The sequence below is a fragment of the Schistocerca americana genome, chromosome 6, assembly GCF_021461395.2.
Source record: "Schistocerca americana isolate TAMUIC-IGC-003095 chromosome 6, iqSchAmer2.1, whole genome shotgun sequence".
NCBI lineage: Eukaryota > Metazoa > Arthropoda > Insecta > Orthoptera > Acrididae > Schistocerca > Schistocerca americana.
In genome coordinates this window covers 165986476-166057985 of record NC_060124.1, presented here as the reverse complement: position 1 = coordinate 166057985, position 71510 = coordinate 165986476, and the positions used below count along the sequence as shown (strand labels likewise).

The following is a 71510-nucleotide window of genomic DNA, read 5'->3' as shown; positions in this document are numbered from 1 at the left end:
AAAAGTTGCAATCACTAGTTGTGGATTCACCGTTGCCTTGAAGTCCACACAAAGTCTCAATTTTCCGGAAGGTTTTGGCAAAATTACTAAGGGTGATGCCCAGAGAGAAGCCTGCACACGTTCAATCACACCTTGTGATTCCAAATCGTTTAACGTTCCGGCGACCTCATCACGCAATGTGTGGGGAACATTGCGTGCTCTGAAAAATTTCGGTTGTGCGTTTACTTTCAGTTCCAAACGTGCTTCATAGTTCTTAGCGCAACCAAGGCCCGGTGCAAAAATGTCTGCAAACTCTTCACATAGACGAGAAACACTGGCTGAAGGCACAGTCTGGTTCACTGATAGGACCTGATTGACTATAGACAAGTTAAACAACTGAAATAAATCTAAACCAAACAAGTTCACTCCAGAAGAAGAACGAAGGACGTAAAATGACACAAGTTTTGTTTGTCCCTTGTATGTTGCAAGAAGGCTGCACTGTCCTAACACAGGGATATTCTGACCGGAATAACTATTTAACTTAAAATTTGCGGCACGCAACGGAGGTGTGCCCAGTTGTTTGTACGTGTCTTTATTGATCAATGAAACTGCATCTCCGGTATTGAGCTGGAATGGTATCACGTTGCCATTTATGACCAAATCTACAAAAAGTTTATTGTCCTGCTGACGACAAGAGCGACTGTCTCATGCAACGTGAACCAACACTGGTACAGAATCACTTGCGACTGGACGCGATTTCCGGCGATGTCGACGCACACTATGTGTGGGACGAACACAGTCGCTGTTAGAAAGAGCGGCACTGGGTGGAGTGAAATTAACTACATGAATGTCCATGGGCGAAGGTTCACGAGCCTGAGTATTCTTGGTTCGATTCCGATTCCGGCGTGAAGCAAAGGGCCTGGAATGGTTGGGAGTGTCCGATCTGAGCTTTTTCCGGCAAACACTTTGAACATGTCCTTTTTTATTACAGAAAAAGCAAATAGCTTGGCGTGACGGGCAATTCTCACGCGAATGTCTAGTTGCACACCGCGGGCATGATTTTAGTACTGCATTTGCTTGCTTGCGCGACACACGTAGTGGAGAGGTTGGCGGCAGCTGCACGGATGGGCGCGAGGGCTGTTTACCGTTCCGAGCAGCTCGCCTGGCGGGCCGATTGACGGGACACACAGCTGGCGAAGATTCAAATGATTCCTGAGCAAAGTCAAGTGTGTCTTGCCTATCCAATATGTCTATTTCTCGTTGAAGGGAGGGATTGACTAGTTTCAAAATCTGTTCCCTTATACGAACATCAGAAACGTGCTGTGCAATTGCATCACGCACCATAGTATCTGAATAAGGGAGTCCACATTCACACTCAAAAGCACAATCCCTAGTAAGGCCTTGCAAAGTTGCAACCCACTCCCTATTAGTCTGACCTGCCATACGTTTTGTACGAAAGAAAGTATACCTTTTTTCAACTACATTGACTGATTCTTTGAAATATGCATCTAATGCAGACAAAATTTCGTCGTAGGACAGAGTTGCTACGTCGCGTCGGGGAAACAATTTCACTATCACACGGTACGTGGACACGCCGACGCACGCTAATAAGAAAGGCTGCCGCTCGTTACCTTGAATTCTGTAGGCGGCGAGATGGAATCCAAATTGGCGTGACCACTCCGTCCAGCTTTCCAGTGCCGCATCAAAAGGACGAAAAGGTGGTGCAACTGCGTGTTGTGGCTGCGGTAGCGGTGGAGCGGCGGCGGCCGCATCGTTTTGCATCGCACGTTGACCCTGGACGAGCTGTCCAAGGGCATCCAATAAGGCCTGCGTCTGCTGATTCTGCAAGCGATAAAATTCGAACAGTACATCTGGAGATTGTGGCGAAGCCATGACACAATGAAATCAGTCTAACAACAAACACAAAATCCTCGGCGCCATGTACTGTGTTGGCAGAAGAGCCAACACCGTGTTGCTAGAGGAGGCCGAAATGCACGCGTTTAAGCTCACGTAGGCTGGCGTGAGGTCTGGAACATTACAAGGAAATGAGAACTTAGAAAAACGGATGCAGTTGCTGTAATACTTAACTTTAATCCATAATTGTAGAACATCGCTCTTGATGATACAGAATTATAATCTCAATATAAACTGGTAATGGCGCCTTGCTAGGTCGTAGCAAATGACGTAGCTGAAGGCTATGCTAACTATCGTCTCGGCAAATGAGAGCGTATTTGTCAGTGTAGCATCGTTAGCAAAGTCGGCTGTACAACTGGGGCGAGTGCTAGGACGTCTCTCCAGACCTGCCATGTGGTGGCGCTCGGTCTGCAATCACTGACAGTGGGGACACGCGGGTCCGACGTATACTAATGGACCGCGGCCGATTTAAAGGCTACCACCTAGCAAGTGTGGTGTCTGGCGGTGACACCACAGGTAACGTAGACGTATAGTTTTTTCAGTAACTGTTATGTTTTTACCATGAGTGAGAAGTGTGGGCTTTGTCGTAGGTTAGTGAGTAGTGGGTTATGGTGTGAGATTTGTTCAAAGTATTTTCATAGGTGGGAATGCAGTGGGGAAGCCAATGGGCACTCTAGCGAGATCCTCTCCTGGAAATGCAGAACTTCTGGCAGAAATAAGTTGATAGAGGAGCAGGAGCGTAAGAGCTGTGCCCTTCAAATGGAGTTACAAAACGCAAAGAAGGAACTAGATAGGTTGAGGAGGGTGAAAGGCGCTGAGGTATGGGAACTGGCAGTTGGTAAGATGGCAGCTAGGAGGAGGAGATATTCAGACAGTTGTACTTTGCATATAATCAATAGATCTGACCAACTGTCAGAGGTGAGTGGAGAGGAGCATCTTGTAGCTGTAGGTGTAGGAAACATGCAGCAGTCCTCAGCAGTTACGGAGCCTAAGTCAGTTGCAAATCGTAAAAGAAAGAAGAATGTTCTGCTGTTAGGTAGTTCGCGTGGCAGTGGTGTAGGCCAGCAGTGTTGGGGAGTGAGTACCCAGGTCACCATAATTGTAAAGCCTAGTGCAGGTTTGGCTCAGGTGACTGTTAACACAGGGGAGTAGTGGAGGAATTTCACGAACGAGGATCACGTAGTTTTGTGGGTGGAGCAGGGAATAATCCTCATAGGGGCGGGGAGTATGATGTAGGTGGTGACTTGGTAAAGATGGTCACTCAAACTGGAGACACTAATGTGCACTTCTTGCAACTGTTTCAGCGTCATGATCGACCTCATCTTAATGCTCCTCTTAAGCGTATTAACATGGAGTTGGAGAAGGCATTGATGGCGGAAGGCGTAGCTCACATTGCAGTGGTGCCAGATGAGTCTATCAATTGATTGGGGGTCACTAGGCATGGCCTGCGTCTCAATAGGTATGGGAAGCGGAGGCTGGCAAAGCTTGTAGATGACTGTGTAGTGGGTGGTGGTGGGGTCACTCACTGAAAAATTCCTGTAGTAGTTGGTGTTAGAGCTGCACCTTTCTTAGACTGAAGTCAGCTGATAGGTATCCCTGCTTAAGGGAAGTCCCTCTAACACACAGATCACCTTCAGAGGAGGTCAAGTATCCAAGTAGGAAAGGAATTGGCATATTTCATCAAAATATAAGAAGTATTAGAGATAAAGTTAGTGAACTGCTTATAGATGTTGATTCTGAAATTATTTGTATATCACAGCACCACTTAAATAATTTGACAATTCAGAGGCTTCGTTTTCCAGGATACAGATTAGCTGGCTGTGTTTCAACGAGTTCTTTGCGGATTGGGGGAGTGGCCAGATACGTAAAAAGCAGTATTCCATTTGAGTCCATGGATTTATCACGGCACTGCACTGAACAGGTGCTTAAATGTTGTGCAGAGGCTGTTGAATTTAGTGAACCTAAACTTCTAATTGTTGCTGTTTATAGGTCCCCAAACTCTGATTTCAGAGCATTTCTGATCAAGCTAAAGAGAGTTCTTGGTTCACTTGATAGGAAGTACTAGAAATTAGTTATAGTGATGGCTTCAATATTAACTTTCATGTGATTGTGCAAGGAGGTTGTAGGAAGATCTCCTAATTTCATATGATTTGATGCAGATTATGTTTTTTCCAAGCATACAGGGGAACAGCAGCACAGCCATAGACAGTATTTTTCTTCATTCTTCATTACTAGATGGGCACAAAATTAAACACTAAAAGGTTTTTGTACTCAAACAAATGTTATGTATAATTACAAACTATGTAGAAAAGCTAATCCAACGGTAATAGAGAGTTTTTTAAAACCTCATTAATGTGAGTTAACGAGCATTGCGCTCTCATTTAAATATATGGCCAAAAGAGTCAGCCTACAGGAATTGTGAAACGAACCCTGTCGTCCAGGACCATGTGCCACAAAGGGCGCAGATTTACCACGAGATGGGGAAACTCACAGCCGTCTATTGTCTATTGAGGCCTAAGCGCTGTAGCGTGCGAGTGAGACAGACGAGAACCTATGTCATAGGGAAACCCAGTAGAAGCCATTTGTGGCTAAGGAGACGTAGCAGTGTTAAATATGGCGGGCCTAAGATCGGCCATAAAGGGAAACATTTATGAAAACTGTTTAATTCAGTAGTAGTGCAGGGAATGAAGCCACAATAATTTTAATCTACCAACCTTCATAAAATTTCATGGTGACCCCAATAAAACTTGAATATTGATCATATCTATTACAGTTCATGATTAACTGTTAAAATGAAATTAACAAGTTTTGTAACAAACACCTGAATGCTAAATTCTGAACGCTTTGGCCGACCTTAACAATCGATATTTCATATAGAATCGCATCATTAAAATGACAAATGTTGTAATTATCAAATCTGTAACTTTATTTCTTCAAAAGATATAGTAAATTTAAGTTATCAGCATTTTCAGTTAAGCATCAGATCATCATCTTCTCCACACAAAACACATTGAACGATGACAGCATAACACCTTATTGGATCATTAGGTAATAGAATATTTGTTGTAAAGTTTAGTGCATAATAGTTACTTTTGTTTGTTATTTATTTATCAGAAAGCACAATGGTGCAAGGTTACTGGCCGTGGCATTCAAAGCTAAGAAGGAAATTGTATTGGTTTTATACAAATATAAGGGGGTTGTTTGTGTTGTTGCCCCAGATGATGATTACATAAATATTTTGTCAGGATTTGTAAGCGGTGGGTCCTTGACGTATGGCAATACGCGAACACTGAGAAATAAGTTTAAACAGTTTTATTAACAAAGGCGGATTATAAAACGCGCACGCTATGTGCACCCATCATCACTGTGTCTGACATCCTAATTATGGTCGTAGTGAAAGGCTCCATGTGAGCTAAGAAAAGAGACATATTCGCGCCCGAGGCCGCGCTAGTTAATACTGCGCGCTGCAGACGGCGGCCAGTGGCTTACTCCGCGTCGCAGTGCGGCCGGACGTGGGTGTACTGACCAAGCAAATTGTCAGCATTCCAGGCAGGTCGGCTGGCGAGCGCGTGTTACATACCGTACGGCTGTGCACAATCTGTAGACCCTTACATCACTCTCCCCAGAGAAAAAGAGCAACCATAGGTGGCTCAAGACGACCTCCTGGGCGCTATGAATCTGTTTCGCCATTTGTGGCATCGGAGGGCATTGCAACATGTATTTCATTTGCAGACACAGCAACATTTGGTACAGAGAAGCATGCCTTCAGGATGACAATTTCATTCATGACAAATGCTGTTGACAAAAGACAAATTAATAAAAGCAATAAAAACACAATACTGACAACCAAGTATGCATTAACATTACTGGATGAATCGAAGGACTTAATTCTATTTGCTGTTTCAATGAAGTTTAACTCATTATTGGAAGAAATTGCCTTTTCACGAATATCCGTCATTAAATTACTGTCTTCAGAAAAACTTTATAAGGAATGCTTTCCATATGTTAATATGTATGAATCATTGTAATAAACAGATAACCTTCTCGTTAATGACAAATGTCCAGTTGCTTGAAATGTAGTTAACAATACACCAGGCATATCAGATAGTTCACATGATAAATCACAATGTGTGGCTTTCAAGATTAATCCACTATTATTCAATATGAGTGTAAAGGGTAGCTCAGGTGTATCATAATTTTTATATGTAAATGTGACATCAGTGGTGGAGTTAAATGAGAAAATTATACCTCCAGAACATCGTTTAAGAAATTGATGATAAAGATGAATTAAAATTCTAGGTCAATCATCTCTTGGGGGGTGATTCATAAACAATTCTTTCTCACAGCTGTACACTCTACTGTCTAAGAAAACTGCCAATTCAGGGCAAATTAAGTTATTACTATGTTTACACATATGCAAATCACTTTCATTTAGGGACACAAAATATCTTCCATCCTTGCTGATCAGTAGATAATCATTTAGTATGTACTTTTCATGAATACCTGCCTTTCTTCATTTCACAGGGTAAGTATAAATCTAATACATTTCAAAATTATGCTTTGATCTAGCAATGGGAATAGAAACAATAACAGTTAATTCATCTTCAGTCATTAAAGAGTGTGTCGTGGTTAACTTATAGTAAGCATATAAATTGTAAGAGTTAACAGAGTAAATCATAGTATAGGTTGCATCTAGCTTTCGTTCAATTGATAGTAGGATCTGTAAAAATTGTTCTGGATGTAGTAGTGCACTGCTCAAACAATCATTTGAACTACTTTCTAAGGCTGTTCTTAAGTTAAGGGCATCCATTCTTGCATTTGATAAACTATCAGTAATTCCTAACAAAAGAGTGTTTAAATCAAAGTGTGCACTCACAGCATTTAATCCTTGGAATAGTTCTTGGATATTTGCGATCGTTTAGTTACGAATTACGTGGAAATGTGAGATAAATTGCTTTACAATCTGTTAAATGAAAATTGTGTGGTTAGTTATGGTTCTTTGCATTTTCTTTAATACGAGAATTTCATTAGAGAGGTTAGTTGAATCTGTAATGGATTGTTGTTCAAGAGCTAATGTTTTGCCTTTAACTTCCAGTAGATCTCGACTAGTTAAAGTACCAAACACAGTACAAAGGATACTCCCTCCAAAATCAAAGCAGGCATGTTTATGCCTAATTAAAGTTTTGTGTGGCAAAAGCTTTAAAAACAGTAAATCTCTTGCTCATAACTAGCAAATGTAGACTCTAGCTACATTTTGGCTGTGATCCTGTTTTTATACCAAGATGTACTCGTTTCCAAAATTGTATCGTTACCATAAACAGAACGAATTAGATCAATTTGCTTCTTTACAGAATTGAACTGTTGCTGGTTTTCACTCAGATTACACTTGAGGACAAGTTTTGCATTACTGGTTGAAACTACCATGTCTGATCGTGGTTCAAACAAAACACCTGTACTCTGTGGTACTATTACTACAGCATTAGTAGAATACGCTATCATAGCAAACATTAAAATAAAAATGAACATAGTTAAGTAGTTCTAAATACTAGAGTTAACAATGAACATTAAATAAATGAGTTTCTTGTCGTAACCTGTGGAATAAAAGGTTTAGTTTCACTATGCACTCGTGCAATGGCTTCAATACTAAATTTTCACAACACATTCACATAAGCACATGGCTGAAATAAAGACACGCATTGCACTCTCACACACTACTCACGCTTACGCAGATTGTAGGGGTGTCGGGAACGGGGTCGCTTGGAATGTGGCGATGCCTTGGCCTCGAAGTCTGGACTGCGAGCTAACGATTCTCGCTTCCTGGGTTTGAAAACAGCAGGTCTGCCTCTCAGTCGGTCCTCGTCGTCTTGTGATGCTACAGAAAATCTACCCAGAAATGGCTTTACACGATTGACATGAACGACAATCGAACGAAAGGGCAGTTGGAGGTTAAGAGTGACTGGCGACAATAACTCCAAGATTGGATATGGTCCTTTCCAATTTGACTTGACTCTTCTTTAACACCACATTGCTCAGATACACAAGATCTCCAACTCGATACCGTGGCACTGCCGCTTGGCGGTCTTGTTGTCTTTCTTGCTGAAGAAAGGATTGATGATTTCGCTGGTTCACCCCCCTCCATGCTTCCTTTAGCTTGCGTGTTAGATCCCTTATGTGTTCATTGCTGACTCCGGCAGTCGATCGTGCAAAGTCCAAGGGTGAATGCATTATTCTTCCGTAGACGATCTCATTTGGACTTAGGCCAGTTGGGCTCTGCATTTTGGCATTGTAACAACTTACCAAGTACGGTAAACAGATATCCCAATTGTCGTGTTTGCTGCTCACATAATGGCTAACCATTTTAATAACTGTTCTCTCGACTCGCTCGACTCTTCCATTTCCTTCAGGGTGTGCTGGTGTAGTCATTAACTAAATTATTTGCATGAGCTTACAAGCCTGTTTAAGTAATTCACTCATAAAATTCGTTCCTTGATCACTAATTGTACTTAATGGTGATCCAAACTTAAGAATCCATTCTTTTACAAATACTTTAGCTATAGTCTCAGCGCTCAGATCAAGTATTGGTATCATGAGAAGGTATATAGAGAAATGATTTAACATTGTCAATATGTATTTGTTTCCATCTTTAGTCATAGGCAACGATCCTACGACATCTAGTCCTACTCGTTCAAATGGTTCACTTGTCTCTGGCAGTTCTTGCAATGGTGCTCTACTTTTTCCTACATTGTTCCGTCTCTTACAGTAATCACATTGTGAAACAAACCTGAAAACGTCAACTTCGCGGCTTGGACACCAAAACATTTGAGCTATTTTAATGTTGGTTGCTTTTTTACCGCAATGTCCTGATAATAAAGACTCGTGTTGTTCTCTCATGATTTGCTCTTTCATACTTTCTGGAATAACTAGGCGGTTTCCTTTAGTAGTTATTTTGTACAACAATCCATATATTTCGACAAAACGTTAATCATTTTTCCATAGTTTGCATTGTGGATCTTCTTCTTGAGTTGCCTTTAACTCTTCTTCTCGACTTATTGTACCACAAACATTGACTTTTCGACTCATCGCATCAGCATTCACATGTTGTTTACCAGGTCGGTGCGGACGGCGGCCAGTCGTGTACTCCGGGTCACAGAGCAGCCGGGCGCGCGTGTACTGACCAAGCAAATTGTCAACATTCCAGACAGGTCGGCTGGCGAGCACGTGTTACGTACCATATGGCTGCGCGCAGTCCGTAGACCCTTACGCAAAAGACCTTAACGTTTATCATGTAATGGATATTATTGTTACTTTGTTTAGAATGTGAAAGTGATCGAGCTTTGCTTAATTAAATATGCTAAAATGTAAAATAATGTTGAATAAGCTGTAGTCAATCAGGTGGACGGCTCCAGTAAAGAGAACTGCTCTAGTCAGTTGAGCGACGATGTTCGTCAAGCGGGAAACACGGCCGTCGACGGGCAGAGGGACAGTGCTAGTGCAGACGCGAATGGGGACAGTTTGGTTGTAGACACCGCAGGGCACACACCGAGCGAGGTGGCGCAGTGGTTAGCACACTGGACTCGCATTCGGGAGGACGACGGTTCAATCCCGTCTCCGGCCATCCTGATTTAGGTTTTCCGTGATTTCCCTAAATCGCTTCAGGCAAATGCCGGGATGGTTCCTTTGAAAGGGCACGGCCGATTTCCTTCTCCATCCTTCCTTCACCCGAGCTTGCGCTCCGTCTCTAATGACCTCGTTGTCGACGGGACGTTAAAACACTAATATCCTCCTCCTACCAAAGGGCACAGTTCGGATGCAGACGCGAAAGCGGACAGTCGGTCTAGCAAGTGAAACGACTTAGAAAATTTCGCGTTGTGTGGTATCGCAGGACTTAGTCTCTGAGTGGTGAGCAGCCGGGTTCCTGGTGAACTCTTAACTTTTCTCGGAGATAACTTGTATTTCGCTATGAGATTGTGCATGATCAAACTGTGTGAAATGGATATGCGCTCGGGTGTAATAGTAATTCTAAATATGACCACTTTCGCTACTAGTTTGTTTTCTCAATAATCATTATTCTAACCAAATCACAGCTGTGTGGTCTACATCATTTATGGGTCATTAATTTAGTTCCCGATAGTAATATTACTGTTATTATATGTTATGTTAACTTTGTATTTCGCAAACTTGCCATCAGCCAGACAATTTAACCAAAGGATCACAAGTGTCTAATTTAGGGCATGTGCGGTTCAAACCCTAGACGAGTTTGAGGCAAGACATTTCGACGAAGAGGAACCGCATGTGAGCACGAACATCTATGGGATGTTAGCTCACAATTGGGGTTCGTCCGGGATAGGAACTTGGAAAGTTGAGGGATACGAATCTTGGAAATTGTTGGAACCGAAATGGATTTTGGAAAGTGTTTGTTGCGGAATATGAACTCTAGAAAGTTTGGAATTGGATACGAATTTTGCAAAGTGTTTCCAAAAGTATTATCTGAACTTTGATAGGCAGGACCTCTCGCAAAAGTCAAATGTGATGTCGGTTCAGGACTGAATATTAGATTCCTTTAATAGTTGTGAAATTACAATTGTAATTCTCACAGTTAACGACATTCTGTGACCTAAGTCCCAAGTATGTGGCAGTTTAGGCAGTTTGCTTGGGGGCTCTGAGCTATGAATTTTGCAACAGTTGTGTGCACCGAGTTTTAGCATTGGTTAGGAGTGATAAAAAAAGTAACGCGGAAGAAGAGGCGACATCGAAAGCACGTGGTTCCAGCCAGCAGTGGCATCTTCAACGGCGATTCATCGCGCAGTGGCGGTTGCAGTACCACAGCAGAGGCTACAAGATCTTCAGCGTCGGCTTCAACTGCAACATCGGCAGCGGTACCATGGCAGAAGGATCCAGCACAACAAAGCTAAGTACCAGCGCTGATAGCGAGATTATGTATGAGTCTGTAGTTCAATCGCCGATAATGTACGTTGCTAATATTAAGCAGTCGGCCAGTTTGTGTGGGTCCGAAAATACTAGCGATCCGCTTAGCCCGAAGTCGGAGCGGGAGAGCGTGATCGGTGCTGTATTTAGTGGGGCAAATAGCCCGAAATCAGGCTAGAGAGATGAATTTGGGGGAAACATGATGTCGCAATTAATGCAAATGATAAGAGGATTGAGATCCAAAATTGATTCTGTTAAAACCAATATGGGATCCAAAACTGATTCTGTTAAACCCGATATGGGTGACATAAATTTAAAAATTGATTCTGTTAAAACCGATATAGTTGACGTAAATTTAAAAATTGATTCGGTTCAATCCGAAATAGCTTCGGTTGTGAAAAACGAAGTAGGTAAAATGGCTAGTGGAATCGAGGAATTGATAGACGGAAAATTAAAAACCATTCCAGATGAAATGGGAAAAATTGCTGATGAAGTTGGGATACTTGAATCTAAGGTAGATCAAGCGGAGAAAAATGTCAGTGATAAGGTGGAGAAGTTGCAAGCGGATCTGGGAGGCAACATAAGAAATTGTATGAGCGGGTAAGATGCTGTAATGGCTGAGACGACAGAGGCTATTAGCAACTTACCCATTCGAATCGGTAAAGGGGAGAAAGAAGTAGATAAATTAAAGGAACAAGTAGAATCTGGCATTAAAATTGAAAATAGTGAAGGTAAAAAGTAATTAAATGAAATAAAAAGCGAACTGCATTCCTTAGCTGCACATCAAACCTGTACAGTGATCAGTGTTCCGTGGACGAACTCGGGGTCGGTCAAATGTTTTGCAGAAAACGGGAGATATCACCGAGTAAATTTTCTAGCAGCATGCAGGGATGATTTTATAAGGTGAATGTCGGACGAGGTGCAGATAAAATTCGTGAAAAGACATTTGGAAGGTGAGCCGCAATCGTGGGAAAATATACACAGTGAAACGTTCACTACCTAAAAAATATTTGAAAGCAGTTTCCGGAACAAGTTGCCGGCCGAAGTGGCCGTGCGGTTAAAGGCGCTGCAGTCTGGAACCGCAAGACCGCTACGGTCGCAGGTTCGAATCCTGCCTCGGGCATGGATGTTTGTGATGTCCTTAGGTTAGTTAGGTTTAACTAGTTCTAAGTTCTAGGGGACTAATGACCTCAGCAGTTGAGTCCCATAGTGCTCAGAGCCATTTGAACCATTTTGAACCGGAACAAGTTCTGGGGTGAAGCGAAGCAAACGCGACTCCAAAATGAGTTTCTGAACGGGCCAACATTTAAATACGGAAACAGGTCGATGCGAGAATTTTGTAAACGTGAGCTTGCGAGATTAGTGCATGTGAAACGTCCATTGTGAAAAGGCGGTTACAGGAAAATTTGCAGTGTGATCTAGTGCACAGTGCTCTGTTGAAGGCTCCTACTCAATGCAGTAACTTAACCTCTGCAGAAATGGCTGTGTTACGAAATCTGAGAGGGGACCCTGACGTAGTGGCATTGAAAGCTGACAAAGGTAATGCAACTATTTTGTTACCTCGTGGTGTGTTTAAAGATAAGATGTGTGGTCTGCTAAGTGACTCTACCTATAGGACGATTGATTACGATCCTACAGGGCGTGTCCAACGGCAAACTTCAGCACTATTAAATTCCTCCTCCTTACCGCAAGAGACCATCAAGACCACATGGTTGTGTACCTCCAAGACTGAATGGCCTTCTAAAGGTTCATACAGAGAGTCTTCCTCTGCATCCAATAGTGAGCCACATTGGAGCTCCTACATATGATTTAGCAAAACATCTCGCTTCCTTGCTGAGACCTTTCGTGGGCAAATGCTCACATCACATACGAAACTCAGCTGATTTTATCAATAGACTGGGGGCTCTTCGTCTTAGCAGTGTAGACTATCTAGTAAGTTTTGATGTGGTCTCACTTTTTACAAAAGTTCCTCTTGCTGTTTCTTTGACACTGACTGGTAACATGTTTCCTGTTGATATCACTGCTTTGTTTAGGCAGGCTCTTTCCTCAACTTATCTTATGTTTAATCAAGAATATTTTGAAAACAGACTGACGGTGTCGCCATGGGTAGCCCCCTGTCTCCCTTGGTGGCCAACATTTTTATGGAGGATTTTGAGGAGAGAGCGCTTGAATCAGCTGCCCTGAAACCAACAGTTTTTTGGAGGTATGTGAATGATACTTCCATAGTGTGGCCTCATGGAGAAGACAAATTAATGGAGTTTCTTCGTCACCTCAGCTCCATTCATAGCAACATCCGTTTAACCATGGAAAAAGAGAAAGATGGTTGTTTGCCTTTCTTGAATGTCCCGGTTCGAAGGAAGAATGATGGTTCTCTAAGGCATTCAGTTTATCGGAAGCCCACTTATACTGATTTGTACCTGCAAGCATCGAGTTGCCATCACCCATCGTAAATCATGAGTGTGCTTAAAACAGTTGTTCATAGCGCTCATACTGTCTCAGATCTAGATAGCTTACCTCAAGAACTCGCTCATCTAAAGACGGTATTCAGCGAAAATGGGTATTCTATCCGGCAGATTAACAGGGCACTTACAGTTAAAACTAAGAAGCAGGAAGTGGTTAAAGAGGAGAACACGCCGGAACGATCTTTAGCTTTTCATCCTTTCGTTGGCAACACTTCGTTTAAAGTAACATGAATCCTCCAAAAATTTCAGATAAAAGTGGTTTTCCGCCCACCATCCAAGATTGCGGACCTTGTTGAATAAGTAAAGGACAATCTGTTACTACGAAAGGCCGAAATTTACGAGTTACTGTGCCAATGTGGTATGGGTTACATAGGTCAAACCACACGCACCGTGAAAGAAAGCTGCACTGAACACCAACATTACACCCGCCTTTTGCAGCCAAGCAAGTCCACTATTGCTGAACATTGTATTTCCACTGGACATTCAATGGAGTATGAGAAAACAAAGATTTTGTCCACAGCAACATCTTTCTGGGACTCCATTATTAAAGAATCCGTAGAAATACGCCTGGCGGAAAATCTGTTGAACCGTGACAGCGGCTACCAGCCGGACAGTGCATGAAATCCCGTCATCTCCACGATTTGCTCAAATCGAAGACGACAGAGAACGCCGACGGCCGCGGTAAACAGCAACGCAGAGGGCGACTGAGTTCGGCTATTCCACCAGTGAGGGCGCTGCAGGCGGGCAGTGTGGTCCATCTATCAAGTTTTCGACGCATGCGCAGAATGGTTACAGCGCGCTATATATTGCGGAACGGAGGACGTTTTCGCTAGTCTGCGACAGCTCACCCGAAGATGACTGGCAGGTGCCTAGTTGAAATATCGTGCGAGGTATTGAACGACGACCAGCTGCAAGCCCGAAATTTGTTTGAACAGTCAATTCGCCGTAAAATTTTAAAATTCACAAAGATCAAATTATTATTACACAGAGCCTGTGAATTATTATTTCGAAAACGGGGAAGCTGGTCGAATGTTCACGTGCTACTGTCATCAGCATCTATGGAAAGAGGTAGAAAGACAGTTGGGCGCTAAATGGTTGGACATCCACGACTCTTCAGAGACCATGGGGTTCGGAGGCTTGTCTGCTCTGTGAAGTAGCAGAGATGGTGATCTGTGGCATCTCTGCCGAATGAGCACAATGCTGGTGCACGCACAAGTGTTTCAGAACACACTGTTCGTCGTGTATTGTTCAACATGGAGGCCCGCAGCAGAGAACCCCTTCGCGTTCACATGTTGACCCAACAACATCGTCAGTTACGATTGCAGTGGGCACGGGACCATCGGGATTCGATCGTCGATCAATGGAAACGTGTCGGATTTTCGGGTGAATCACATTTTTGCTACACTAGGTCCCTGGTCGTCTTCAGATCGCCGTCATCGAAGTGAACGGCGGCTCGAAACGTGCAGCGCGCAGCGGATACAGGGTGGTTGGATAAGTAGGCAGGGTGGAATTCTCCTGCGCTTGCCTGGGACCTGTGGTAGTAACCGAAGACACGCTGACAGCTGCACACCACTTGCATCCCTTCATGCCTAATGTCTTTCCCGACGGCGATGTCTCTTTCAGCAGTATAATTGTGCGTGTCCCGGAGCCAGAACCGTGCAACAGTGGTTTGAGGAGCATTATAGTGAACTCACGTTGATGTCTCGGAGACCAAATTTGCCTGATGTAAATCCTATGGAACCCACCTGGGTCGCTATCGGGTGCCGTCACCGTGAACGCAGATCAGCGGCCCCGTTATGTACGCGAATTACATGACCTACGCGTAGGCATCTAATGACACGTACCTCAACAAACCTACCAACAAACTGTCGGATCCCTGGTACGCAGAATCAGTTATGTATTTCTTTCCAGGGCGGACAAACAAATTATTAAGCAGGTGGTCATAATGTTTTGGCTCATCAATGTAAATTACAATTTCAGTTGTTTCTTGGGTTTGGAAGCTCAAGTGCTGCCAACATTCGTGAAATTCAACATAACTTAAGAGACTACAACGAAGTCATTTTTCAAGAAGATCTGTTTCAAGCTTATATTTATTCCATAAAATGTAATTCATAATTGTCTTGAATACAAAAATGGAGAATAATTCACTCAGGGAAAAAATAAACAGAGGAAGAAAATTTGGGCAAAAAACGGAAGAATCCGTTAATAATGGAGAGTCTGGTAACCCTAATTACTGTTACAAATAATGCAGAAACAGGATGACGAATAATGTCATGTGCACGAAAACAATAAGAGGCAATGTCCCAACTAAAGCAACCGGTAGAAGAGTGAACTATCGAACAAAGTGCACTGACGTCCGAAATGTAAAATTAAGTTGAATGTGTAAAAGACGCGTTGTAAGACCACGACAAATGATTTTATGGTGATGACACACATATTACTGAATTTCAAAGTACAGTTGAGCATTCCCTTATGGAATTAGTTCTCCAAAGTCATAGTATGATTCAAATGGACATCAGAAGTCAGGATCTGTTAGCATGATACAATAAACATGAAGTCAATAATGACAGCGAATGCTTAGACAAATTAAGCAAAACAAATGACAATATAATTGGGGAAAAGTGTCGAGAGTATCATTTGGCACGGGCTCCAACTGAAGGTGTAAGCAGTTACGGATACTGTGGAAGACCAGAAGAAACAGGAACACCTAAGTCAAGGTGCTGATGCGGATGCTATTAGCAGAAGCGTCGAAAATTGAAAATTCAGTAGAATGTGTAAAGGTACATCGCAAGACCACGACAAACGGTTTTAGAGTGATGACATACAGATTACTGAAATGCAAAGTATAGCTGAGCTTTCTCATATGGAATTTGACTCAAATATAAATCAGAAGTCCAGGATCTGCAAGATGCAACTAAAATGAGGTCAATAAGGTCAGCGAATGTTTAGAGAAATTAAGCGAAACATAATACAAAATTATATAAATGCATGGTGTCTGTGCCTTTGGACTTGTCCGAAAGAACAGACACCAAGCGAAAAGCGCCGCTGTGGTACATATTACGTAAAGCGAAGGTGGAGGAGGGAGAAAGGAGAGGAAAAGGATGGAAATGATGGTATCGGCTGCATCAGGACTTTATGTGGAATCAGAGGCGACGAATGAAAATGTGTGCTGGACAGTGACTAGAACCCGAGATCTCCTGCCTACCATGCTGATTCTGCATAAAGTCCCGATGCAGCTGATATAATTAGTTCCTTCCCTTTTCTTTCCTTTCTCCCCCCTCCACCTTCAATCTACATAATTTGTATCACAGCTGCGGATTTGACACCATGCATTCATATAACTGATTCTCCTATTTTGTCAGTGAATCCACTACTTGCAGTGTCGTTGCACATTTATGTTCTACCTTCAGCAGGAAATTTGAAATTAGCGAGCACTTAGGACTTGGATGGGAACTGTGGCACCAGCTGGGAGTGTACGTCGGCCAGGGTAGCGTGCCGAGATAGTCCGTGCATTTGCACTAAACACTGTTCAAAATGGTTCAAATGGCTCTGAGCACTATGGGACTTAACTTCTGAGGTCATCAGTCCCCTAGAACTTAGAACTACTTAAACCTAACTAACCTAAGGACATCACACACACCCATGCCCGTGGCAGTATTCGAACCTGCGACCGTAGCGGTCGCGCGGTTCCAGACTGTAGCGCCTAGAACCACTCGGCCACCCGGCCGGCTAAACACTGTGTTGCTGGGTTGATTGATTTGGGGGAGGGGATCAAACAGCGAGATTATCGGTCCCGTCGAATTAGGGAAGAATGAGGAAGGAAATCAGCCGTGCCCTTTCAAAGGAACCATTCCGGCATTTGCCTGAAGCGATTTAGGGAAATCACGGAAAACCTAAATCAGGAAAGCCGGACGTGGGTTGGAACCGTCGTTCTCCCGAATGTGAGACAGTCTCCACTCCTTCAGTTCTGATCATGAAAGCGTAGAAAAAACGTGGAATGATTTCAAAGAGATAGTATCGTCGGCAGGTGAGAGATATATACCACATAAATTAGTGAGTGATGGTACTGGTCCCCCATGGTACACAAAACGGATCAGATCGCTGTTGCAGATGCAACGAAGAAAGCATGCCAAATATAAAAGAACGCAAAATCCCCAAGATTGGCAAAGTTTTGCAGAACTTCGAAATATAGCACGTACTTCAATGTGAGATGCTTTTAATAATTTCACAACGAAACTCTGTCTCGGAATCTGGAAGAAAACCCAAAGAGATTCTGGGCATACATAAAGCACACCAGTGGCAAGATGCAATCAATACCTTCATTGCGCGATAACAACGGTGAAGTCACTGATGACAGTGCCACTAAAGCAGAATTATTAAACACGGTTTTCCGAAACTGCTTCACCAAAGAACACGAAGTAAATATTCCGGAATTCCAATCAAGAACACCTGCCACGATGAGAAACTTAGTAGTAGATATCCTCGGTGTAGCAAGGCAGCTTAAATCACTTAATAAAGGCAAGGCCTCTGGTCCAGACTGTATACCAGTCAGTTGAGAGTAAGCTGATGCAGTAATTCCATATTTAACAATTATATACAACCGCTGGCTCGCAGAAAGATCCGCACCTAAAGACTGGAAAATTGCTCAACTCACAACAGTACTCAAAAACGGAAACAAGAGTAATCCGCTAAATTACAGGCCCATATTACTAATGTCGAATTGCAGTAGGATCCTGGAACGTATGCTGATTTCGAACATTATGAATTACAACGAAGAAAACGATTTATTGACACATAGTCAGCACGTATTCAGAAAATATCGTTCTCGTGAAACACAACTAACTCTTTATACTCATGAAGTAATGAGTGCTCTCTACAGGGGATGTCCAATTGATTCCATATATTTAGATTTCCAGAAGGCTTTCGACACCGTTCCTCACAAGCGTCTTCTAACCAAACTGTGTGTCTATGGAATATCGCCTCAGTTGCCGACTGGATTCGTGATTTCCTCAGAAAGGTCACAGTTCGTAGTAATAGACGGAAAGTCATCGAGTAAAACAGAAGTAATATCCGGCGTTTACCAAGGAAGTGTTATTGGCCCTCTATTATTCCTGATCTTTATTAACGATATATGAGACAATCTGAGTAGCCGTCTTAGATTGTTTGCAAATGATGCTGTCATTTAGTGTCTTGTAAAGTCATCAGATGACCAAAACGAAAATGATTTAGATAAGATACCTGTATGTTGCGAAAAGTGTGAAGGTATTCACATGAGTACTAAAAGAAATCCGCTAAATTTCGATTACGCCATGAGTCACATAAATCTGGAGGCTGTAAATTCAACTAAATACTTAGGGATTACAACTACAAATAACCTAAGTTGGAACGATCACATAGACAATGTTGTGGGTAGAGCAAACCAAAGACTGCGATTCATTGGCAGGACACTTGAAGATGCGACATGTCTACTAAAGAGACTGCTTACACCGCTCTTGTCCGCCCTATTCTGAAGTATTGCTGTGCGGTGTGGGATCCGCATCAGGTGGGACTGACGGATGACATCGAAAAAGTTCAAAGAAGGGCAGCTTGTTTTGTATCATCGCGAAATAGGGGAGATAGTGCCACAGTCATGATACGTGAATTGGAGCGGCAATCATTAAAACAAAGGCGTTTTTCGTTGCGACGGGATCTGCTCATGAAATTTCAATCACCACTTTTCTCCTCCGATTGCGAAAACATTATGTTGGCACCCACCTGATCATCACCATAAAATAAGAGAAATCAGGGCTCGCACAGAAAAATTTAAGTGCTCGCTTTTCGCACGTGCAGTTCGAAAGAGGAAAGGTAGAGAGACAGCTTGAAGGTGGTTCATTGAACCCTCTGCCAGGCACTTTGTTGTGAATAGCAGAGTAATCACGTAGATGTAGATCGAGTCCAGTGTGCTAACCACTGCGCCACCTCACTCGGTAAACAATGTGTCCGAATGGCGCCGTGCTTAACGCAACTGTCTTGTAAGCAGGAGATCTCGGGTTTGAGTCCCGGTCTGGCACACATTTTCATTCGTCGACGCTGTTTACTTATAAAGTTCTGATGCAGCTGATATCAGTAGTCCCTACCCCTACCTTTCCTTTCTCACCTCCATCTTCAGTTTACTTAAAGACACAATAACTGGGGAAAAGTGTTGAGAGTACCATTTGGCACAGGCTCCAAGCTACAGCGGCTACGGATACTACGCATATCAGAAGAAACAATAACACATAAATCAAGGTCCTGACAAGGATACTATTAGCAAAGAAACTAATCGTATGAAGATTGCCTCTGAGCACAATTTACAAATTATGAATCGATATGGGTAAAAAGAAACTGAAGGGTACAAGTTTCGGGAACATCACAGATTTCTGGCTTACAGCATTGATGGAAGTGTTCACCCAGTAATATGGACAAGTCAATTTAACAGCGTACTCGCATAAAACTGGAAGGAAGATAAAAAAACGGATTTTATACGAAACTGTCTGTAAGGTTACATAAAGCTTCAGACACTGTCGAGGGCTCAGGACTGCCGTACTGCGGCAGACTTCAGAATGAAGCTTTCAGAAAGATTCTGGTCACAATGTCATCAGTGTAAGAAGAAGACTAAACTTTTGAAAGCATGTAATTATCAAGTGCTGGCAAATGCAAAACGAGAGCTCAAATGTTTATTTACTATCGCCAGAAGGACTTACTCCTGCCACAGTCTATGCAACTCGAAGATTTAATTCGTACATTGTTTCCAAAGTTGCCACAGTACGTAGGTGAGACTGTTGTTACGCGTAGAAGAGATAGCATGGAACAGTTCATCATGGTGCTGGAGATTTGGACAATCATTGTGTAATTGGCACTAATTACAGTAATAAAAGGGAACGCTTTCCGCCAGAAAGACATTTTAAACAGCAACAAAAGATTTTTCAGCCATCGAACCAAAATTATAGGAACCAAAGAAATCGCGGAACAGACTTCATAATAATTGGACTACCTTGTCACAACAACCGATTTTAGCAATGTACCAAAAGAGGGGCTAAGAACAATAATGTAGAAATCCTGTCGCATGCTCCACCTGCAGATAAATCGCAATGACCACGTTTCGGGAATCGACACAGGCATGCCCATAGACAATTTAAGAATAAAAAGAATTCGAACTGGTCTGACAATGAGATCAAGGAAATTAATTAATCTGGCCAGAGACACAAACACAAGGGAATAGAGGAGCGATTGTAGAACAGTGTGGCGAGGGGTTCAGAGGCACTGACACAGATATGTGGGTGTGCTGAAAAGAAATGCCTCCGAATTGTTTGTGAGAAAACTCTTAAAGCTTTTTAAATAAGACAAACGTTATTAAGATTTTATATCTTTATTTTTCACGTCTACATAGTCACCCTGGCGAAGCACATATTTCTTCCAAAAAGAGACCAATTTGTTGATACCTTCACGGTAGAATGTTTGACTTTGTTGACACCTCTGCTTGCACCGATTCATCACTGTCAAAGTGAAATCCTCTAAAGTGTTCTTTAAAGTTTGGAAGCGGATGAAAAACGGATGTATGGAGGGTTATCGATGACAGTGATCCCAAGGCACTGGATTGTTGTGCAGGTCGCAGCGCTCGTGTGTGGTCTGCCATAGTCATGCTGAAGCAAAAGATGCTCCATGTGTGGATGAACTCTTCGAATTTGAAATCCGATTGCAGCATGCCTTTTCTCACGCACTGACATACGTACATTATACACGGCTATGTTACACCCTACAATTCGGGGTCCTCTAGTGGCAGAGAGCTGTAAATATGTAGACGTGAAGAACAAAGATGTAGAATGTTAATAAAGTTTGCCTTATTTGGAAAGCTTTCAGAGTTTTCACGTAAAAGACTCAGATGCATTACTATTGGCATGTCTTCGCATCTTATGTCCAGAACAAATAAGTGATGAGAAGCCAGTTACTATAGACAATGGAATAAAGAAAAGAGCAGATTAAAGGAGTCTCAAACAATGCAATGGAAGGAGAAGAACATCTTTTTATAAATTCAATAGATAAGGTAGGGATTCGAGAAGGTCTTTTGGAGAAGGATCACCCTTTAAGAAATCTGTTCTCTATTTGGATATATATGTAAATTTTGGCAAAGTGAGAAAGGTGATGACTGTAAACAAAGCAAGTGAGGCTATGGTAATTTCATTGGATGCTTTGAAGAGCAGACCAATATAGTTACAGAAGGAATAGAGTTGAAGTTAAGGTTGTTAATACTGGAAGGTCTTTAAGTGAATGTCACATTGGCCATTGGTTATTTAAAGAAGAATAAGGGAAAATATATTTGAGCGATTTCAGCATGGAATTAGGGATGGACAATCTAAAAAGAGTATTGTGGTTTGAAGACAACTGGAAGGGGGAAATGGATTCAGCATGTTTGTGAGTTGTTGAAGTAGACTTTGATACTTTGGGGAGGATATGGATACATCCTTGGGCCACGACGAAATAGCTTTACAAGGACGACAAATAAGTTTGAAAACCACCCATAAAGCAGATGAAGGATTTTCAGTACAATGTAATTGGGTAGGTAGGGATGTAGAAGATTAGAAGGAGCGGGAACAGAGTAAGATGGGTACAATGATCCAGAAGAAGTATTGAAACTTCAAGATACCTCAGAATGAGTGTGGTTTGAAAATCGGTTTAAGACAGATGCTGGTTGAATATGAAGGGGAAGAATGAATTTGATGAAACTATATTAAGAAAGAGAACGGCTGGACTACGAATTTGCTGCCATGGAAAAGAAATTATAAGCAGCGAAGACGACGATAGAAGAATGGAAAAAGGGTAACATCCATAACCAAAACATGGTTGAACAAGAGAAGAACGTAACATCAGATAAGGATAGTCATATTATTGACTGTATGAAAGGACAGTCAGTATCAGAAATATTGAATGCTGAGCCAGAAGAATTTTACATTGCTATCCTTTGGGAGAATCTTGTAGAAAGTGATATTTCATTGTCGAATGAAACTGTAGGGAACATAGCCAGGTGTCCAGTTATAACTATGAATATAAAGAATATTTCATCGAAAGCAGTGATAGGCACAGACATTATGGTTAATTCACACAAGGCTTTCAATAAATGTGAAATGGTGAGTTGCTGTCCAATATTTCTTCTTACAAGACATCAAGGTAAAGGGGAAATTTCGAATAAAGGTAACATATTGAAGAAGCAAGCATTTATGACATTAGAATGCCAAGGTAACATTATAGAGCCAAGTCTTTTGGTAGTATCACACTTAAATGCAGACTTGATTATTGTGATGAACTACTGACATGAGACAGATGCAGTAATCAGTTGCAATAATGGCCCCATTGGTGCTTGTGGCTTATGAGACAGCTCGTGTAACTTTTAATATAGGAAAGTCAGAATTTGGTAATGAAACAATTCAAAAATTTTGTCCAATATGAATCAAAATGTCCCATGTCAATACTTAGTCAATCTGCCACTTACTGGTTTTTTCACCTCTGCTGGTGACTTTTTAATGTGAAAACAGCAACTTGTACTGGAGTTAATAGACCACATTAAACCGTAGGGCCACCCATAAATCACAGGGGCAAGTCATCTCACAGATCAGGCAGTCAATGAGCATACATATCAACTAACTATGATATGTAAAATATTATAATGACCAAATCGATCTTCAGGCTGAGAACATCTTTATCTTATACTAGCTATACTCAGCGAACTTCGTTCCGCCTCTGAAAATCTTTATATGTTATACCTGACCCAGCAAACGTTGTTTTGCCATATAAATTATCTCTAGTGTATAAGAATAATGTATACGTGTAACACAATGTATACATGGCAAACTTCGTTCCACCTCTGAAAATCTTTATATCTTGTAGCTGACCTGGCAAACGTTGTTTTTCCACATAAATTATCTCTAATCTATAAGAATAATGTATAAGTGTAACACAATAGCCGTTGTTGGCGGGAGCTCGTGACACAAACAATAATAATGGCCGAAAACTGTGTAGGGAGTGAGAAAAGGCTTCAGGGGAAGTCTGGCAGTATCAGCCACTATTAGTTCTAGCCTTTCTACGGTAGATCGCGCGGATTTAAGAATTCCAGCCGATACACGGCTCATCCATGAGCATACAATCATAGTGGCAATTTCGTGTCGAAACGTGTTCGCCAGCATTATGAATAAGGCCAAGAGCGCACACACATCGATTTTTATTGTGTGTAAAAATATTGTACGATTAAATTCTCTTATGATATACAGGACGTAAAATCCCGTCTGAGGCCTGCGATCATTTTTATGTTAATAATTCGCAACCAATGCTGTACAATCGCAATAAAGTCATGAGATGTTCAATTGACTCTTTTATTAGAACATGTTACGCGTTTCGGGATTACACCCATCTTCAGACATCACAAACTTCAACTCCTTCCTAACCAACCAGGCGTACAGCCTTGACAACTCAAAGAAAGTGTTGAATAACATATGACTCCGACACAAGCAGTCTTGAAGCAGATCATTTTGTGAGCCTGAGCCTGAGTAGCCTTTTGCAGTCGATAAAAGCTTCACAGTTTAACTGAGCATTTCGAATGATGACTGGAAATCGTCTCGATGATGGCAGGACAACAACATCTTCATTGCAAACGATCACCCAGTGAAATTTTTGTTATTTGTGCTTGATGGAATAGCTTCCTCAGTCGGGAGCTCTGATCTCCCACAATCTGTGACTGCTTGTGATGCCTGCAAGATGTCTCATCTGAAAATAACATCATGACTACATCCTGTTAAAATGACAAATTCGAAGGGCTGTGTTTTGTCATTTATAGTTATTCTTGCAATACATGTTCCTGTTTGGCAGCATATGGGGTGTTCCCCATATGCGACTTTAACATAATCGCTTCTGTATTATGAAACATAGTCTTCTCTAGCTGATGACTGGAAACTTCCAACATTACAGAAAAGGAAACCTCTGGAACGACTAGTGCCCAGAAGGTTGGCCATCGATGATGATCTCACTGAGATCTCCTGGCATCTTGGTGACTGAAATCTAAGGAGGATTTACATCTGTGGAGGCCTCACCACCATAGATGGTCGCCTCGTTTATTTTTCTTGAAATTGGCGGCCAGGCGAGCGTCTGATACCTCTGTACAGCGATGGCAAACTTACCCCATGACTTGAGTTGCGACCTCTTCCAGGATACGACGATGGGCTTCATCTCATAGGTCTGCTATAATCTTCTCCAGTCGACTGGCTTGAATCAGACAACTGTGATGGTTGACGTCTTGCAGCATAATAACAGTCATTGAGCTCTTCTCTTCTCTCTCTGCAATAATGTACAATGTGTCCAGTGTGCCCATAGTGAGAACATACCAGCGTGTTGTTCTCTGTTCTTTTAATACCTGTTTCTCAGCAGGGAGTTCTACTTGGCAGATGAACTGGTTACATCTGCATTGGTCAAATTTTGGGTTACCATTTGACAGATGGGACATAAATTCAAGTTCACTGAGTCCATTCTTCACAGCTTATTTGACTAGTGGCGGAAGTGGTGCCAAAGTTCGATACCTATCTCCTTCGACATTAACTATTACCTCCTGATGTATGGGGTCGAGATTCATGGTTGGTATCTCTTGTGTGCTAGCTTGACATTTCTAACTACTGCACATTGCTGTATGTCTTCCCTTACTATTTGGTGCATGAGAGAGCTGAGCTCATAGTGGTCATCCACAACTGCTGCATCTCTTTTGCTTTGCTCTTTTCTGTTGCATTTCCTCAATTCCCTGTCACCATTTGATGAATTCCTCTCCTTTACCAGGAGACCTTGGTAAGTGATGTTGATTCATATAATCAAGTGTGAGATTTTGTTGGCTTTTGTCATATAAGCATTTATGGTGTAGCGTAGAGCCAAAACGTTCTGAATGTACAACTGTGTCGTTTCCCGATGACATTGTGTCCTGTTCTTCAATTATCCTTCCGCTAAAGGCACTTGCTGCTGATTTTCATCAAACTTTTCCCTCATTTCGCCCTGGCATTTGCCCCAACTATTGAGCTGCTCTTCAAGTTCTCGAAGCACATCTAGACAGTGTCATCCAAACAAAAGTTTACATTTTACAAACACATCTTTTCATCTGACCTATTGTATATGGCGACTTAGTCGAATCCTTTCAGCCATTTTGTTGGGTCCTGACACAGTTTAACATAACAGATAGCCTGCCCCATGATTTGACAATGTCAAAGAACAAAACAAATTGTGTTGTTCCTTAGAAATAATCAGTAGTCTGTCTTTATGTACAAAGACCAAAATTATTATTTTAAGAAATACATCAGTCTAAATGAGATAAATCTTACTATTATATCACTAATTGAAATGATGTAAGAAGATTATAGTTTTGTGTAATACAATCTCGAGTTGTATGAACCCACTTCTCATTTCAGTATGTATAAGTTTATTAGACAAAATGTTAGCTACCACCTTAAAATTGTGCACTGGTCATTTTGGAGTGCAGCAGATAGTGTAAAACTGGTATGAGGCTGTCACGTCATCCATCACCACTGATGTAAGTCTTGGCAGTGAAGTGCTATGTATGTGGCAGTCAGCTGTTTGGTATCAGTGCAGAAGCATGGGTTGACATCGAAATGTGACAGAAAGCCAGAGAGGAGCTATTGTGCTTAGCCATTCCCCTGTCCACACCTTACATGAGGTTGTTTTGTATGTTGTTGTACAGAGAATGTAAAAAGAGTCTAACCAACAGGTAGCAAGTATAAGTATCGCATCTTATTAATGACAGTCAGTTTCAGATCCAACAGAAATTATTGCTGTCAGTGAATACAGGTCCATTTCAACCAGTTTCTAAATCAACATTGTGAAGTCAACTAACTGTATCCAGTGGACATTTGGAGTCGGTACCCTGCAAAAGGCCATTGCTCACAGTGGCACATAAAATTGCATGTTTGCAGAGTGGTATACAACACAGTAAAACGATAGTAGTTGACTGAGAACATCTACTGTGGTATGACTAGCCGCGATTTTACTCCTTTCCAAAAGATGCATGGCGTTGAGTGACCAATGAGCCATTTAACCCACAATGCGTTACGGTTGTGGTTTAGCTCAGAAGTGGTTCTGTGCAGTTTTGGGGTGTTTTTCATACCAGGCCTTTGGTCTACTCATTTGGGTTATTGTGCACATGAAGTAGGAACTGTACTTCAAATTTCTGTGCGAACAGGTGTTGCCTTTTCTTGACACCTTCATTGTGAAAAGTCACTGGGAAAGTCACTCAGCTAATGATAAGGATGCTGATGAGTTTGTAAGCAAGATACGGAAGATAATAGAGGAAGAAGATTAAACTGCTAATGCCTTGTATAATGGCTGATGAAACAGGATTCTTTTACAAGATGCTTCCTTCAAAAGCATTAGCTGCCAAGAACAAGAAGAAAGCTCATGGTTACAAGCAACGGAAACAGTGCGTAACATTAATAGCATGTTGTAATGCAAATGGGAGTCGTAAACTACCGCTTATGGTGATTAGAAAATCCCAACATCCACATTGTTTTCAACACACTGACATAAATACCCCACCAGTGCAGTATTGCGCTTAGAAGAAAGCGTGGATGGACAGACAAATATTCTCTCGGCGGTTCGAAGAAATGTTTGTACCAGAAAAGAGCTAAAGAAGAAAAAGCTTCCACTGAAGGCTATCCTTACAGCTGACAATGCTCCCAGTCATTCTTCAGATGTCTCACTAAAGTCTGATGGTATACAAGCACTTTTCTCCCACACAATATGGCAGCCCTAATTCAGCCCATGGACCAGAGAATTTTGGAATCAATTAAACGTCATTATCGATATTCACTTCTCGTCTCCTTGCTGAACGCAAGTGACAACGACTCTATCAAGACTATGCTGAAGGTATGGAAAGCAATTAATACATGTGATGTTGTTTTTCAAGCAGCCCAAGAATGGGATAAAGTGGAGAGTGCTACCACAATGGAGAACTGGAGAAAATTGTGGCCATCCATTGATGCCAAGAGGGACCCAGTAGTTAGTGACAGTGATGAGACAGTCAATTCGAAATTATCAATTACTTTGTACACTGACATGTTCTACAACCTTCCAGGAGGAGGAGAAAATGATGATGAAGATGTTACTAAGTGGCTGAATGAGGAAAACTGTGATATGGACCAAACTTTAACAGATGAAGAAATAATCAAATGTGTGCAAGGAAGTAATGATGAAAGTGATGAAGAAGATGACACAGGAGGAGAGTGCATGAAGATTTCTCAGACTGCTGGTGCTGAAGCTGCTGAGGTCTTCCTGGAGTACATTATGCAACAACCAGACACAAGCGTACCGATGTAATGCTTGTAAATCAGTTGCATGATAAAGCACACCGCTGTTGCTTATCATCATTGTGACAGTTAAAAATTAGGGACATGTTTCATAGTGAGTGATATGACTGTATAATTATGTACAGTATACACTCAACGACGAAGTTTTCTTTGAAAATTAATATATTTTTTGATTTAATAAAGTATATCCCCTGTTTTTTTTTCTTAAATTGTATCTTTCGGTTTAAGAAAGTACAGTGCACTACGAGGTGCATTCAAGTTCTAAGGCCTCCGATTTTTTTTCTCCGGACTGGTAAGAGATAGAAACATGCGCATTGTTTTAAAATGAGGCCGCGTTCATTGTCAATACGTCCCAGAGATGGCAGCACCGTACGGCAGATGGAATTTTACCGCCAGCGGCTAAAATGAGAACTGTTTTAAATACTTAAAATGGCGACGTTTTCCTTACTTGAGCAGCGTGCAATCATTCGTTTTCTGAATTTACGTGGTGTGAAACCAATTGAAATTCATCGACAGTTGAAGGAGACATGTGGTGATGGAGTTATGGATGTGTCGAAAGTGCGTTCGTGGGTGCGACAGTTTAATGAAGGCAGAACATCATGTGACAACAAACCGAAACAACCTCGGGCTCGCCCAAGCCGGTCTGACGACATGATCGAGAAAGTGGAGAGAATTGTTTTGGGGGATCGCCGAATGACTGTTGAACAGATCGTCTCCAGAGTTGGCATTTCTGTGGGTTCTGTGCACACAATCCTGCATGACGACCTGAAAATGCGAAAAGTGTCATTCAGGTGGGTGCCACGAATGCTGACGGATGACCACATGGCTGCCCGTGTGGCATGTTGCCAAGCAATGTTGACGCGCAACGACAGCATGAATGGGACTTTTTTTTCGTCGGTTGTCACAACGGATGAGACGTGGATGCCATTTTTCAATCCAGAAACAAAGCGCCAGTCAGCTCAATGGAAGCACACAGATTCACCGCCACCAAAAAAATTTCGGGTAACCGCCAGTGCTGAAAAAATGATGGTGTCCATGTTCTGGGACAGCGAGGGCGTAATCCTTACCCATTGCGTTCCAAAGGGCACTACGGTAACAGGTGCATCCTACGAAAATGTTTTGAAGAACAAATTCCTTCCTGCACTGCAACAAAAACGACCAGGAAGGGCTGCGCGTGTGCTGTTTCACCAAGACAATGCACCCGCACATCGAACTAACGTTACGCAACAGTTTCTTCGTGATAACAACTTTGAAGTGATTCATCATGCTCCATACTCACCTGACCAGGCTCCTAGTGACTTTCGGCTTTTTCCAACAATGAAAGACACTCTCCGTGGCCGCACATTCACCAGCCGTGCTGCTATTGCCTCAGCGGTTTTCCAGTGGTCAAAACAGACTCCTAAAGAAGCCTTCGCCGCTGCCATGGAATCATGGCGTCAGCGTTGTGAAAAATGTGTACGTCTGCAGGGAGATTACGTCGAGAAGTAACGCCAGTTTCATCGATTTCGGGTGAGTAGTTAATTAGAAAAAAAATCGGAGGCCTTAGAACTTGAATGCACCTCGTATATCCCTTCTGTTTTAAATGCATACCGAGCTGCTAAATGAAAAGTTCCAAATGAAGAAAGTTAGTGAGTTAGTTAGTTTCGTGTTCCATGGATCATTTTGCACAATGAACTGTAATGATGTAGAATCAGTCATTGTACATTCGCATCATAAATTAATTTGTAAACATACCTATACATTGACCATTTATAAGGCCTTTTTTTTAATATACTGATGTGAGTTAGAAGTTGCTACCCACCACCATTTACACATTACCATATAAATTCTTCTACAGAATAGAAGGGCTTGTCAAGGAGAAACTTTCTCAGTTTGTTCTCAGATATTAATTTGCTGTCTATGAGACATTTTATATCAATATGTAAGTGATCAAAAAATTTTGTTGTAGCATTGTTCACTCTTTTTAGTACTAAAGACAACTTTAAAATGGAATAATGGATGTCATTTTTCCTTCTTGTATGGTAATTATGTACATCATTGTTCCTTTTGAACTGTGGTGGGTTATTTACAACCAACTGCATGAGGGAACAAAATACTGTGGATCAGTAGTCAGAATGTCTAACTCCTTAAACAGGTGGCTACAAGATGGTCATAGGTGAGCACCACATATTATTCTTACAGCACATTTTTCAGTGATGAAGATTTTCTTTCTTAAAGATGAGTAACCCCAGAACATTATTCCATATGACATTGTTGAATGAAAGTATGTGAAACATGTTAATTTACTGATTTGTCTCTGCCCAAGATCTGCAATGATTCTAAGTGCAAGTGGCTGATCTATGTTGTTTGAGGAGCTTCAAACTGTGTTTTTTCCAGTTAAAATTATCATTAATATGGATACCTAAGAATTCTGAAGATTTCAACCTGTGTATTATTTCCTCGGCATGTGTTACATTTATCATTGCTGTAGTACCCTTAGATGTGCAGAACTGAATATGTTGTGTCTTTTTAAAATTGAAGGTGAAACCCTTGGCAGAAAACCAACCAGTGATACTCTGAAGAACATTGTTTGCCATTTCTTTCGTTTCTCTACATATACTTTGATTGATTATAATACTAATGTCATCTGCAAATAGAAATTAATCTGCTTCGTTGCGTATTAGATGGAAGAACGTTTACATAAACGAGGAACAATGATGGAGCTAAGATTAAGCCTTGGGGAACATCATACGTGATTTCTCGCCAGTCAGAATAATGACCCTGGACTATATTGGTTGAATTACTAAATACAACTTTCTTCATTCTTTTTGTTAGATATGACTTTTCCACTGGTTGGCCATACCATTGGTCCCAAAAAACTTTCATTTATCAAGGACAATATTGTGATTGACACAGTCAAATGCCATAGATAAGTCGCAGAAAATGCCAACCGGTACTATTTTATTTTGGTACAATTTGTTGAGTGAATATGTAAATGGCATTCTCAGTAGAGCAACTCTTCCGAAACCCAAACTGCGATTTGCTTACGATGCTATTGTTGCTAAGGTAAGATACTATTCTAGAATACATCACCTTGTCAAAGATTTTGAAAATTATGTCAGCATAAAGTACCCGGTCAGTGAAGTGGGGTGATTAACATAGTGTACAATGATGTCCGTAAGCATTTTGAGACTGACTCAGTGTAACAATCAGAATAATACTGAGACATAACTGCAGTGTAATTACCCTTGTAGTACACTTATGTATTTCTACATGATGGATGTGCGTAATATTTTTTTCCTAAAGTGATCCAATGAGAAGCAAATAGTACAACAACTATTTCTATTATTGATATAATTTATACAAAGTTGTTCAGCTGAAGTGGAAAATTTTGTTAATAGGATAATGAACACTGACTCAACAGAAATCTGAGGTGAGTCTTGTGGGAATAGTATCTGGCGCGACTTTATGGCGCCGGTAATAACTGCAGCTGTGAACGAGGCTGCAGATTTGTTGTTTACCTTGATGCAGTTACTACCAAACTTCTTTGAATTAAAAACTGCTCTGCTGTCAACCGATTTCGGTTGCGAAAAACTGAGTGATTAGAAAGATATTATAGGAGCTTTGTCCTTAAGTTATACATTGGTAGTGGAACTTCGTCGTATTATACGAGATATACTTGCTGCCGATGTGCTGAAACTTCAGTGTAGTATCACAGACAGCGCGAACTAGAAAGAATTCGTAAGGTTAATGTTGGCACTACTACATAATCAAATACAAACTTAAAAATGTCGTCATCGGGAGGTAAGTCGCATGTGTCGTTAGCGTAGATACAAATAAAGTGTATAACTTCATTTCTTCCGTTTCTTTTTTGTACACTAAGAGTAGGTAAGCTAGTACTATTCGTGGTGGTGAAATTTACGCTTTAGTTTCTCCATTTTTGTTTGATTTTGTGTTTATGGCGTTGACCCGGCAATGTTTTTATGGGTGTTGTAGCGGAACAACCGGCAACGGAAGAAAACGTCGAACCGCAGTCCTCGGGCAGTAATGGTGTGCCAGAAACTGCACAGGTAAATAACTTGATTTTTTTTGTGCTTGTTATTATTTAGCTATGCGTGAGAAGTAATGCTTTGGAAGCTTGTGGGAAGTGCGTAAAAGTCACTTGCGTTGCGAAATTTGCCCTTATACGACAAATTAGAAAGTCTGAGACAAATAAATTAAAATCTCTTTACTGTCAACATGCCGTTCTATTTATTTCCGCGTTGGTTTGAAGCTGGGTTTCAGAGTGAAAGCGGCTGTCGGTGAAAGCCAGCCTCAGTTAGCAATTTCATCTGACACACACACACACACACACACACACACACACACACAGAGAGAGAGAGAGAGAGAGAGAGAGAGAGAGAGAGAGAGAGAGACGATAAGGTGTTGTGATCGCTAACAGTATCACACACATTTTGATTCTCCGTCGTTTCTATATGTAGCCTAATCAAATTTACACACACACACACACACAGAGAGAGAGAGAGAGAGACGATAAGGTGTTGTGATCGCTAACAGTATCACACACATTTTGATTCTCCGTCGTTTCTATATGTAGCTTAATCAAATTTAATTACTTCATTTTATTACGGCTACACAGTCGTACTGAATTTTAACATGTCGCCTTGGAGTGCACAATTTGTTACCTCATAGTTGCAGTTTAGTCCCATGGCTCATACTCAACTGGTACAGAGAAGCAACAACATATTTTTTTAAATGTATCTTAGAGGTAGTCGGAAATTGCTGATGCACTTCCTTAGCACATCAGAATGCCTCTTCAAGGCCGGATTTTCAGTTGTGAATAAATAAATTGTAGATTATAGTCAAACGTGTCAGCAAATCATTTAAAAAAGTTAACTTTATAATTTCTACCGTAATATTCCTATTGAGAGCCAAGAAGTTTAGTTGATACTGTCATTTTACCAGTGTTAAGAAATGTTGTGCTGCGATTTTTCACCAGAACAATCACGCCAAATGCTGTGCTCAGATATTCGTTGTGAAATTCCAGCAATTGTCTTAGTACCAGTCTTCGTCCGCACTACAGACTGTTGTAGATACATGATCTACAAAATATTATTACCTGAATAGAGTAAAACGTACACATGGTGCAGTAGATTGTGCTAGACAGTCATTTGGTTAATAACATTCTTATTTCTGATGTCTGCACAGAAGACAACTTTGCTGTCGGTCAACACTGTGCCAGCTTTAATCATTGACAATTATTACTCCTTATATTTGTTTCAAGATTACCAACCTTAACATATAGCAGGAATGCTTGGAGTAACTTAAGACTGTCAAATTTGAAACCATTGCTAAATCTCCGGTTACTAAGTTTTGTGCCATGATGTGCACAATGACTATAATACTGTTAATACTGAACAGGATATAAAATCTGTTAAATCTGAGCTCAAGAGGGTAATCAATAAGCCAAAAATTATTTTAGGACACTCCTCAGAGACGTTCACTGGACTGGTGTTTAGAGTGCTCATGGCATGAATGAAAAATATAACACTTTTGCTAATAAAGTGCTTACCTTATTCGAACACTGTTTTCCCCCAAAACTTACCAAGGTTAGAGCAAAGTCTACAAAGAAGCCATGGATTACTCAAGGAATAGGGATATCTTGTAAAACAAAAAGAAAACTGTATCTGTCAACCTGAAATAGTTCCGATGTTGATGCTATAGTACATTACAAGAAATACTGCAAAATATTTAAGACTGTAATATGGATGTCAAAGCAAATATATTACAAGGAAAAGATAGTCATATCAGATAACAAAATAAAGACAATTTGGGATATAGTGAAGGAGGAGACCGGTATAACCAGACATGAAGAGGAACAAATAGCATTAAGAGTAAATGATACATTGGTGACAGATGTGTATAGTGTTGCAGAACGTTTTAACAAACATGTTATAACTGTTACAGAAAATATGGGGTTGTCAGGTTCGGTAGATGCTGCTATGGAATACCTAAGACCAGACATTTAAAGTAACTTCTATAATATGAATTTGACCCTCACTACCCCAACAGAAATAATGTCCATCATAAAATCTTTAAAATCAAAAACATCTAGTGGGTATGATGAAATATCAACAAAGTTAATTAAAGAATGTGATTCTGAGCTAAGTAATATATTAAGCTATCTGTGTAACCAGTTGTTTATCAGTGGAATACTTCCTGAATGGTTGAAATATGCTGAAGTTAAGCCACTGTTCAAGAAGGGAGATAAAGAAATAGCATCAAATTTCCGTCCAATTTCACTATTGCCAGCATTCTCAAACATTTTAGAAAAAGTAATGTGCAGTCATCTTTATAACCATTTTATCTCAAATAACTTACTGTCAAAGTCACAGTTTGGATTTCTAGAAGGTTCTGATATTGAGAAGGCTATCTACACTTACAGTGAAAATGTGCGTAATTCATTAGACAAAAAATTGCAGGCAACTGGTATATTTTGTGATCTGTCAAAGGCATTTGATTGTGGAAATCACAATATCCTTTAAAGTAAATTAGAATATTATAATGTAACAGGAAATGCTGCAAAGTGGTTCAAATCTTACATCTGTCAGGAAACAAAGGATGTTATTAGGAAAGAGACATGTATCAAGCTATCAGGCATCATCCAACTGGGAACAATTACATGTGGTGTCCCACAAGGTTCCATTTTGGGCCCTTACTTTTTCTTGTGTATATCAGTGACCTTTCATCAGTAACATTACCAGATGCCAAGTTCCTTTTGTTTGCCAATGATACAAACATAGCAATAAATGGCAAATGAAGTGTAGTCTTAGGGGTGTCCCACGAGTATATGTTCAACATATGATGACAAGAAGATAGAAGAAGTGGACAGTGTTAAATTCTTGGGATTACAGCTTGATAATAAATTCAACTGGGAGGAGCACACCATAGAACTACTGAAGCATCTTAACAAATCTCTGTTTGCAATGCGAGTTTTGTCAGGCATAGGGGATATAAAAATGAAAAAGCTGGCATACTATGCTTAATTTCATTCCATCATGTAATATGGGATTATTTTTTTCATCAAGCCAAGCTAAAGTTTTCCGGGCACAGAAATGTGCAGTAAGAGTTATATGTGGTGCGAACTCAAGAACATCCTCTAGAAGCCTGTTTAAGAAACTAGGGATACTAACTACTGCTTCCCAATATATTTATTCCTTAATGAAATTTGTCATTAGAAATATCACTTTTTCAAACCAACAGCTCAATTCATGGAATCAATACTAGAAATAAGAATAATCTTTACAAGGATTTAAAGTCGCTTAGTCTTGTACAAAAAGGTGTCCATTATTCAGGAACACATATTTTCAATAAGCTGCCAGCAGCCATAAAAAGCTTAACAACCAATGAAATTCAGTTTAAGAGAGCCTAAAGGATTTATTGGTGACTAACTCCTCCTACTCCATTGAGGAATTTCTGAGTAAAACCAACTGATTTGTGTGATATATATATATATATATATATATATATATATATATATATATATATATATATATAGAGGAAAACATTGCACGTGGGAAAAATATATCTAGAAACAAAGATGATGTAACTTACCAAATGATGAAAGCGTTGGTATGTTGAGACACACACACACACACAATTTCCAAACAGTTTGATACTGCTGCCTGAAAAGCATTATCCATGAAACATAACCATCTCTCTTATTGAAAAGGGCAATTACATCAGCAGTATGAAATTACTGAACAAGTCTGAGTGCATTTTGTCATTAAATATCAAACACATCAAATTCTGTAGTAAAATGGTATGCTTTAGGTGTACGTTTGTCAGTGGCATGCAGGTGTTGACTGTTTCAATGTTCTCTCCTGTCTTATTGCATTTGATTTGTAATACAGTTTCATCTCACTGGACTGACCATTTTGGAACGTGTTAGCCAAACACTATTCTGTAATTCCCTTTACATAGTGATAAAATTAGTTTATTTGGATCACCAGCAAGGAATAAAATTTTCAGGCTACAGCAGTTCGTGAAAGTGAACCACCACCTGCTCCACCAGCACCAGCAGGAGAGGCACCTACCAAGAAGTCCAGGGTAGACCTGCAGTCACTACCAACAAGACAGTACTTGGACCAGACTGTTGTGCCAATATTGCTTCAAGCACTGTCGACATTAGCAAAAGAAAGGCAAGTGTTCTAGCTTCTGTAATTCGTGGTAAGATATGTACTGCACTGCACTTAGTTACCTGTATTAAGAGCTCTTCGATGACATTATCCAGAAGATTACTACCACACAGTTATAGATAATTTGATTAAAGAAATTAGCAAGACAACTATCTGTAAAAGATAAGCTGTGTATTAGCTACATCCTGTATCTGTTAGCATTGACTAAAATGTCACTTCATAGTTCCAGTGGGATAGTGCTCAAGCCTTGGTCAGGATTGCACGTAGTCCTTTCTGCTGTTGAGTTTCCTCTTTATTTGGGCCATTGACAAATTTCATTATCTCTGTTGATTCTAGCATGCTTATTTGGCCAGGCCATATTCATACCTATTTTGCATCCATGCCAAGCGAGGTAACAGTAGTAAAGACACTGGATTCACTTTTGGGGTATGAGTAGTAGATTTGCAGTGGTGTCACTAAATTAAGACAAATGCCAGAATGGTTCCTTTGAGAAGGGGATAGTAGTTTCCTTCTCCCATTCTTCCCCAAGTGGAGCTTGAGCTCCATCTCTAAGGACTTCATTGTTTTCTTATTAGAGGTTCTCTTCTGGGACTTGCAACATAATATTTGAAATTTCACATCTCACTGTCTTGCATAATTGGCCTCTACTTCAGGGCTAAGAGTGCATATTAGGCTACAAGGTAGTTGTAAGTTTATTTTTGGGAGAGCGCCCAAGAACAACAGATTTAATGTAGTTCCAACATTTTGTTGGGGAAGGACCAGCAACTTAAATTAGATTGTTCTTTACTTAAATTTGTCACAATTGCATGTAATTTGTACTGGTGACTAGTTTCAAACATAGCCATCCATTTTTTAATCAAACTTGCACTAAAAATACTTAAAAGCAAAATTCCACCAACATACTTGGGTTTAGTCCAAAGGATACATCTATCGTAAAACAGATATTGAGTCATCTTTATATGTGTAATACATTCAGCTGATGAAACTAGAATGAGGAATTATGAAGAGTCCTCCAAGAAACTGATTCTCCTACTAGAACGATGCAAACTGTATTTAGTACCAGAGTAATGTTATCAGACTAAACACTGGAGTTGGACAAAAATATGGAAACACAAAGTGCATAACAAAGACCATGTCTAATCCAATGTGGTAAACCCGCTGGCATTCAAAACAGCTTCCTGCCATCTTGTAATATGTAAGTACAGGTCCGTTATGGTTTTTAAAGGGAATCTTACAGCATTGTTACTGCAAAACAGTGTCAAGTTTAGGTAACAGCAATGGAGTTGGATAACAGTTGCACACTCTTTTCTCCAAAGTAGGCCAGAAACGCTCAAAAATATTGATCTGCTGATTGGTGACCAGGTGCGATGCGACACAATTTCCTTTGCTACCAAAGGCTTCGGCCGAAAGCTAATGTATAAGTGTCTTTCTGTTGTGCCTGTCTGCAATGTGTCATCATTGCAATGAGTCCCAGTCTGACTCTCTCCTGCCACCCACAGGTAGAGGCATGGTCCAAGCAGTTTTGGTGGAAAAATTAACCAAAGAAATACAAAAACTTCAATTATCCAACAATGTGGTAAAAACGAGAATTATCAATGAGCCTTAAAGTATGTTATCACAACTGCAAGCCTGGGCCCCCGTGCCTGCCTTTCTCTCTCTGTCTTCCTTGCTTCTTTTTGTCATTTATCTCTCCTTCACAGACCTTGGGGGGTTTCCTTCCTCTGGATTTTGCACGGTAGGCTACCTCTGATCTACAGTCATGTAGACATGTCTATCGTAGGATAAAGGGACTGATGACCTAGTAGTTTGGTCTCAAGCACGTATTTCACTCTTCAGTGGAGTAGAGTCCTGATGCCACAGATATGGCACTGTTACTGATTTTTGTATGCTGAACATATCAGCATCCATACTTTACAAAGCACTGTGATGTGCATGGCAGAGGGTACACCCCTCACTGTACCTGTTACTAGGGTTTCTCCCAGTCCATTCACATATGGAGTGTGAGAAGAATGATTGTTTAAAGGCCTCCATGTACACTGCAATTAATTTAATCGTGTTGTCACAGTCCCAACAGAAGCAGTATGTGTGTGGTTATATAGTTTATTCCTAGAGTAATCATTTAAAGCCTGTTTTTGAGACCATGTTAAGTAGGCTTTCTAAGGACTGTTTGCCAGTTCAGTTTCTTCAACATCTCTGTAACAATCTCCGATGGATCAAACTAACTTGTGAACATTTATGCTGCCCTTCTCTGTATACGTTCGATACCCATCTATGTTGTATTTGGTATGGCTCCCACACACTTAAGCAGTAGTCTATGATGGGTCACACGATTGATTTGTCAGCAAGCTTCTTTGTAGACTGATCATGTTTCCAGAGTCCTCTACCAGTAAAACAAAGTCTATCGCCTGCTCTACCCATGACTGCTCCTGTGTCATCATTCCATTTCATATCTCTACCAAGTGTTACATTTAGGTTCTAAACATGGCTGTGTTGTCAGCAACCATTTACAAATTACAGTTAAAGCAATTACAACCCTCGGTTGCAAAAATTTAGTCTTTTGGTGTGGTTTCAACACTTGTGAGTGCCTTCATCATAAATTACATTCAAATTGGCAGGTCACGTATAAAACAAATATCAAGCGATAAAGCTTTAGTCACAAAATTTTTAAAAAAGAATACATGGATGGAGAGCCACTGTGGGCTGCTCATACATGTTCAAGCCACAGGTAGCAACAGTCTGAATGTAATTTCTGATGAAGGCACTCATAGAAGTGTCGAAACCAGGTCAAAAGACTTAATTTTTGCGACGGAGGGCTGTAATTGTATTAACTTTTACACCTAGGTATTTGTGTGAACTGACAGATTCCGACTGTGACTCACTGATACTATGGTCATAGGGTTGTACTTGTTTTTCATTTTCTGAAGTGCATAATCTTACATTTCGAGATATTTAAAGCCAGTTGCCAATCTTTACACCATTTTGAAACCTTGTCAAGATCGTACTGAATATTTATGCAGCCTCTTTCAGACATTACTTCATTGTAGATATCTGCATCATGTGCAAAAAGTCTGAGGTTACTATTAATATTGTCCATAAGATCAATAATACACAACATGAATGAATGGCAGGGGGTCCAACACACTTCCCTGTGGCATAAGAGAAAAGTTTTCATTTTACAAATTGCTTGAGTTATATGCTACAGCTGAAATTATTTTTGATATGATTAACCTTTATTTTTTTAAAAAGTAGGCATTCCTTGGCCTAAATGTGTTGGTATTTGTATAGACACGGCCAGGCAGTGTATGGTCACTTCGTGACGGGCAGCTATAGTGAAGAAAGTTGCACATAATTGTCAAAGTACTCTCTGTGTAATGTGCTGAGAAACATTTGTTTTTTAAGGGTATGCCCAAAATTCTTGACATTGGTTTGACAGATGCTGTAGAGGTTATAAATTTCATCAAGGCAATTACTCTCAACTCTTGCTGTTGTGTCAAGATGTGGGAGATAAAGTTTGCTTCTTCATGCTGATAAAATGGCTCTCACAGTGAGATTTTTAAACAAATATTTGAACTGAGGACCAAGGTTGTCATGTTTCTCATTGACAGTAACAATGGCAGTGGTTATTAAGATCGATCTGTTTAGTAAATATCATTGACAAGGTTCACATTTTGAATACAGGTGTACAAGGATGAGGCACACAGCTTTCTAAACAGGTAATAAAATATCATCTTACAAAAGAAAGTTGACTCTTTTTGGCTGAAAGTACTGAACGGCAACTTTTTTGTACTGTCTACTCTTAATATTTGGAAGACAAAGCTGTAGTGATAAACCAAAATTTCTGAAAATGTCAAGTGGTATGCAGTGACAGGCAGAGAATCCCTGCTCTTGCAGATACCTTGTGGTATAGGTTATTGGGCTCATTGATTTGGTGCATCGTAGGATATGCAGACATAAAGTGTGTCCAGAATTACAAATTTTAGAAAGCCTCTGTAAACAGCCTTCAGTTGCAGTCACCCATTCCATGGCAAACCTTAGCCATATGTCTTGCTTTGTCATTTGGCATTCGATATGGTGTTTTTCATGTTCCCTCAGGTGCTTCTATTATTTTGATACCCATTTGTAAGTTATGGCAGGAATGCAGTGGTAAATCGCTTCTGCATGAACCCGAACGTGATACCATTATGTAGTTGGTCTAATGACCCTACCCCTTCAACTGCTTAGTGTTAAATGTAACTTTCCTGTATTTGTTTATGAACCCTTTCGTTCTTTCAGAGCATCGTATTTACTTCAGCATGTATTTCTTTTGCAGGCCTCCTGATCCAATAAGCTTTCTGGCAGCCTACCTGCTGAAAAACAAAAGCCATTTTGACCAAAGTGGAGCACCGCAGAACTCAAGCCAGTGATGAAGTGCAGAGGCATAATAGACGTACGCACATTTGAGTTGTGGAATGTGAAGATCTGTGGTTTCATATTTTTATCATATTCGTCGGCATTATATTCAATGTAACCTCTTCCACTTTCATTATGAGATAAATAGGTGGGCTAGAAATCATTTGTCATTTATCTTTGTGAAAAGTGACTACCATATTTATGAACTGAGCATTAGCTACTTTGTTCATGGTGATTTGGGTTGGCACACTTTCATATTGACTGTATTTCACAAAGATTGTGTGTATTATTGTCTTCTATGCTGTACCTAATGAAATATGTATTATATTACGTGTATGTTGTAGACTGGATTTTTAATGTGTAATGACACTATATTAATACATTTTAAAAACTAATTTTGTTATAACTCTGATATTTCAAGGCTGTTCCATTTATAAATAAAAAACTGTCAACAAAATATAAATTGAAGCCAACAGCAGATGCCTGACATTAAGCTCGGCCAAACAGTTTGTCTGGAGTCTCAATAACACTGTTTCAACCAGAACAGAATGCTCTGGTTTTTCCCCCTCCAGTAATTTAATAATTTGTTCTGTAATTTTAATACATTATTTCATCTTGTTAAGTACGTTACTCTATTTTCCATTTATGCAGCATATTTGACTTGTGTAACCTCTTCCATACCACAACACACATCTGCTTTTCTAACAGGCACATGTTTTGCTTGGCCAGGTTGTAAATACAAGTTGATTTTTAATTTATTTAATAAACCAAATCGTATCAGGTTAGAAGGATACTTACAAATCTTTAAAAACGTTCCTTAATTTCTTACTGTTGGAATTGAACTCATCTTTTGGAAGTGTCAAACAAAATCCTTGAGACAAAACGTGAATAATGCAGAAAGGGATACAAATTAATCACATTCACCATATGTTGTTATTGATGTACTCTTACATATATGCGTAATGACAGAATCTGCAGCAGTTCATGGGCGACACAGATGAGTAAGATCTACCATATTTGAATGAGTATCGATAGTGAAAAGATTTGAAACTAGAAAATTAAGAAACTGGTACTTAATTTGTGCATTGTGCAGCAGTTGTGCTAAATTAGATGTAATAAGCTGTCCAGAAAAGGGTTGTGCAGCACCTCCATGATTCTGAATGTATTTGAACTAAGGTTATGGAAGGATGAGAAATGAATGAAAGAAAGAAAGAGAGAGAGAGAGCAGTTAGCAAAAATTGACACAGACTGTTAAAAATACACACTTGTTCAATCAAACTGTGCTGCTGGGTAACATTCAATACCATATTGCTTCACTCCATAAATTGTAACACATATGGCACCTTGGTATGTTGTGCAAAAGGTTCTGGACACACTGCTGCTAAAATCTGTAGCACTTCTGAGGTCTTACAGTGTTTGAGGTGGTGGTTTCCTGTCATGTCAGGTCCCAACCATTTTCACTCCGGTTCATGTCAGCAGGACTGTATGCAATTCCATTCAGTTAATTTCTGCCAGTTGGAGGAAGGTGGGTGCAGTGTGTTCATGCATTACCATCTTTAAATATGAACCCACATTGAAATTTCATTTGTTGGTTGGCTGGATGATCCTATTCTCAAAAGGCACTGCTCTCAAATATCCTTACTGTGCTGGGAAGTGTCGGATATCTATGCACGATCCAGCACAATACCTGACTAAATCCACTTCATGTGTGAACTTGACAGACTGCAAGCCTGAGAAGTAAATAGCACTAGGCTATTCTAGGTTCCACACAAAGTATCTCCTTGTTCGCTTTAAACACTGCTGAAGGGAGGGAGCTTACTGTTTGTTCAGAAGCCTAGAGACCAAATTTATCACATGGAGATGGTTGTGTACTGCCAGCATTTACAAAACATTGTTACCCCCCAAAAGATGGTGCTTAGTTATGTTGCATCCTTTCCAGGTTACCTATGAGCTATAATTTGTAAACAGATGTCATCAGTTGATGGTGCTAAACTGAGTGACAACTCCAAGGCAGAGCTTCAAGCAGTATGTATTGCACTAAATGATGAGTATTTGAATGGCATCACTACAGTGTACTCCAAACTCCTGGCAAACGCTGGTAACTTTGTGCTGTGAAGTGAAATGCTCTCTGTCTAAACTTGAAATTACACTTAATAGTTTGTGTAAAGATTGTTGCCGAACACTAAAGATTGTTTTGGCAATGCAGAATTTATCCAACCAGAGCAGCATCAGGTGTAACTGGATGCATGGAAGATGTGGTGGTAGTTACTGCCTGAAATATGGGGATGGGCTGCATGATATAACATGCATTAATAAATATTTTAACAAAGGAGGAGAAGGAACAGTACATGTGTTCTTGTAAAAGTTTGTGAACATGAGCCATTTCTTGTTCCAGGGTGGTCCATTGATAGTGACCGGGCCAAATATCAAACGAAATAAGCATCAAACGAAAACACTACAAAGAACGAAACTTGTCTAATTCGAAAGGGGAAACCAGATGGTGCTATGGTTGGCCCGCTAGATTGCGCTGTCATAGGTCAAACGGATATCAACTGCATTTTGTAAAATAGGAACCCCTATTTTTTATTACATATTCGTGTAGTACGTAAAGAAATACAGATGCTTTAGTTGGACCACTTTTTTCGCATTGTGATACATGGCGCTGTAATAGTCACAAACATATGGGTCACAATTTTAGACGAACAGTTGGTAACAGGTAGATTTTTTAAATGAAAATACAGAACGTAGGTACGTTAGAACATTTTATTTTGGTTGTTCCAATGTGAGACATGTACCTTTGTGAACTTATCATTTCTGAGAACCCATGCTGTTACTGTGTGATTACCTGTAAATACCACATTAATGTAATAAATGTTCAAAATTATGTCCGTTAACCTCAGTGCATTTGGCAATACGTGTCACGACATTCCTCTAAACAGCAAGTAGTTTCCCTTCCGTAATGTTCGCAGATGCATTGACAATGCGCTGACGCATGTTGTCAGGCGTTGTCGGTGGATCATGATAACAAATATCCTTCAACTTTCCCCGCAGAAAGAAATCCGGGGATGTCAGATCCGATGAACGTGCGGGCCATGGTATGGTGCTTCGACGACCAATCCACCTGTCATGAAATATGCTATTCAATACCGCCTCAACAGCACGCGAGCTTTGTGCCGGACATCCATCATGTTGGAAGTACATCGCATTCTGTCATGGAGTGAAACATCTTGTAACATCGGTAGAATATTACGTAGGAAATCAGCATACATTGCACCATTTAGATTGCCATCGATAAAATGGGGGCCAATTATCCTTCCTCCCATAAAGCCGTACCATACATTAACCCGCCAAACTCGCTGATGTTCCACTTGTCGCAACCATCATGGATTTTCCATTGCCCAATAGTGCATATTATGCCGGTTTACGTTACTGCTGTTGGTGAATGACGCTTCGTTGCTAAATAGAACGCGTGCAAACAATCTGTCATCGTCCTGTAATTTCTCTTGTGCCCAGTGGCAGAACTGTACACGACCTTCAAAGTCATCGCCATACAGTTCCTGGTGCATAGAAATATGGTACGGGTGCAATCGATGGTGATGTAGCATTCTCAACACCGACGTTTTTGAGATTCCCGATTCTTGAGCAATTTGTCTGCTACTGATGCGTAGATTAGCCGTGGCAGCAGCTAAAACACCTACTTGGGCATCATCATTTGTTGCAGGTCGTGGTTGACGTTTTACATGTGGCTGAACACTTCCTGTTTCTTTAAATAACGTAACTATCCGGCGAACAGTCCAGACACTTGGATGATGTCGTCCAGGGTACCGAGCAGCATACATAGCACACGCCCATTGGGCATTTTGATCACAATAGCCATATATCAAGAAGATATCGACCTTTTCCACAATTGGTAAATGGTCCATTTTAACACGGGTAATGTATCACGAAGCAAATACAGTCCGCAGTGGCGGAATGTTACGTGGTACCACGTACTTATACGTTTGTGACTATTACAGCGCCATCTATCACAAAGCGAAAAAACTGGTCCAACTAAAACATTCATATTTCTTTACATACTACACGAATATGTAATAAAAAATGGGGGTTCCTACTTAAAAAAAACGCAGTTGATATCCGTTTGACCTATGGCAGCACCATCTAGCGGGTCAACCATACCGCCATCTGATTTTGCCCCCTTCAAGCTAGACGAGTTTCGTTCTTCGTAGTTTTTCGTTTAATGCTTATTTCGTGATATATTTGGCCCGGTCACTATCAATGGACCACCCTGTATATGTTAAAAGTTCAGAGAGGCCTACCACACTGAATGTTGATTCTTACTGAGAAACATAGATTAAGCAATGATTTTATGTAATGATTGTCATAGTGTGATCTTATCAGAAATCTCAGGATTTTCACTCCATATAGTATTTGTCACAATACCATTTCAGATTCTCTCTCTCTCTCTCTCTCTCTCTCTCTCTCTCTCTCTCTCTCTCACACACACACACACACACACACACACACACACACACACACACACCAAAGATCCAGTTAGCATTGATTCCTTATCTTGGATGAAGCATTAAATTTTTTATATTATGGAGCGAACTGTTTAAGAAATTAGGAGTCCAAAAAATTCAAAATAAAACTGAAAATTTGTATTGTTAGACATGCCTCCAAATTGGCTGATTCTTAGTTTCAAGGACTGAAAATCTGTTTTTATCCTGGCAAGTGCACAGCGTAAATAGATCAGTTCTTTAAGTATTTACTTATATTTGTAGTTAATATACTTGCATCATAATAACAAGCAGTAGTAGATAAATAACTGGGAAAGCAACATCTTTTCTTGAAATAAGTATCTGTTAATTTTATTTACGCCATTGGTGAGTGTAAATAAGATGCAAAAGAATGATAATACAAGAGACACAAGTAATTTCTGACATAAGTTCCTCTCTGTTAATTTATAACTCAATTGGTTACACAGCCATGGAAGTTCTCATTCATGTAGAAATGTGTGTAGCACAGTGATCAAATGAGTAAATGGACTTATGGTTTGAATTCCATATTACATGGTTATCCCTCTCTGACTAGTAAATGTATAGAATAACACACAGTTTGGACAAAGATAGTAGTGTAAGTCCATCAATGGGACTGAGAATAATGAAGGACAATGGTAATCAAATCGTATGTTATTTAATGTGTTTCTGCTGTAGGTATTACTAATTCCAAACTTTCTCTTGGAACACACTTAATGGAAAATACACTGACTTAACATGTTGACTGTCGCATGCTTAGTTTATGGACATTTCACAACCAAGCCAGGCACACGGCATTAGGCAAGAGGCTCTGCTGCGGCTATCGGTGGCCCCACAACTGTCATCATCAGTGTTCTGCCAAAAGGCAGGTTTTCACATGGTAGTTCTCCAAGCTGTCTGGTCTTCTGCCATCCTCTTCAGTTCTGCATAATTTCCTCTTCCCTTTGTCATCTATCCTCATCTTGTATCTCCTCCTTCCTATCAGTCTTCTCCCACAAACCAATCCTTCCAAAGCATCTGCTAGCAAGCATTCTCTTCTCAATGAATGTCCCAACCAGTTCTTTTTCCTTTTTCTTAAAACCTTCAGCAGACATCTTCTCTCACCAACCCTTTCCAATACTCTTTCATTACCCACTCTTTCCAACCAGCTTATTTTCTCCGCTCTCATCCACATCTCAAATGCTTCTAACCTTTTTTCATCCTCTCATCTCAACATCCATGTTTCTGCCCCATATAGTACAACACACCAGACAAAACATTTGCCAAGCCTTTTCCTTAGAACTTTATCTAATTTGCCACATGAAGAGTCTCCTCTTTCTGTTGAGTGCCTCCTTGGCTATGGCAATTCGAGTTTTCACCTCCTGGTGACTTATCAAGTCTTCAGTTATTGTGCTTCCAAGATATTTAAATGCACTTACTTGGCTAATAGTAGATTGTCCTATTTTAATATTGGGCAGTATGCTTCTTGTACTGATAACCATACTCTTTATTTTTGTTGTGTTTATTTACATCCCATATTCCACACAAACTTCATTCAGATCTTTCAGCATGTTGTTCGCTGTCCGCTCACTTTCTGCCACTAATACCATGTCATCAGCAAACCGTATACATTGTGTTCTCTGTCCACCAATATATATTCCTCTTTTCCCATGTAAGCCTTTCACAATAATCTCTTCAAGGTATGCATTAAACAACAGTGGGGCAAGGCAACAACCTTGTCCAACTGTCGTCCAGTGCTGCTTCCTTCTGACATTTCATTTCCAATCCTTATCCTTACTTTCTGGTGTGAATATAAATTTTGTATCAGTTCTCTCTCTTTCTAATCTACTCCTTTCCTCTTCAAAATATCCATCAGCTTGTTCTGCCGAACTCTGTCAAAAGCCTTTTCTAAATCTATAAAAACAGCAAAGATTTCTCTACCTTTTTTCATATACCTTTCCCCTTTAGTTCTTAACAGGCCAATAGCATCTCTTGTTCATTTTCCTCTTCTAAACCGAACTGCTCCTCTGCAGTCCCTCTATCCAGCTTGTCATATAGCCTTCTATTCAACACTCTCTGCAGGACTTAAGCTGCATGAGAAATTAGACTGATAGTCCTATGCTCTTCACATTTTTTTGTGGTTCTCGTTTTCTCCATTGGTATCATAACTGTTGCAAGGAAGTCCTCAGGCCATTCTCCTGTGTCATATATCTTGTTACAGACGTAGACTTTTTCTTTTCTTGCCTTATTTCCCAGACTCTTCAACAGTTCTGCTGGCAAATCATCAGTTCCACATGCCTTCCTATTCTTCAGCGCCTTTTCTACTTCTGCTTCCGAGATGGTGAATCCCTTTCCATCTTCTGGCTTATATTGCTCCTCTTCAATCTTAATTTCGCTTTTTATTTCATCCCCCTTATATGTATTCTTGCCATCTGTTCAAATCCTCCTGTGATTCTTCTGCTAGAGTACCATCCGTTCTTTCTATTTCCATGTTATTCCTCTTTTTTTAATGTTCAAAAACTATCTCACTAGCCACTCTATACATAATTTCATACTCTCCCTCTTTCTCCATTTTATCTATTTCATTGCATTTCTGTTTCATCCATTTTTCCCTTTCTTCTTCAGTTTCTCTTCTTAATCCATTATTCAGTTTCCTGTAACTCTTTTTGCCTTCTTCATTTTCTACATTTTTCCACTTTCTCCACTCCTCCACCTTTTTCAACAAGTTTTCTGTTATCCATTCCTCTCTGGTACTTTGGGGTACTCTAATTCCTAGTACTTCTTTGGCCGAGTCCATGAGTCCTTCCCTCATTTTTATCCATTTGTCATTAACACTTTCATCATCTACATGTACATGGATAACCTGCAAATCACATTTAAGTGCCTGGCAGAGCATTCATTGAATAAGCTTCACAGTTCTCTATTATTCCAATCGCTTATAGCGTGCGGAAAGAATGAACACCTACATCTTTCCGTACATGCTCTGATTTCCCTTATTTTATCTTGGTGCTCGTTCCTCCCTATGTAAGTCGGTGTCAACAAAATATTTTCGCGTTCGGAGGAGAAAGTTGGTGATTGGAATTTCGTGAGAAGTTCTGTCACAACGAAAACACCTTTCTTTTAATGATGACCATCCCAAATCCTGTATCATTTCTGTGACACTCTCTCCCATATTTTGCGATAATACAAAACGTGCTCCCTTTCTTTGAACTTTTTTGATGTACTCCGTCAGTCCTATCTGGTAAGGATCCCACACCACACAGCAGTATTCTAAAAGAGGACGGACAAGCATAGTGTAGGCAGTCTCCTTAGTAGACCTGTTACATTTTCAAAGTGTCCTGCCCATAAAATGCAGTCTTTAGTTAGCCTTCCCCACAACATTTTCTATGTGTTCCTTCCAATTTAAGTTGTTCGTAATTGTATTACTTAGGTATTTAGTTGAATTTACAGCTTTTAGATTAGACTGATTTATTGTGTAACCAAAGTTTGAGTTCCTTTTAGCACTCATGCAGATGACCTCACACTTTTCGTTACTTAAGGTCAACTGCCACTTTTCACTCCATTCCGATATTTCTTCTAAATCGTTTTGCAGTTTGTTTTGATCTTCTGATGACTTTATTAGTCGATAATTGGCAGCATCATCTGCAAACAAGCGAAGACAGCTGCTCAGATTGTCTCCCAAATCGTTTATATAGATAAGGAACAGCAAAGGGCCTGTAACACTACCTTGGGGAACGCCAGAAATCACTTCTGTTTTACTCGATGTCTTTCTGTTAATTACTATGAACTGTGACCTCTCTGACAGGAAATCATAAATCCAGTCACATAACTGAGACCGTATTCCATAAGCACGCAATTTCACTACGAGTCACTCGTGTGGTATAGTGTAAAAAGCCTTCCGAAATTCCAGAAATACGGAATCGATCTGAAATCCCTTGTCAATATCACTCAGCACTTCATGTGAATAAAAAGATAGTTGTGTTTCACAAGAACGATGTTTTCTAAACCCATGTTGACTGTGTGTCAATAGACAGTTTTCTTAGAGGTAATTCATAATATTCGAACACAATATATGTTCTAAAATCCTGCTGCACATCGATGTAAACGATATAGGCCTGTAATTTAGTGGATTACTCAACACTGCCTCTTTCCCATTTTTCCATAAATCTGTTTTCCAAATCTGATGCCTTTCCTACATCTTTGAGTCTTTCTGTGTTTATTCTTTCTTTTACTTTACCTCTCCAGACTTTTTTCAACTTCACTTGTATTTCTCCCACTACTAGGTTGTGGTCTGAATTTATATCCACTCCTGGATAAGCTTTGCCATTCTTCAAACAGTTCCTAGACCTTTTCTGTATCATGATGTAGTCCAGCTGATATCTTTCTCTATTCAAATTTGTTATCCATGTGTAACATCTCCTTTTGTGATGTTCAAATAATATGTTATCCACTGCTAATGAATTTTCGTTACAGAAACTAATTAGTCGTTCGTGTGTCTCATTTCTTATTCCTAATCCAAATTTTCCTACTGTAGCTTCATCTCTTCCTTCACCCACCACTGCATTCCAGTCCCCCATGATGATAATGCAGGCATTTCTATTTTCTTTCTCGGTGAGTTCTTGTATTTTCTCATAATATTCTTCCACTTCCTCATCTCTATGTTTGCTGGTTAACATACATACCTGTATTAACACCAAATCTTTTGAACTACCCTTCAGTTGTATCATCATCAGTCTTCCATCAATATATTGTACCTTCATTACCTTATTTTTCAGCTTTTGTCCTATCAATACTCCTACTCCGTTTTCACCACTCTTGATTTTCCCTGAGTAAAACAGCTTATAATCTCCACTTTCTATCTTGCCAATCTCTCCCCATCTCATTTCACACAAACCAAGGGCATCTAATCTGTTCCTTTTCATCGCCTGTTTTGCATTCTCTAGCTTTCCTGCTTGCAGTAGTGTCCTCACATTCCATGTTCCAATCCTTATCTTTCCTTCCTTCACTGTCCCTTTCTTTCTTTCAAAAATGTCGCCTGTCAATGTTTTCCCCTCCCGGAGATCCAAATGATGGGAAGTTTTAACTCCAGAATCTTTTACATGGAGACACATACCATGTACTGCGTGGGAATGTAATGTGGTAGTTTCCCGTTTACTTTCCACATAGGCAGTAGGATGTCCAGCCTAAAATCAGCCACTCGCTATGAATCAGACGCTGTCTGTTGCCGCCCCTCTGGGATACAGTTGCTACTTGTTCTCTTTTTGTACCCAAAGAGGAAAGGTGCCTCTTCTGTCAGCTTCACAAATTTACAAAATGTTTTTTATTTGAAATCACTCCTTGTTCTGGCTGTTGAGTTCTGCAGTGTCCTTGCCAAAAATCCATAGTATTGTAGCTCATGATGGACTTCAGAATGTGAAATTAATGTATCTTGAATCAGCTTCTTTCCTCATCACAGTATCCTATGAATGGAAATAATGTAAGTGTGTACACACCTTTGTAATATCTGTGCAGTTACACCCAAGTCAAAATAAAATCTTCTAGGTGATCTGCAGACTAATATCAGTGACGTATCTGTAGAATAATTGTCATCCTGTTACATGAACTTGTTCCTAGGAGTTAATGTCATTCATATGGCCATTTTGGAGTCTTAGTTTGAGAGACATGAAGGTAAATAACAACACTGTTGTATTATATGACAAACCAAACTGGTAGCCTTACCTTGGTGGTAGCACTGTCATGTCACTCTCGAGAATCAGAGGAGACGTACGAGGCATGTTTTTTAAGTAAGGTCCGTTTAACATAAGTACACAACAAAAGCTTATTTCAGGAAAGTAAATTTATTTTCAGAAAGTACATAATTTACTCTATTTTTCGACATAGTTAGCAAGTTGGTTCAAACCTGTATCGTACCTCTCAACCAATTTTAAAATACACTCTTCAAAAAAACACGTCGCCTGCTCTGATAAAGAGTTCACTGCCATTTTCACGTTGTCGTTGTTGTCATTGTAATGGTTGCCACTGAGGTGTTGTTTGAGGTGGAGAAACAGATGGTAATCGCTCGGCGCAAGATTAAGACTGTAAGGTGGGTGGTCTAAAACTTCCTAGCCAAAACTGTCCAATAAATCGCGGGTCTGACCTGCAGTGTGAGGTCTTGCATTGTCATGGAGGACAATTCCCTTTGTCAGCATGCTGCATCTTTTATTTTGAATCGCTCTGCATTGCTTTATCAGGGTTTGGCAGTATGCTTCTGCACTGTTAGTGGTACCTAGTTGCATGAAGTCAACCAACAATACACCATGCCTATCCCAAAACACCGACGCCATGATTTTGCGCTGGGACACAGTCTGTTTGGGCCTCACCTTTACAGGCGAGTGTCTCTCCATTCCATGCTCTGTTGCTTCGATTCAGGCGTGATATGCGAAACCCGTGTTTTGTCTCCAGTTACGATCTGACTCGAGAAGCTGTCACCTTCTTTGTGATAACAAGTCAAGAACTTCATCGCACACTCAAATCTTTGGTTTTTGTGGTCCTCTGTTAGGAGTTTCGGGACCCAAGGAGAGCACAGTTTCCTAAACTTTAGGTGTTCAGAAACACTGTTGTGAAACACTGATCTCGACACGTCAGGAAATTCGTTTGTGAGACCTGTTGTTGTGAAGCACCTGTTCTCACGAATCCTCGCTTCAACTGAAGCCACCAAATCATCTATAATCAAAGAAGGCGACTGGAGCGGTCCTCATCATGGACGTTGTCACAGCCATCTTTGAGCTCTCAAACCCACTTACGCACTTTGCTTTCATTCACAACAGTATCACCGTACACTTCACAAATTTGTCGAATTTCTGCAGCAGACAGGTTCCTTGCTGAAAAAAACCGTATCACTGAGCGAACCCCACACATGGCAGGCGAGTTGATAGTCTTAAACATTTTGAAAGCACAGAACAGAACTGTACAGGTTAGCTACAGAGCTAAAACTGAGCACAGTTGTTCCCGAGGCATGCCGGTACACAATTCACGCACTCGTTGTGGCATGTGCGTGAACTACTAGTGTCTACAACAAAACGGACCTTACTTAAAAAACACGGCACGTAGCAGCAGCATCAACTCCTGTCCAATTAAAAGTGAAGCACTGACACACACTACATGCCTTTTACTGATGCTGGGTGAAGTACCCATTTATAACAAGAACATAAATGAAGCATACAATATTACTCTCATTAGCTGCTCACGATGCTTCACTGGCAGTGACTATAAAACCATGTTCCTCAGTTATCTTGCCAATTGTAATATTTCTGAGAAGGAAGCAGTGGCTAGATGACATATTGTGGTGTGAAATACCAATGACGTACGGTTTGCTTGGGACGGGTTTCACGAGAAAGACTGCCTAAATTGTGGTCCTTCTCCGCAATTGGCTGCTGCATTCGGAAGTTGCTTGCCAAAGTGATAATTTTCGGTTATTAAAACTATACAGCATATTTACTTGCATTTCATATTTAAAGCAACTCCCAATAGTGTGCTATCATTCCATTATTTCACAAGTATTAATAATCGGTAGGATAATAAACTACTGCAGATGAAGCACTTCGGTGATCTTCAGATCGCACCTGACATGGGTGACGGGCGAAGTGTTTGGCTGAAGATAGTGCTGATAACATAGATGATAAGTACAATGCTTTCCTTAACACATTTCTCATGCTCTTTGAGAGTTTCTTTCCATTAGAACATCCTAAATGGGGTACTAGCAGTAATAGGCAGCCCGGGTGGCTGACTAGTGGGATAAGGATATCTTGTAGAACAAAGTGGGAATTATATCAAAATGTTAGAAGTAGTTATAGTCAAGGTACAGTAGACCATTGCAAACAGTGCTGTAAGGTGCTTAAAAATGTTATTAGGAAGGCAAAGAGTATGAGGTATGCAAATAGAATAGCTAATTCACAGGATAAAATTAAAACCATATGGTCAGTTGTGAAGGATGTGTCTGGCCAGCAGCGCAAGGTCGACAATATAAAGTCAGTTCACAGTAAAAATATTTCTTTTGCTGATAAATCAGATATATATACAGTATTTAACAATCATTTTCTGAACATTGCTGGTGAATTAAATAAAAATTTAGTTTCTACAAGAAATCATATAACTTTCTTGACAAATGCCTTTCCAAGACTGGTGTCTGAAATACTCCTATGTGATACAGACAAGAGGGAGATTGAGTCAAGAATTAAATCACTGACTATGATGGAGTGTGTAGCAGAATATTAAAGTACAGTGCTGCACTTGTTAGCCCTGTATTCAGCCATATTTGTAATTTTTCCTTTAGGAATGGTTAGTTTCCTGAGCGATTAAAGTACTCAGTAGTAAAGCCGCTTTATAAAAAGGGAGAAAGGGATAATGTAGATCATTTTAGACCTATTTCTGTGCCATCAATGTTTGCAAAAGTTATTGAAAAGGCTGTGTTTGTAAGGAAAATTGATCATTTTACATCACATGATTTGCTATCAAATGTACAGTTTGGCTTTACAAGTCATTTAACAACTGAAAATGCTATATTCTCTTTTCTCTGTGAGGTACTGGATGGGAGAAACATAAGGTTTCAAACGCTAGGCATATTTTTGATTTAACTAAGGCATTCAATTGTGTTTATCACAAAATATTGCTCCAGAAGTTGGACCATTACAGAATACGGGGAGTAGCTCATAATTGGTTCACCTCGTACTTTAGCAACAGGCAGCAAAAGGTCATTATTCACAATGCTGATAACGGCTGTGATGTGGGGTCTGAGTGGGGTACTGCCAAGTTGGGGGTGCCCCAGGGATCAGTGCTGGGGCCACTCCTGTTCTTTATTTATGTAAATCATGTGCCCTCTAGTATTACTGGTAAATAGTTCTGTTTGCCGATGACACTAGCTTGGTAGTAAAGGATGTTGTGTGCAATATTGGCTCAGTTTCAAATAGTGCAGTACATGACCTAAGTTCATGGCTTGTAGAAAATAAACTAATACTACATCACAGTAAGACTCCATTTTTACAGTTTCTGACACACAATTCAACAAAACCTGACGCTTTAATTTCAGAGAACAGGCATATGATTAGTGAAACTGAACAGTTCAAATTTCTAGGTGTTCAGAAAGATAGCAAGCTGTCTTGAAAGCCCACATTGAGGATCTTATTCAAAGACTTAATACTGCGATTTTTACTATTCAAACAGTATCAGACGTGAGTGATCGTTCGACACAAAAATTAGTCTACTTTGCTTATGTTGTATGGTGTTATATTTTGGGATAACTCTTCCCATTCTAACAGGATATTTTGGCAAAAAGTGGTGTAAGTTCACGAACCTCTTGTCGACCCCTGTTCACAAGTCTGGGTATTTTGACATTGGCCTCTCAATATATATATTCCTTACTGTCATTTCTTGTTAACAATATTAGCTTATTCCCAAGAATAAGCAGCTTTCACTCGGTTAATACTCAGCAGAAATCAAACCTGCATTTGGATCGGACTTCCTTAACTCTTGTGCAAAAAGGTGTGCAGTATACTGCTGCATCCATTTTCAATGAGCTACCACTTGAATTCAAAAATCTTAGGAGTAATCCACGCGCTTTCGAATCGAAACTGAAGAGTTTCCTCATGGGTCATTAATTCGAGGAGTTCCTTGAAAAATTAAGCTGATTCTTATTGTATTGTTGATTGTGTTTACTTAAACTTATGGACTGACTCTTTTTGGGTTCATAAACATTTATTTTTATCTGTTATTACTTTTATGTTGTTATTTCATTTACTGACACATTCCATGACCTTGGAGATTTGCTCCTCTGTTTGGTCCTACGGAACTTCACGTGTAAATAAATAAATCATATCTGGTTCGGCAGTCTCGGAGGACAGTCATGTTGTCTGCCACGATCGGTATGAGTTAAGACTTGACTTGCAATATCTAGTTCGTAAATGTGAGAGCTGTACTTATGGATATATGCAGTTTATTAATTTGTTGCAGAATAGAAATTATTTATGGCTCTAAAGTGGAGTGTAATTGTGCAGTTTCTCGTGTTCTGCTAATAAAAAGTGCGTGACATCCCAAGTAAACAAACTGGAAGTTTAGTTATTTCTAAAATAACAGTTCCTCGCTAGAGTTTCTTACAGTCTTAAGGTAATGGATTCCACGATCTACATGCTGTTTTCTGCACAGGTGACAACTACTATAGAAGACTGCAGGTTGGTGAACATTTATTGGAACTTATGCACTCCACTCAGGGTGGTGGAAGCAAATAGGCACCTCAAGTGTACTTCAGTCTTAGTACAAATGAGATCAGTGACACATCATCTGTGGCAACACATTCGAGGTATGAAGGAGAGAAATATTTTTGAGGGAAGGCGTTTACAATACATATGTTAATATATCTCTTCCTCTTCGTCTTTCTTTTTCAACTTGCTGTACAATGACTGTTGATTCGTCATCTGTTGTTTGTCATGGATTATAATGCTGATTCTTTGTTCAAGTCTATGTTGACTATTTTTGTTATGCCTTCAGTTTCCTCATCCATCACAGCATCTCTCCTCCAGTACTCAACATACTTGCTGGCCATGTGACAATACTAAAAGCTACAATATTATTACAATCCTTCCTGGATTTTCCATTGTTTAATACTAAAAGCTAGTATCACAAGATCAAAAGCAAATTGATCATAGAGTATTGTTTTTAGCATTTTTGGCTGGTATTACTAAGGTTATGGGTTTGATTCTAGGTGAACGCTTTTTTTGGGAAAGGTCTCCAAAGATTCAGTCTTGTGAGTGCAACTGAAAATCTGCTTGAATATAAAAGTAGCAAAGTTGACACGCATGTCACCAAAGTAGCAAAAGGCTTGCCCTAGGCAATGTGACACATTACGTTTACTTATTAACAACAAAAACATCAGCCATTATTTTTTAATAAGATATGTCTTACTTATTAGAACTGCAGATCTTGTTCTTTGCAAATTCCAAATCAGTTGTATAGTATACAGCTCTAGATGGTTTTGTGGCAATAGATAGAGAACCATTTTCTTTCAAAATTTTGTCAGTGGAATCTACCTCTATACACTGCAAATAACTGTGAAGTGTGTGGAAGAGGGCATGCCCCACTGTATCACTTATTAAGGTGTCTTCCTGTTCCATTGACGTATGAATTGTGAGAAAAATGATTGTTTACATGCCTCCGTGTGTGCTGTAATTAAGATTATCTTGTAGTCACAATCCGTACAGGAGCAGTATGTAGGTGGTTGTAGTATATTCCAAGAGTCATCATTTGAAGCTGGTCCTTGAACCTATAAGTAGGTTTTCTCAGCATTGTTTACATCTGTCTTCAATAGTCTTCTGGTTCAGTTTCTTCAACATCTCTGTGACACTCTCCTACAGATCAAACAAACTTGTGACCACTCTTGCTGCCCTTCTCAGTATATGTTCACTATTGCCTTTTAGTCCTGTCTGGTATGGGTTGCACACACTTGAGCATTAGTCTGGGATGGATCACAAGAATGATTAGTCAGCGGTCTCCTTTGTAGACTGATTGCATTTCCTCAGTAGTCTACCAATAAAGCAAAGTCTGCAACTGGTTTTACCCATGACAGACTATACGATCATTCCATTTCATATCCCCACAAAGTGTTACATCAGGTATGAGTTGACAGATTTGAACCATGTCTAACTGATACTATATTCACATTTTGTGAAAAAAAAATTTTACAATTCTGAACATTTAAAGCAAGTTGCCAATCTTTTACACCACTTTGAAATCTTTTCAAGATCTGACTGAATATCTATTCAGCTTCTTTCAGATGGCACCTCATTATGGATAACTGCATCATTTGCAAAAAATCTGAGGTTACTATTAATATGGTCTGCAAGGTCATTAATATACAATTTGAACAGCAAAGGTCTTAACACACTTCCTTGGTGCATACCCAAAGTTACCTCTACATCTGCCAATTGTAATCTCCCCACAGAAAATTATCCTCTACCACGCAATAATTAATAATTATCAATCAAATCATCCACATTTATTCACTTTTGGAAAGTATCTGATCGGATTTTCTAGTAATATATGCGCCGACAGCTCATCAATGCCAAGGTATTTTTCTAGTACGTTTATTCTTTGGAAGAACAGAGATACATATATGTATTCTCCATGGTTGTTAGGGACGGATAACTAGGACAGCTTCGGAAGTATCGGTTGGAAGATTGTCGGGTTGCTAAAAGAGACATATTTGCTCTTCTTCGCACTAAAGCGAGCTATTAACGTTTGTGCCACTAGCGGGTTATTTGAAGAGAGAGAAAAACTGTAAACGCAAATTAAGTAAGACTTGGAATCAACAGAAAACGGAACATGTAATGGAGATGGATTGAATACACAATTTTCCTCAGAAATAAGGTTTGTGACCCTTTTATTCTAGAGTGAATGACGAATGAGTTCTCTGTCTGAATCATTGATGATTGTCTTGGCCCTGTAATTAGTGAGGAAGTTTCAGTTGTGACGAAGAGAGCCTGCAATCACCGAGATTTTATAAAATCATCCAAAAAGGCTTCGGACACATCTGAAATTCTAAATCTGTCGTAAAATGAACGAATTGTTCAAACGATTGATTTTCCCAACTGAATGCAGCGCTTAACAATAATAATAGATATAAAGATCTTTTACAGCAAGCCAGCCGCTGAATATTAAGACGAAGGGCTCCACCAGAGATTCTATTGGGCTGAGTTCACGTAATGAAATATTATATTTAAAACTGTATATAGATAAAGGACAGAGAGAGAGAGAGAGAGCGAATGAAATTAGAGAAAATACACAGAATCCTCCATTAGTATAATTGTTTGCCTGTCTTATCACGGATCAGCCTAAAGATAAAACAGGAGGCCCTTACTTTACTGTACAGGTTTATGTGTGAGAGACATTACACCAAGTTAGCGGCAAGCTGCATTCACATACCTTCATCATTTACAGTATAATCCATTATACAATGACTGTCCAGCAAAGATAACACGCTGTGTCCTTCCTACCAAAAAAAATTCTTAATCCACTCACAAATTTTGCCTCGTACCCCATACAATCCTACATTTAATAATAAGCATACATGTGGTACTCAGTCAGATGTATTCCCAAAATCCAGAAATACTGCATCTACTTGACTGCCTCAATCATTTGGTCAGATTTTTCATGTGGGTGAGCCATCATTTAGTACTATAAGGTTTTCCAAATGTAGTACGTACACTAGCATTTCTCCTATTGTGTTGGCATTTCTGCATCCCGACAGTGTTTGGTAGGCATTAAGGTCACCTACTAGCAGAAGGGGTTTTCCAAGGGAGGCAATGATTGGTTTCAGTATGTCCTGTCTCAAAAGTACTAGTTGAGTTTCACATGAGCAATGATTCCAGAATTCTTGCAGGTAGGCGTGGCAGAGGTCATTATGTTCAAGATACCTTGATCTCTGAATATGTTCTAAGATACTATAAGAAATCGAAGTCATGTATCAATGACCATGATCAATTTTTGAAAATATTTAATGTAATTGGATGGATAAAAGAATCTACTCACCAAGCGGTGGCAAGAGAACACACATATAAGGATACTAAAATTTGCAGGTTTTCGGAGTCAGTGGCTCCACCTAGCAAAAGCATTGAAAGGGAAGGAAGATGGGTGAAGGAAAAGTACTGGTGAGGTGTAGGAAAAGGGGAAAGTTTGGAAAAGTCCCCCAAAACCCCACATCAGGGGAGACACCAGACACTATGAGAAGGAAAGGCTGATTGTGTGGTACTGTACCAGACAAGATTTGGAAACATGAGAGCTTAAAGGTGCAAGATATAGTGGACTGTGTTTCTCTTGTCTCCTTACACACCAGATATGGTAATATGCAATACAGAGATTACTGACAAAACATCGTGCACAAGTTAATAAGAGCAGAAAGCTAAGTGCATAGTGCATTTTATGTGGTAGAGACAAGGCCGAGAAGGGGGGTGGGGGGGTGGGGAGGGGGGAATAGACAGGTCAGAAAATAAAAGACACAGAAAACTGCAATGGTGTTAAGCAAGGAGTAGTTATTAAGAAGAAATACTGCGACCAAAGAAGTTAACATAAATTAAGGCCAGGTGGGTGGTGAGAACCAAGGACATGTTGTAATTCCAGTTCCCACCTGCGGAATTCTTAGAAACTGGTGTCTGGGGGTAATTAAGTCCAGTGGTGGCTAAGGTGATAATGGTGATGTACTGCTGTAAAATGTCTGCATCTGAGCAAATATGTTATCTTCAAATGCTAAGGATGTATGAGTGAGAATGTTTGACATGGAAATGATGGCAGCTATCAAACTGCAGGGGGAGATTCTTCTGGAAAACTGGAATTCTCAGGGAATCTCATTTTACCTGGAAAAATCAGGGTATTTCAGAAATTTCATAAAATCTCAGAGTTCTACATTTTTAACCTAGTATTGAAACTGAATTTTATTGAGTTTTATAAATCACAAATTTTAAAATACTTAACATCTCAAAGTATGTTAATTATATGAATCAAACAATGGAATGTAACAATATTATGAGAAGGAAAGTTGCCACTCACTATATAGTGGAGATGCTGAGTCGCAGATACACCATATAAATTATCAACATTTTAAAAACTGTGGTTAAGCTACTGCTTACGACTGGTATATAGCTCAGCTAAGAGGAAAGAAAAGAGTTATTATTGTGGCTTTGGGGCAGATATTTTACTCTTACTCCACTTGACATTTTCTCCCCCCTACTGTAATTTGCACATTATTGACTTAAATAACTTTCGCTGATCAACATTTGCTTGCATCTTCCATTGTCTTCTTTGCTGAAACTGTCTCACTTTTCTCATTCTCACTGTCAGCAACAAGTCATGAAATCCCATTAAGTATTTTCTGTTATCAGTTTCCATTCTCATACTGTGAGGCAACAACATATGAATTGGAACCATTGGCGGAATTCTGGTGAGGCCAGGAAACATGCTGGAAAATCACCTTTCCTTCCCTTTTAGTGTATGCGTACCTAGTGATCCTTTCAACCACCAACCCCACCACGACTACTACTGCTAATAGTACTACTACTACTACTACTACTATTTCTGCTACTGCTAATATTGATAATAATAATAATAGTGTGCACTTTTATTTGCAGGGAATTTGTATATTGGTGTTTGAGCATTATTACCTGTAAAACAAGTTAAATGGCCTATCCTCCTTCTCCCGAATCTTTCTATGACATTGTCATACCATGTATCTCGGCTTTCAGCAATTCGCAGTACTGGTTGTTCAGTTCGGGTGCAAGCAACACTCGAGGTCACCCATTTCAAGGGGAAGGAAGGATTGTCTCCTCCCCCCTCCTCCTACCTCTAGCTCTAAGGAAAAATATGATGGAATCAGGAGTTTTTCCTTCAAAAAAATGTTTTTTAAGTCATTATTAAGCAGGTTTTTGACAGTGTGGAAATTGTAACATTTTTAATGTCTACAAATCACCATTCATCTTTCAAAATATTAAAAATACTTCATACCCACATTTTGCACCCCATCTATGCCTAGATCAAATGAAATATCATCTGCCAATGGAAAATCCAGGATGTAATGTAAAAATATTATGAAAAGGAAAATTGCTACTCACCATGTAGCAGAGATGCTGAGTCACAGATAGGCACAACAAGAAGACTGTCACAATATAAGCTTTCGGCCAATAAGGCCTTTGTCAAAAATGGACGACAGACACGCACACACGCAAACGCAACTTACACACACAACTAAAGCATCTGGCAGCTGAAGCCACCCTGCGAGCTACAGCAGCAGTGCATGATGGGAGTGGCAACTGGGTGGGAGTAAGGAGGAGGCTGGGCCAGGGAGGGGGAAGGATAGCAGGGTGGGGTGGGGGATAGTGAAGTGCTGCTGGGGAGCATGCAAGGATGAGATGGAGAGATGGTAGGGCAGCTAGGCGCAGTCGGGAGGTTAGATGGAGGGCTGGGGAGAGGAGAATGGGGAGGGGGGGAGTATAGCGGGAAAGGAGAGAAGTAAAAAGACAGGATGCATTGTGAGCTGGAATGGGAACAGGGATGGAGCAGGATGCATGAGAAAAATGACTATTGAAGGTTGAGGCCAGGGGGGTTATGGGAACGTAGGATATATTCCAGGGAGAGTTCCAACCTGCACAACTGAAAAAGGCTGGTGTTGTTGGGAAGTATCCATATGGCACAGGCTGTGAAGCAGTCATTGAAATGAAGGCTGTCATGTTGGGCAGTGAGCTCAGCAATAGGGTAATCGACTTGTTTCTTGGTCACAGTTTGTCGGTGGCCATTCATGCAAACAGGCAGCTTGTTGGTTGTCATGTCCACATAGAATGCAGCACAGTGGTTGCAGCTTAGCTTGTAGATTACATGACTGGCTTCACAGGTAGCCCTGCCTTTGATGGGATAAGTGATGTTTGTGACCGGACTGGAGTAGATGGTGGTGGGAGGACATGTGGGACAGGTCTTGCATCTAGCTCTGTTACAGGGATATGAGCTATGAGGTAAGGGGTTGGGAGCAGGAGTTGTGTAGGGATGGACGAGTATATTTTGTAGGTGGAATACCACTGTCGGAGGGGTGGGAAGGATAGTGGACAGGACATTTCTCATTCCAGGGCATGACAAGAGGGAGTCAATACCCTGGCGGAGAATGTAATTCAGTTGCTCCAATCCTGGGTGGTACTGAGTTACAAGGGGAATGCTCCTCTGTGACCGGACTGTGAGACTTTGGGAGGTTGTGGGAGACTGGAAAGATAAAGCATGGGAATACGGTTTTTTACAATGTTGGGAGAATAATTACGCTCTTTGAAGGCCTCAGTGAGACCCTCAATGTATTTCTAGAGGCACTGCTCATCACTGCAGATGTGTTAACCACATGGGTGGCTAGGCTGTATGGAAGAGACTTCTTGGTATGGAACGGGCAGCAGCTGTCAAAGTGGAGGTATTGCATGTGGTTAGTAGGTTTGATATGGACAGAGATACTGATGTAGCCATCTTTGAGATGGAGGTCAGCATCTGGGAAGGTGGTTTGTTGGGTTAAGCAAGACCAGGTGAAGCAAATGGGACAGCTGGCGGAGTCCTTCTTACCCCCATCCAGTTGCCACTCTCATCATGCACTGCTGCTGTTGCTCGCAGTGTGGCTCAGCTGCTAGAGGTTGCAGTCATGTGTGTGTGTGTGTGTGTGTGTGTGTGTGTGTGTGTGTGTGTGTGTGTGTGAGAGAGAGAGAGAGAGAGAGAGAGAGAGAGAGAGAGAGAGTGCCTGCGTTCATCTATTTTCAACAAAGGCCTTATTGGCCGAAAGCTTATTTTGTGACAGTCTTTTTGTTGCGCCTATTTGTGACTCAGAATCTCCTCTATAAGGTGAGCAGCAACTTTCCTTCTCATAATATTGAAATTTCATATGCTTCACTTTCGTCTGACTGCCTTTGCAATGAGAAATTCAAACTCATGTCTCTGTCCTCAAACGAATCACTTGCACCAGAGTCAATGTCTGACACAGAGTCATCTATAATTTTCTTCTTACTTTTCCTTCCTCCTGCATTTCACTTAAATAGTTTCATTGTGATAGCTGTCAACCCCATCTTTTCTTTCTTCTTGTGTGGTATGCTCTGTTTCCATTGCCTGCTTTCCAGGTATGTTAGTCAACGCTCTTCATGCACCACACTTTTATTTCCCTTCTGTACACCCACTGTTTCACACAAGAGCTTTCAGTAATGGCTATAGAGACTCCATAGGGGACAACTGTAGTTTAACTGGTGGCTGAGTGGATATACCACTTTTTCCTGCTGCCAATTCATCATTCCTAGATGCAGTCTCTGTATTCAAAGAAGGTTGTGGTCTATCCATAACATACGACTTGAGGAATTCATGATTTTCATATATGTTCCCATTTACGGGCCATATCACAGTTGCTCAGAATCCAGATTGAATATTCACAGGTGTGAATGTAGATGGACAAGCTCAACCTGCAATTTCAGCAACATCATAAATGGTTATAGGGTTTCCAGGATGTGACTGCAGCCATTCTGCATATCCAGTGTTATAGAAAGTTTTGTATGGACCAAAGGCAGTTTTATTTAGAGGCTACTGTGTGGTGACAGTGTAAGTAATATTATACCGTTTTCCTTTGTTAGTGTGATAATGTTGACAGTGATATGACTTTTGTGGTTGTCAAGTATTAGCCAAACTTTCTCACTTTCATTTGGCTTCACATGGGGAATGAAGTGTTCTAAGTATTTTCAATAAATACTGCCATTGGACCTGCCATGTGGATGTGCACAGCCTATAGAGCCAGGTGCTGCACTTTTCAACACATATTCTTTAAAGTTGACCCTTGAAATATGAACATGGGTGGCACACTGTTGCATAATACATTAATGCTGTAACATTACTGCCACACTCACTTGATGTCATAGATCCAACCTGCTTGCATCCTTTAGCTGCTAATATTTTCCTTGGCACATTAATTATTCTTTCTGGTGTTAATGTTATTTTGTCAATTATTTATTGTAAATTGTTGAAGAATGCTGCAACATTGTGCCTATTAAAACTTGCTGTATGAGCTAGGCTTGTTGCTTCATGCTTTCTTAGGCTTAGTCATTCATGGCGTTTCATGGAGTCGATGTACCATTGTTTACCAGATTCTCATTTTTGTCCCAAGATGGAGGCATGTTTTTATTCTGTGATGTACCAAATTGGAATGCCAATTTTTGTAACTCATTTCGGGACAGTCCATAGAGCATTTTTGAGGCAGTTATAAGGAAATCAAGGAACTCATTTTCTTCCGCAGGACTAAATACCTTTTGGACTACACAATTTCTGTAGGACGCGTATTTAAGATTTTGTAAATATCTCTGCGGAGTGACTCTTGTAACATGAAAATCTGCTTTTCTTACTGATAGTCCAGCCTCCCCAACAGCTGCAGCTTCTTTCAGAGCTTTCAGAGATGGTGGTGGTCTTGGATTACCCATCTTGCTCCGTGGCATCTGTCAAAGTTAATACTGCAGTTATCGTACACATTCTGTTATCTACCTAACAATGCATTCTTACTTGGGCCATGCTCAAGATACAATACAACTGACTGGCACAAGTCACAAGTTTCCATCCCACTTTAATAAATGGTTTACACAACCTACAATAACAACTTGGCAGGAATATCACAGCATGGTTATTACAATATACATTTATCATAAATACTATAATTTATTACTACACAAATAGCTTTACTAACATTGTATTAATAACAGGAAAACTTACTTTTAGGTGACAAAAATGGCGATTTTCAAAGGAAGTTGAAACTATTGCTCCTTGCTCCTGTAACAATAGCTGGCATATCAATGTAGGAAATCTTTGGTTTGAAAAAGAATGAAGTCAGAGAGTAAAGACCAGAGATATAAGATTGGCTCAAGGTACATGCCAGCTCAAGGTACAAGCCTCTCCCCTATATATTCACAAATTGACTCATTTATATATTGAATCAGTTTGCTCTGTATAGTTTTTGAAAATTCTGGAAGTAGCCTATTTTCTTCCACTGTGCCTTCAAATCTTCATTTCTGCTGGGCATAAGTTTAAAAATGGCTCTGAAATTTCCAGTAATCAGGAAATCTTCTGTCTCATCATTACCTCTGAAAACTAGCTCCTGCTTACACAAAAGACTTGTAATGCCAATTAAAATTTTTGTGATTTCTGTTATAGTTCACTTCACTGTCATGTCTGATTTTCATACTAAACACGTATGTGGATAGTTCTTTAACTGAGATAAAACCACTTAGATTATCTCTAAAAGAAGCATGCCCTGCTAAACCTCTAGACAGACTCTTCAGATTGTTGAAACACTCAGAGGACCAAGGTTTTTCTTATGCTCAGGAGCAAACATGACCAGCAGAATAATTTTCCTTCTGTAGGACCAGCACATAACCACTTGTGTTGCGCATGTCATGAAGGTTGGAATGCTCATGTTTTTAACTTATCTTTCTGAAGAAGCCAACACTGGTGTGGGACATCTGTCCTTCACAACTTGGTGTATTTCACTTTCACATCTCCTTGAAAATGAAAGCTCCTCCTAGGATGTAATGAGATCCTCACTCAAAGGCATTACATCAGTAATTGTACAAGTTGGGCTTCATCCGTATTCACTGCACACAGGAAACTAATATAAGGGAAATGTAGAGAGGTGACACCACAGCAACTGGCCTCCAGTGATACGGAGGTGTAGGTAGCATGGCTAAGGCAGCCTATATCTTCTCTTCTCTTTCCAGCAGTGAAGTAATAGTTACCATGGCCATGAGTGTTTCCAAGCATCCTAGCTTATATCTTGTGTCTGACCATTCCACCATACACATTGTGTTTCCAACCGCTTTAGATTATGGCTAAGCTTCCACACTCTTACTTGCATACTAGTGCTCATGGTTTAGAAGAAATAACATGAGCTAACTTTCGTGCTCATTGACAAAGTTGCATAAAATTTTATTGTAAAACTACACGGAAGAGCCAAAGAAACTGGTACACCTGCCGAATATCGTGTAGGGCCCCACAAGCACACAGAAGTGCTGCACCACGACATGGCATGGACTCGACTAATTTCATAAGTAGTGCTGGAGGGAATTAACACCATGAATCCTGCAGGGCTGCTTATAAATCTGTAAGAGTACAAGGGGAAGGGGGAGGGGGGTCGAGATCTCTTCTGAACAGCACATTGCAAGGCATCCCAGATATGCTCAATAATGTTCATGTCTGGGGAGTTTGGTGGCCAGTGGAAGTGTTTAAACTCAGAAGAGTGCTCCTGGATCCACTCTGTAGGCATTCTGGACGTGTGGGGCATTGCATTGTCCTGCTGGAATTGCCCAAGTCCGTTGGAATGCACAATGGACATGAATGGATGCAGGTGATCAGACAGGATGCTTACGTATGTGTAACTTCTCAGAGTTGTATCTAGACATATCAGGGGTCCCATATCACTCTAACTGGACACATCACACACCTTTACAGAGCCTCCACCAGCTTGAACAGTTTCCTGCTGACATGCAGAGTCCATGGATTCATGAGGTTGTCTCCATACCCGTATGCATCCATCTGCTCAATACAATGTGCAACAAGATGTGTCTGATCATGCACCTTGTTTCCAGTCATGAACAGTTCAATGTCATCATTGATGGGCCCAGGTGAGGTGTAAAGCTTTGTGTTGTGCAGTCATCAAAAGTACATGAGGGGCCTTCAGCTCTGACAGCCCATATCAATGATGTTTTGTTGAATGGTTCACACATTGACACTTGTTGCTGGCCCAGCATTGAAATCTGCAGCAATTTGCGGAAGGGTTGCACTTCTGTCATACTAAATGATTCTCTTCAGTCGTCATTGGTCCCGTTCTTGCAGGATCTTTTTTAGGCCATAGCGATGCCAGTGATTTGATGTTTTACCATATTCCTTATATTCACGATACACTCATGAAATGGTCGTATGGAAAAATCCCCACTTCATCCTTACCTGGGAGGTGCTGTGTCCCATCGCTCATCCGCCAACTATAATACCACGCTGAGACTCTCTTAAATCTCGATAACCTGCCATTGTAGCAGCAGAAACTGATCTAACAACTGTGCCAGGCACTTTTCTTGTATAGACATTGCCAACCTCAGCACCATATTCTGCCTGTTTACATATTGCTGTATTTGAATACGCATGCCTATACCAGTTTCTTTGGTGCTTTAGTGTAATTATTGTTAATACTATTACTTGAACTACAGAAAAGCGAGGAGGCCCGACCTCCCTTGCCTCCTCTGATCAGCCACCACTGACTGGAATGTGAGTGTACCTTATGATGTGACTAGGTCAGTTCCTGCAAGGGTGTGTTATCACTTCACAGTGCCAAGTTGTACCGGGCTGATCAGATATGAAACTCCACCTTCTTAGAACTGCTGTTATTACGTTTGCAGAGAGGGATGAGCTACAAACATGCACTCCCTTGAACCATTCGGGCAACTCAGTTGTGTGAATATTGAATTAAATGTGGTTCTAAGATAATCGTTAATGCCTACAGGCGAAGAGGTGCAAGTAATAGGAACTTTGAATTAAGGAAAGTAATATGTTTTTAAAGATAAATGTGAGCAGAAGCAGTCTCTTTTGTTACATTGTTGAGCATTGTTAGCATCATGAAACTGCACCATTTTGTAAATTACACACTAATAATGTTGTGTATCCTATCATGACAGCACATCTGTGCTAAAGTGTACAAGTGGATGTTAACAGTACGGGTAGATTTGAAATGTAATTTCAGTGCAGTGTTCATACAACTTTATGTACTTCAGAAAACTCGTCACTTTTTTAAATAATACCACTTTGTATTAATACTAGACACACAACTGTAAGTGATAAGATGATCACTTAGTATCCAGTGCAATGTGATACAGTCAGTAAAGTTATGCTGTTTAGATGGTACATACTATCAGCAACTAAAATGATGAGCTTATATTTTGTTATTACTATGATATGAGAAAATAAAGTAATATTCAAACTATGTCCATGGCCTTTCACACATTTTCTTTCTTCACACAAACCTGGACTGTGTTAACACACCTTTACAGTGAGACTGTTTTCCTCTATTTCAAATCATTAGCAGTGGTCACTATAGCAATCTCAAATTCACTTATAATTTGGTTAAGAGAGGCCAAAAATAATTTTTACACTTAATTTTAGCTTTTCTTATTTCTCATCTTCTTATAAACCTCAGCTGTATTTTCCCAGGAATTGCTGTCAGTTTTTCATCAAAAACCACTGTGGTACATAGTAATAAGTACCTGTTTACATTATTTTGCTGTATAAAGTTTTTGAGTTACATACAATGGTGTCAAAACAATGATTGTGCATTTTTTAATTTTATTCTTTCTTTTCTTAATATACACTGATGGGGAAAGAAAATTACAACACCAAAAAGGAGTTGTATGACATAATCAGAAGTTGGCAGGCACGTTTCTACATTTGAAAGATGATGTCTATTCAGATTTTGCACCAGTCACATAAGAGTGGTGCTAGCAGTGCCACTATGAGGATGCAAATCAGGTTTGCTTGAAATACACACTGTAATGGTTGTGAACATAGTTACCTTTGTGCCGGCCGCGGTGGCCAAGCGGTTCTAGGCGCTTCAGACCGGAACCGCGCAGCTGCTACGGTCGCAGGTTCAAATCCTGCCTCGAGCATGGATGTGTGTCATGTCTTTAGGTTAGTTAGGTTTAAGTAGTTCTAAGTTCTAGGGGACTGATGACCTTAGATGTTAAGTCCCATAGTGCTCAGAGCCATTTGAACCATTAGTTACCTTTGTGAGTGGACACGGTGAATTGATGTTAGTCATGAGTACCTCTAAAGCAACAGACATGCCATTATCAACACCTCACTGAGTTTGAATAAGATCATGTAAGAGGGCTACAAGAAGCTGCAGGAATGATTGGCAGGAATGTAGCCACTGTACATTATTGCTGACAACAATGGTCATGAGAATGTACAGTTTCAAGAAGAGGACGCTATGAGCAGTCACATGACGCTACCAAGAGGGAAGACCCTTGTACTCGGCATACAGGTATCGTACATCGTAGTGTATCTACAGCAGCAGTTGGTACCACAGTGACACAATGAACTGTTAGGAATCAGTTACTTCAAGGACACCTCTGAGCCTGATGTCCTGTGATGTGCATTCCACTGACCCTAAACCACCGCTATTTGCAACTTCAGTGGTGTCAAGTGAGAGCTCATTGGAGGGCAGGGTGGAGGTCTGTTGTGTTTTCTGATGAAAGCTGGTTCTGCCTCGGTGCCAGTGATGAACATGTGTTGATTAAATGGAGGCCAGTTCAGGGCCTGCAACCAACCAGTGTACATGCTAGACGCATTGGACCTGCACCTGGGGTGCAATTTAGAATAACAGCTGGAGTGCTCTCGTTGCTATTCCGTGTACCCTGATTGCAAAATTGTATGTCAGTATGATGATTTGACCTGTTGTGTTGCTATCCATGAACAGCATTTTTGGGGTGTTTTCCATCAGGATAATATCTGCCCTCATACCAATGTGGTAACCCAACATGCTCTACAGAGTGTCAACATGTTGCCTTGGACTGGTCGATCACCAGATCTGTCTCCAATCGAGCACATATGGGACATCATTGGATGACACCTCCAGCATCATCAACGAGCATTAACTGTCCCCTTACTGACCAGCCAAGTGCAAAAGGCATGGAACTCCATCCTACAAACTGATATCCAGCATCTGTACAATACAACACATGCATGTTTGTCTGCTTGCATTCAACACCAGTTGTTAATGTACCAGCATTTCACGTTTACATTGGCTTATCTTACACTTAAATTAACCTGTGATCTTGCAATGTTAATGACTTAAATATGTTACCTAGACAGTTTACTCTACATTAATCATTTTTTGGTGTTGTGATTTTTTCCTCAACGAGTGTATATGGTGTGGGATGGGATCATCATATGTTCTGTCCTGTTTCACATGTATTACTAAATTCAATAATTTGTTTTCTTTTTCGTGAATTTTCCAATATGGTTGTTGTGTATATCACTCTTTGGGCCAGGTAGTTACTATGCCAATTGATTGGAATTTGTATACAAGTTTTGATTAGTAATTTAGTATATGGTATGTATATATTATACAGTAACAGAAAAAGATGTAGAGAAAAAACTGTATTAAACCTAAAAATTAAAAATTCTGTGGGGAGGGATGAAACATATGCCAAAGTCATCAAAGCAGCTTCATATTTAATAGCACACCCACTGTCTGAAATAAGTAATCAATCACTTGAAGAAGGCTACTTTCTAGACATTCTAAAATATGCAGAAATGAAACCATCATTTAAAAAATGGAAGATATGGCAAATTATTGTCCAATTTCCCTTCCTTCTGTGTTTTCTAAAATATTTGAAATGATTGTTGCAATACAAATTCAAAATTTCTGTCACAAATTCAATATAATCTCACAAAATCAATTTGGCTTCCAAAAAGGCAAAAGTACAATTTATGCAATTAATGAATTCATAGATAAAGTTAGTAAAATGTTAGATAAATCACAAAAAGCTGCAGGGATCTTCTGTGACTTATCCAAAGCATTTTAATGTGTGAAGCACTCATTATTATTATGTAAAATGCAAAAATACAGAATTATAGGCAGTGCCTTACAGTGGCGTAAGTCATATTTGATAAAGAGACAGCAAGGGGTATTCATAACATCAGACAAAGGAAAATACTACTTGAAATGGATAACTATCTCACAGGAGTCCACAAGGATCAATTCTAAGCCCAATACGTTTTTATTTTTTACGTAAATGACTTACCAATCAATATAAATCACAATTCAGTTTTATTCACTGATGACACATCAGCACTGATAGAAAATAAAAATGCAGAAGAAATTCTCAAAAATGTCATAAAAACTCTAGAAAATCTAGATATGTAGTTCCATCTAAATGGCCTAAAACTAAGTATTTCAAATACACAGCTCATGCAGTTTAAGACAAAACACTAACATAAATTATATTTAAATTATGCATGGAAGTCTAGAACTAAATGAAGCAGAATTTGTTAAATTCTTGGGAATGTAGTTGGACAGAAATCTTTCATGGCCTTCACATATAGACTATTTAAAAAGTAAATGGACCAGCCTGGCATTTACTATGTCAGTTGTAGCCGATGTCACTTTCATAGGCACAAGAAAGATAGTGTACCATAGCTACTTTGAGGCGATATTGAGATATGGCATTGTCTTTTGGGGGAATGCTTGCCATTTGATAAGAATATTAATTTTACAGAAAAAAATTACAAGGAACATGTGTAGTGTAAAGACAAGAGAATCTTGTCAGCCACTATTAAGAGACCTAAACATACTAAGCATTCACTCACTGTGTTTATATGAGATAATTTTTTTCATAAATAATAATCCAAAAATTTTGCTCCAAATAACTTCCAGCATTGATATGAAACTAGAAACAAAGATAGTTTCATGTTTCCTACATGTAGACTCAATATTTGAGTGCAGACCCAACAATATACGGGGATGAAAATGTACAATAAGTTGAAAAAGACAAATTTTCAAAAGATTAAAACTGATTCAGTAAAAAGAAAATTATATAGCACTCTGGTACAAAAATGCTATTACTCTACTGATGAATTTTTTAATAATAATGTGACCATTGGAGTTAGATAAAAATTAACAGTATATATATTCCAATATTTTATAGGTCTAGTAAATGTTGTATTCCATGTACAATCTATTATAATCTTGATGAGTCTCCTGTACAGTAAATCAATGATTTAACATGTGTGTTATCAGACACTAAAATTGTGATTCTGATTCATGTTGTATGTGTGGCGTAGAGCACCATAAATATCGATATTTGTTCTGTGCGTAAGTGTGCTATCTTTGAGGAGAGGGCTTTGGGCAGGATGTTGGGCGCTAACGGCAGTTAGCCTCCGGACTTGTATCTGTGAAGAAGCTAAGTGTGAATAAATCTGTATCTGAGTGAATTCTAGTTGTTTACCTACAACTATTCCGTATTCCCTCACTGGTGACCCCGTTTTTGTGTAATATGCGTCCGAGTTACCGCCCGAAGGTTATTTACGCGCCTACCACATCGGGTTTCTCTGCGATCACGAGGGCCTTTGTTCAGCTCCGGACAATGGCCTTTCAGCATTCACCGCCGCCCGGATTCCAGCAACATCTCTCCAGCACTCCTGCCGTTGTAGTGGATATGCCGCAAGAATCTTCAGAATCCTTCAGCC

At 40.1% G+C, this 71510-nt stretch overlaps 1 protein-coding gene across 1 annotated transcript; it reads left to right on the top strand.

The window, feature by feature from the left end:
• Positions 1-31164: 31164 nt before the first annotated feature.
• Positions 31165-40991, top strand: LOC124619563 (protein dpy-30 homolog). The gene is made up of 4 exons (XM_047146051.1): positions 31165-31423; positions 31616-31689; positions 35651-35820; positions 40127-40991. The coding sequence occupies exons 1-4, from the start codon at positions 31408-31410 to the stop codon at positions 40218-40220; spliced, it is 354 nt and encodes a 117-aa protein (XP_047002007.1). The 5' UTR covers positions 31165-31407; the 3' UTR covers positions 40221-40991.
• The last annotated feature ends 30519 nt before the right edge of the window (positions 40992-71510 follow it).

Bases quoted from the DNA above. Each gene is read 5' to 3' on its own strand.
- LOC124619563 (XM_047146051.1), top strand. The intron at 31,690-35,650 runs GTAAATAACTTG...TAAAATTTTCAG, and splicing joins GTGTGCCAGAAACTGCACAG to GCTACAGCAGTTCGTGAAAG. The intron at 35,821-40,126 runs GCAAGTGTTCTA...TTTCTTTTGCAG, and splicing joins TCGACATTAGCAAAAGAAAG to GCCTCCTGATCCAATAAGCT.